General features: G+C 41.0%; 6 protein-coding genes across 8 annotated transcripts in view; 5 read left to right on the forward strand and 1 right to left on the reverse strand.

Moving 5' to 3' along the window:
• The first annotated feature begins 11,054 nt into the window (after positions 1-11,054).
• On the forward strand, positions 11,055-13,077 carry sp8a (sp8 transcription factor a). The gene is given in 3 exon segments (XM_046417912.1): positions 11,055-11,146; positions 11,835-12,646; positions 12,648-13,077. Coding segments are annotated over 3 exon segments (1,068 nt in total). The 5' UTR covers positions 11,055-11,125; the 3' UTR covers positions 12,883-13,077.
• Positions 13,078-15,519: 2,442 nt separating this feature from the next.
• itgb8 (integrin, beta 8) lies at positions 15,520-31,142 on the reverse strand. The gene is made up of 16 exons (XM_046417911.1): positions 30,476-31,142; positions 29,308-29,393; positions 26,506-26,677; positions 26,276-26,382; positions 25,814-25,953; positions 25,348-25,513; positions 24,287-24,445; positions 23,425-23,520; positions 23,088-23,180; positions 21,842-21,982; positions 20,224-20,644; positions 19,860-20,082; positions 19,648-19,751; positions 18,397-18,513; positions 16,694-16,857; positions 15,520-15,892 (listed from the first exon to the last, which is right to left on the reverse strand). Exons 1-16 carry the CDS (start codon positions 30,567-30,569, stop codon positions 15,764-15,766), a joined length of 2,412 nt encoding a protein of 803 aa, XP_046273867.1. The 5' UTR covers positions 30,570-31,142; the 3' UTR covers positions 15,520-15,763.
• A 22,265-nt stretch (positions 31,143-53,407) lies between these two features.
• LOC124074798 (4-galactosyl-N-acetylglucosaminide 3-alpha-L-fucosyltransferase 9-like) lies at positions 53,408-57,012 on the forward strand. Of its 3 annotated transcripts, none has more exons than XM_046418069.1 (4): positions 53,408-53,560; positions 53,849-53,923; positions 54,049-54,153; positions 55,562-57,012. In XM_046418069.1, exons 3-4 carry the CDS (start codon positions 54,076-54,078, stop codon positions 56,654-56,656), a joined length of 1,173 nt encoding a protein of 390 aa, XP_046274025.1. In that variant the 5' UTR covers positions 53,408-53,560; positions 53,849-53,923; positions 54,049-54,075; the 3' UTR covers positions 56,657-57,012. The 3 variants fall into 3 exon arrangements, with proteins under 3 accessions (XP_046274025.1, XP_046274024.1, XP_046274026.1); XM_046418070.1 differs by having other exon boundaries at positions 53,410-53,560; positions 54,049-54,485; XM_046418068.1 differs by lacking the exon at positions 53,849-53,923.
• A 1,520-nt stretch (positions 57,013-58,532) lies between these two features.
• Positions 58,533-61,141, forward strand: LOC124074799 (4-galactosyl-N-acetylglucosaminide 3-alpha-L-fucosyltransferase 9-like). Its single transcript, XM_046418071.1, has 2 exons — positions 58,533-58,700; positions 58,819-61,141. Exon 2 carries the CDS (start codon positions 58,826-58,828, stop codon positions 59,885-59,887), a length of 1,062 nt encoding a protein of 353 aa, XP_046274027.1. The 5' UTR covers positions 58,533-58,700; positions 58,819-58,825; the 3' UTR covers positions 59,888-61,141.
• Positions 61,142-61,387: 246 nt separating this feature from the next.
• On the forward strand, positions 61,388-70,314 carry LOC124075148 (transmembrane protein 196). The gene is made up of 5 exons (XM_046418575.1): positions 61,388-61,824; positions 63,906-63,962; positions 65,940-66,075; positions 67,432-67,550; positions 67,723-70,314. The coding sequence occupies exons 1-5, from the start codon at positions 61,660-61,662 to the stop codon at positions 67,792-67,794; spliced, it is 549 nt and encodes a 182-aa protein (XP_046274531.1). The 5' UTR covers positions 61,388-61,659; the 3' UTR covers positions 67,795-70,314.
• Positions 70,315-70,665: 351 nt separating this feature from the next.
• polr1f (RNA polymerase I subunit F) overlaps positions 70,666-71,602 on the forward strand; it is a 2,799-nt gene continuing 1,862 nt past the window's right edge. Inside the window, exons 1-2 of the mRNA XM_046418271.1 lie at positions 70,666-71,005; positions 71,353-71,494. Of these exons, the coding sequence (XP_046274227.1) occupies positions 70,704-71,005; positions 71,353-71,494 (444 nt within the window). The 5' untranslated portion in view covers positions 70,666-70,703. The remainder of the gene's footprint in view (positions 71,006-71,352; positions 71,495-71,602) is intronic.

The raw sequence follows: 71,602 nt of genomic DNA on the forward strand, positions 1-71,602 counted from the left end.
GGAAATCCAAATAGGTATATTGTAGGTGAAGATAAACAGGAAAACACCTGCTTGCACTAAGTTACTTCTCATTTCTGCATTTGACAAAATTATAAAATATCATATATTGACAATACATTGATTCAGATGATAACCAGCTTGGAGCTGCCAGGTTGACAGTTGAAGTCAGTTTACTTTATGAGAAGCCCTGCTGAGTTTGAAAATTATGAAATGACCCAAAGCTCCTTATGATATTTTAATCTCAGACTTTTTTGCTCTTTTACTCTTTCTTGCTAATGAGCTTGCAAATGTTTCTCAGAGGACTTCAAATACTTGTAAAGTGTTTGCTGTTTTATCTAACACTCTTTGTTCTTACAGTGTAACAGAGAACTGAACACAATTACAAGTCCTGCAACTCTGAAGACGCCTTCAAAGACTGAGTCTGAATGGCCAGAATGTGCAGAATGCATGCTGACAATAACTGCAGGTATTTCCTATATGCCCTCAGATGACAGGCTTGCCTCCATTTATCTGTGCCACTGTGTATATGTTCAGTTAATATTTTAGATATGCATTTTCACATATGTGTGTTCATACAGCACTTCAGGTATCATTCCTCTTGTCTTTGACATGCATGCACAGATGACACAGGCGATATTGCATATGTACCGTGGTGGACACAGACTATCTGAGGGGCATAGGCAAAAAAAGACAAAACCAGTTGGATTCACTGCATTGTGTTTTTATCATTTTAAGGGCATCCATTTGGGCACTTCTTTACATTTTCTCCACTGGAAGAGGCACTGTTAAGGGAAAAGTCAACCTGCAGTCAGCCACTAGAGGTATTTGACCCCAGAGGTTCAAATGTCATGACAAAGAGCTCCTGAGGACAGGAGATGCTCTCAGATGTAACATCATTATGGGAGAGAATGGAGCAAAACCTTGAACTGAGCCTGAACTCTGAGATAAACTCTGGCCTCATAAATCATGCATTAAGGACACGTTTTAAATGTGGCTAAAATTTTATAATGATTGTTTTTGCTGTTGGCAAACAAGGCAATAAAATGAATATTTTATTTACTCCTTGAAATTATTCAAGTCAGAGACTGCAAAAACAAATAAACATCTGCAAGAATAATAGGATTCCTGCTGATGCATAGTTCAAGACACTGAAACGTACCCTACTTCTTTATAAAACGCGGGTGTACCCATCAGTTATTTAGAAATGCTTTGAAAAGAATGGAATGAATGTGCTCTCCGTTATCTGAGTTGTTTAACTGTTAAAATTTCACAACCCAAATGCAGCTGAACTCAAAGATGCAGAATTAAGCTGAATGGAAAGACTATTTAAGAGGACGGGACCCACGCTGTGCTTTCAGACAGAGAGCGAGCATGTGTTTAAACAGTCTCTTTGAAGCTAAATGTGAAATGATTAAGTCTGCTTAGAAGTCTGTGTGGCTCTTCAGTGCGTGTTTGTGTGTGCGTTCCTGCTCCTCTTTGAAGATGGAACTCTCGCACGAGTTCAGGAAGACCTTTACAGCAGTGCTAAGTGGAGGGTGCAGCACACCATAAAGATCCAAGATAAGTGCGTAAACGTGTATGTGTGTTGTTCAGTGCAGGACCTGACATGACTTGTGGGCCTGGTAGAGCTGACGCCAGCCCCTTGTTTCTGGCTGTCTGTGTATGTTCTGAATGACAGCCCAGAGGCAGTGCATGTGTGTGTGGTTAGGTGGGAAAAGAAGCGTTTCATGTTTGACGGGAACCATCAATAAAAACAGCAACCATGAAATCACCTCAAAAACCACCTGAACCTGGTCTGAGAAAGTGTGTAGGAATGTGTGCGTGTGTGTGTGTGAAAGAGAGATGAAGAAAGAAGGAAAGACTGAAGGAAAGTAGACATGCGTTCTTTTCTCTAATCTGTTTTCTCGCCTCCATCCACCCGAACCTGATTGATGACCGCGATTTTGTGTGTGTGTGCAGAGAATAGTGAGAGTCTAAGTATGTGATTGTTGTACGAAAATTTGATATGTTCTATTTAAGCTTGTCTTATAAAGTGCACACATTTTCAGCCAAATCTGGGGCTGTTTTGCATTTCTTTGTGGAATAAATTAACAATTTGTTGCACGCCAATTAGCATGAAAAAGCAAGCAGCTTCTTTCCAGTCAATTTAACATCAAGCCATCTCTCAGTGCTTTTCTTAACCCCCTCTCTTCTTCAGCTCCCTCAACCCCCGAATTTTATGGCAGGCATTGTAGCGAGTTGAAGCGCAATGAGTGGGAGGAGCACTAGTTAACCAGGAACATAGTATGAATAATGTGTGTGTGTGTGTGTGAATGTGTGTGTTTGTGTATGTATGTCTGCATGCATATATATGCACATGGCTGGTTTTTATTGTATGACTTTGTGCTAAAAATTGCTTCAGTTCGCATATAATAAGTCATGGAAACCCTCTTTGCAGACCACACATTAAAAAAGGAAGTATATATAGCTGAGAAAAAAAGGCTAAACTAAGCTAATAGGCTCTTCGCCACTGGGAACATTTAAAAATGAAAAGTATGTGCTGGTGAAATGGCTAAGATAAGATAAGATACAAACATACAAGAGTTGCAGTTCAAGTTGAAAGCACCTCAGTGTGCTTAAACACTTAAAAATTGACACTGAAAGGAGTTCAAGTGTTAGTGATGAAATTGTTGATTTGGTAGTTATGGATAAGTTACTCAAATCTGAGTTGAAGTGAAAGTGCTAGGGCGACTTTAAGCATTATTTGAAATGCCTGTTGACTTGTAAGTGCTGAACATAGTTGAATTGTCATTTGACATTGGCCATGCAAGTAGTTGTAGATTGTGATGGAAACTCTGAAGGCAACTACGTGGGCACATAAAACAGCTGTCATTTTACATGTAAGCACTGATAACAGCTGATATGTTAGCAGTTGTGTAAGTGCTTAAAGTACTTGAACTGGCGATAAAGACTCAAAACAACATAGAGGGATTTCCAGGGGTCTACTTTCTCTGTTTACTCTATCTAGGAGGAATTTTTTGTAATGAAAAATTCACGTTGCGGCTGACAGTCATATGAAACAAAAGCAAGAAAATGAAATGAACGAATTCCGCACACAGCCACACACAGTCGGATGCCGTGGCTTGTGGTCCTCAGGATAGCAAAGGGAAGAAGAGACCCCATGAACAGGCCCTCTGGTGGGGATGGGAGAGCCCACTCAATCACTGCTCACCTCAGACAAACAGATGGGCCGCTGGCCAGCAAGACACGTAAGCATACACACAAACACACACACACACACCTCAAAGATGACCTAGACCCCCCACGCTGAGGTAGCAATGATCAGATGCATCAAGTCTATCCATCAAGACTGAAAGTGAAAAATGACGTCTGGAAGTGTATGATTATGCTCCTGGGCTTCCACGCATCAATCAATGGACACACACACACACACACATACATTCAACCACACACTAAATACAGACAAGACACAGAAGTTGAAAAATGAACAAGAGTAGATTAATCTCCTTGTCGGAGAAATGTGTATCGCCTTGTGTGTTTGTGTGTGAAGGTGAAGAGCAGAAAGAGGGATGAAGAATGTTATTGGTGAAGAGAAGCAAGATCCCGCTCAGAGCAGGATTTAATCAAGGAGTGAGTGAGAGGAAGTTTGTGGATGTGAGAGTGAGTGTAGTGAGGTTTGTTTGAGTGCTCTCCACTGGCTGATGCTGAAAAAAACACCATCAGTTTCAGTAGAGGGTAAAAATCTTCACAGGCTTCAAAAAAGAGATTAGAGAAATCAAAACATATGTGACATGTGGGATCACCAGCCTTTCTGTTCTTATGTTTTCATCCCTCGCGCCTCATCTTGTTCTTTTTTGCTCCCTTTCATCACGCTTCCTCCCTATATTGCAAAACACAGCTCTATTGGAGTGTGTGTAATTCAGAAATGGTGGTGTGTGTGTGTGTGTTGGATGCATCTGAATTTGTGTGTAAGAGCCAGCTGGGGCAAATAGGCCATAATAATAGACTTTAAATGCCACATCCGCTGCTATTTATCATGTTAACCTCTCCAACAGTCACAACATGCTGCATGCAAAGTGCTACTGGCTCTTCTCCTCTATGTCGTATTGGAAACCTCAGATCGGTTCAGAGAAAAAGATCTGAAAAATTTACTTCCAAAGTGATCATTTTGACAGGAAAGGATTGATGTATAACCATTTTGTGTCTGTCGGCTATTGGTCATTTAGTCTGTGGCACTGTAATTTTTCTCACCAATAACCGAAAGCAATCTCCTAAAATGGATTACATTAAAGTTTAAAGTAATTGTTTCACATTTTGTAAAATACAGTTATTTGTTTTTTTTTTTGCCATGGGTTATATGAGAAGGTCGATACCACTCTTGCATTTGCCTGGTAAGTATAAGTTTATACCCAGCAGCTGGTTATCTCAGCTTAGCATACAAACTGGAATGACAGAATATAACTAACCTGGCTTTATATATACTGTGTATCATTTGTTTAAACCGTAAAAACAAGAACTAAATGTAGAAGCAACTATGGTGATCTTATGGGATGTTGCATACCTGAATATTCCTTGGCTGAGAGCAGTGATGTCCAGGTGTCTCTGCTGGCTCCCTGGCTCGAGGAAGTGAACATCTTTAAATATAACAAGTAAGTTTATTTATATACCACTTTTCAGTAGCAGAATGTAATGTTTCACAATAAAATACATACTTAAGAAGAAGAAGAGAAAGAGAGTAATGAAGAGTAAAAACATCAAGCTATGAAACATGTGTACTTTGTGTTCTTGTGGACCATTTTGAAGTTCATAGTATACAGTTTGACAGTTTTGGATGTACACCTCTTAGCTTATTTTACCATTCCTTTTTGCTGGCTGAAAAATCTCAATTAGCAGATGCTTACATGAGTTGTGAAATCAAATCTGTATTAAGTCTTAGTAATGCATTCGGATGCAGTGGAGGTACTGATTTGAGTAGCCCATTTCTTCAGATTTAACATGAACACAATTAGAGAAAAAAATCTTGAAAAAGTACATTTGAAAAAATGAATAAATAATGAAAGCAGTATCTGTGCATAATGGCAGAAAAATACATTCCAGAGAGGAGGAGGAGGAGGAGGTGAATGTTGTGTGATCAAAAAAAATTGTCATATTCTGCAAACTAATGATCATCATGACAAAAATTAAATTTAGAGTTGGGAGATTTAAAGCCTGATTCTTGATTCCTTTTGCTAGCGTCTATTTCATGAATGAAAGGATAATATTCCTAATTTCTATGGAAACCTCGTGGAAACTGTAGAAATAATACGAGACGAGATAACATATGGACAGACTACTACAGTGCCTACAGGGTGCAGCGTGAGTGGATAAAAGCTATTGATCTGCAATCAACACACACACGCTCAGTTTGAAACTCCTGAGATAAAGCCACCTCACAAACGTCAACAGCGTTTGAAGAAATCAATGAAGACTCCTCCTTCAGATGCATCTCATTAATATGTTGGAGTGCAGAACGGCTGCTCTGCATAAATCAGCAACTTTAGTGTCCGTAGTTTAGAGAGACAAGAAGAAAGTTGATGGAGGAGCAGAGAAACTCATAACGCAAGCAGCTTCGGTGAAGACGCTTGTTAAAAAGATACGACTCTGCAGTGTGTGTGTGTGTGTGTGTGTGTGTGTGTGCTTGTATGTGCATGTGTGTGAGTCAGGGAGAGACAGAATTAGAGCTTTTCATCCACTCCAGTTACTAATCACACTCTCTCAATCACACTCTCTCACCCTGCATAATCCCCCCCCCCCCCCCGCCTTTATAAATCTTTCTTCTCTCTCCACCTCTTCCTCTCTTTCTGAGGACAGAGACAGCAGATGTGTTGGCAGGTTAAATGACCTCTGTGATGTATGACTTAACAAACCCCAGGCATCCATCAACCCTAACCTTCAGTGTGTGTGTGTGTGGAACAAAGAGAGGAAGAGATGCTACTCATAAAGTGCAATTTCAATTCACCTTCAGCACAAACTTGTGCCCGACAAACACTCAGCAAAGGCCTCTCCCCTTCTCACCCATGAATCCATCCCCTCGTTTCATGAATGAGTGTGTCTACTGGCGTATGTAGATGTGCCGTATACATGAATGTGAATGAAGTGCTTCAACGGCGTAATTACATTGGCCAGGATTCCCTCAGTCTGCTGCACGGATATACTGATGAGAGATGCTCTTCCTGACCCCTGCGTGTGTGTGTCGGACACACACCCACGCACACACAAATGATGTACACTTAAGGTTTTGGTTGAAAAAATGTATTTGTATGCCATAAGCAAAAAGAACCCATGATAGAACTCCTTCTGCTTTATTTCACAGTTTTCTGTTAGTTTTCAGCAGTAGAGTCTAAGTACATTTAATCAAATAGGTTACTTTACAAGTTTGAGATACTTATACTTGAGTCTTTTCTTTTCGTGCCACTTTATGCTTCAGCTCCACTGCATTTAGTGGGGAAATATTATACTTTTTGCATCACTACATGTATATGACAGCTTTAACCATTATTAGTTGTACAGATTTGTGCATGCAAAACATATAAAGATCTTATAAAATCTGATGCTTTATTGTAGATTGAAGTGCCTATCAAGTAAAGCTGAAGCGATCAGTTGACTGACAGAAAATGAATCGACTTTCAATTATGTTAATAACATCATTTTTAATAAATTTGAAGTTGAGAGGGTGTCACTTTGGACAAAGTGTAACTGTGACAGCATTTCTCAATGTTTTCTGAATTTTTCGCCAAACAATCAATCAATAAATGGAGAAAATATAAACAATAAAAATTAAAAAAATTAAATAGAAAAAATCATCAAATTAATCCATAATGAAAATTAATTTGTAGTTGTAGTTTAAAATGAGCACGACGATAGAATCCTGCTTTTATATTTTTATATCCTTTTTTCTGGGTCTGGGACTTTTGTTTTTAATTAGCTCAGGACATTTTCTGATTATACTTTCACTGATGACAGAGAGACAACTTTTGCTCTATGCACAAGATGTTGTCTGTATGAGTTTGCATGAGAAAAGAAGGGTTTATATTTCTTGATCCTTTATTAGAAGTGCAGATGAAAGGAGATCTTGTAAATCTTAAAGCTTATGTGAAAGTTTTCACCACAGCAACCACAACACATTTTCCCTGCACTGCTGCCACAGCCGTCCATCAGCCCAGTGCTGACAGACGGCGGACGTGCCCTCCCCATGCAGTAATTACAGGAAGCCAAGGAGGAGCTGCTCCAGGCACATCCTGGCACATGGCTCACCTGGATGACTTTTTCTCTCTCAGTTTGCTTTGGTGGTTAAGTTTAAGGGCCATCAAAAGACAAATTCAGGTCAGTCTGTCAGAGTTAGTCCTCTGTGTTGAGAAATGTAGTGATAAATATAAAAAACATGCAAACATATTTTCCACTAGTACTTTATATACTGTATGTCATTTATACTCTATCATGCACAAAAGATTGTGATTTCAATGGGCATACTTACAGGTGGACAATGGAAACATGGACTGCTCTGAAGGAGAGCTTTGCAGCCATCAGTGTTTGGATACTTCTGTTTACAGCATGAAAACTCCTCAGTATTGAAATTGTAATCTGATTTCAGAAAACAGATTCTTCAAGAATTGGAGCCTCAGAGGGCTCACAAAGTTCTTTTAACAATAGAATAAAGATAGAGAAAAGAAACAAGAAAACAACAAAGCTAAGGAGAGAGACGAAGGGGATATTTCAGTTCGCTTTTGAAATTTGAACAGTAATAAGATCGTTGTCACAAATGTGCCACAGGACTGCACAGAATCTGCAACCTGCTTTTTTTCTGTCTTCTGCACAAAATGACTGGCCTACCCCCTGGTTGTGATGAATATTTTTTGTGTCATGTTTAGCAGCTTGTCTTTTGACTATCTGATTCTCCTGCTAATTGTCTCAGCAGGGCAGCTGACCAAGATGGCTGCCCTACCCTCTGGATCACTGTGACTATACTCAACCAACAAAAGAGGAGTTGAGGAAAACACCAAGGAGAAATAAAATACTTCACCCTTCCCTCTCCCCGAGAAGTGCCAGATCTTTATTTCACTCTTTTCTTTCTGCTTTTCTCTGTCTCAGCGTCCACAAAGTGAATGGAAAGCACACGACAATCTTTTTTTGTTGACGTTCGATGGCGCGTGATAATGTGGTCATTATCATCGCTAAAGGAACAGGTTGGGGCTCAGACAGGGTTTCACTGGGGGCCTTTAAAGCACATACAAACACACACAGACACACACTTTTCAGTGTGGGAAAAGAATGCATCTAAAAGAGGGACAGCTGTTTGGGTGGCTCGAGAAGGATGACAAGATGGCCTACTGTAAACTCCACCAGCACATATAGCCAGGCCTCAGGCCGCTGGGGAAAGCAGAGACCAGCATTGTGGGAGCCTGTGTGTCTGTCCTGTCCCCTGATAGGTGCATATTATCTCAAAATTGCACCCAAATAGGTTCATAATACAGCATTTTTAATATGATTTTGTCTTACAGAACTAATGTAACTCACTTTTAAGAACCCTTTCAAAATCACCAAACCCAAATTTATAGTTAGGGTAATAGTGGACAGTACAGGCCTGTAAACACAGAGGGCCGTTAAAGTTAAAGAAATACCGGTAGTAAAAGAAATAGTAAAGTTGAGTGAAAACAAATGTTTTTCCAGACTGCATGACTGATACCGAAGGCTGTAATAACTTTATTTCTATTACCCAAATAAATAAATAAGCAAACAAATAAATAAATAATAAGAAGAATCAGACCCTCAAACATTATACACTAACTGAAATACAGATACAGCACTCTGTCCTGGGATAATATGTAATATCATATTACAGAAGTGGAAGCTGCAACATTTACAAACAATATATTTTATTCAGTTTGTTTCAGAAAAGAAACTTGTTTTGATCATTTATATTCCATGCCTTATACTATATGACTATATTACTATGTCTCTCTAATATTTATACTTACATACATACAATAGAAATAATACTATACTATACTATACTATACTATAATACAATAGAAATTCGCAAGTTAATACAACTCTATTTCATTATGCTATTTTTATTGTTATGCAGAGTTTAATCATGAAGTGAAGTCTGAGTTGATTAGCTTTAACTTTAGTAGGGATTTATCTATTTCTTTTTTTTTCCTCCATCATGACTTGATTTAGCTTCTGCCTCATTCAGCTGTGTGGGATAAATAACTGAATTACAGGCATATCAATTCATCTTTGATATTTTTCATACAACTTTCAGATAATAGCTAGAGATAAAACAGGGAGAAGAACTCACTTTACTTTTAGCTGTAGCCTAAGGCTAGTCATAGCTATTTCACCAAAAGTGTGACAAGTGTAATAGCTTCTTTTAAAGGCCATAGATGAAGATGAACAAAATTATACCTGTGCAGAGACCTGTCTGATAGAGTGGAAAATTCCCAAGATGTAAAATTCACTGAAACTGTAGGTCTATATCAGACATTAGGAGCCACTAAAATAATGTAGGATAATGTACATGACCTACACTCTTACCCTTCTTTATAGCCTAAATTTTGAAAAAACAAAACAAAAACAAAAAAACAACTCCCAAAACATTTTTTAAAGAGTAGACAGTGAAACATATAGGCTCTCTGATGGAGTGAACTGTTTGTCATTGCATGGCATCACCAAAATTAATCAATTATTGTAAATGGTGTATGTGTGTGTGTGGGTGTTGAGTGGATGAAGAATGTGATTAAGTTTTACATCTTATACGTATCCAGCTGACTTCATTCAGGCTGTTCATGGAACAAAAGAGAAGACGAAAGGGCAGGGAAGCAGTTAATACCAAACAAATGAAGGAAATGCATTAAGTCCTGTGTTTTATTAAATCTGAAATTCAGATGAAATGCTCCCTCTATATGGCTTTCCTCATATATAAAAAGCAAGGCAGTAATTACAATATATACTGAGGGGGCCTATGCTCCCCAATAATCAGATATGTTCAAAATGCCCCCTCCCCCAACATGCTTACATAAAAATATGACTCATGATAAACATTAGTGAATAAAATCATAATCAACTAAACTTAACAAAGTGCTATTATCATGGGGGCAGGGTGGGTCGGTCCATAGTAGTGTTGAGGCCACGGTTATGGCCTTGATAAACAGGCTGAGGATCATTCTGGATTGTTTCCAGGGTGTGTGTCACCATATAAGTTCACCATTCATGAAGAATAGGATTAGCCTACCTATTTACCCGTTGACATTCCTCAGTGTGCAAAGTGAGGTGTGTGGCATGTATTTAAATAATTAAAAAAAAAAAAAAAAGAAAAGCACAGGAAGAAGTGTCTTTTGAAAGCCAACATTTGTTTTGCGTTGAATGAGATGAAATTGCGGAGGCAGTGGTGGTGTCCTCCTCTCCCTCCCCCAGGGCTGGCTGGAGACGCCTCAGGGACAGGATGGGACTGACCGGGCCAGCCTCTCATTCATCAGTCTCTCCCCCTGCACGGCTTTAGAAAATCAGTAAAAACGACATCAGGATGTGTAGCTGAAACTCATTTGTCTAAACTGCCCATAAGGTGCACCTCTATATGGAAAGTGCTGTTGCTGTTGAGTTCTTCAAACATTATCTTTTCGTTACTTATTTTATTTTACTTTCTCTGGAACTGTTGCATTTTGCCCATACATGTTAACAGCTAGTAAAACTATCGCGTGTATTAATGAAATTCTGACATTCACATCTCCAGCCACATATAGCCTAAATGTTTGAGGGTAAGAATCAAGCCACTGGTGGTTTACAGTTAGAGGACTTTTCTGAATTAGTTGGCTATTGTTCTCGTCAAATACCTCCACTAAATTGACCGTGTTTTACTTCATTTTGTCTCCTACTTGTTGCAGTTTGAAGGGCGCCGCTCGCGGGACCTCACTTTAGAGATGGTGCGAGGCCGGTCTCTGATTGGTCCGCGGGCACTTAGCGCCACCTCAAAGCCACGAAGAAGCTACAACTACTAGCCGTCAGAGAGGAAACACTCATAACACTGCGAGCACACAAACACACACACACGCACACACAGTCAGCTGAAGGCATCACAGCACAGACCATGGCTGCTACACTGCTAGGGGTAAGTTTATATTTCTACATATATGCTGAATATATGTTGTTCCCGCTAAGTTGCTAAAGTATTGGTTAAATGAATAGGATATGTTTATAATATTGAGTTGAATGTGTTGTATTCAGAGAACACTTCGTACTTTAAGGTATTTTATCTCCTGTATATTTGCTCTAATAACTAATAATATTCATTTGATAATGTAATGTTATACTGACGGTGTTATTAGGTAAATACTGTTCATATGTTGGTATATTGCACAGTGTTTACTTTACACCATGTTAATTTATTACTCTTATTTTTGAAACTGCACATTAGTGCTTTTTGCACTCTATTCTCTTCTTGTGAGCTGCCATGACAAATGAATTTCCCCGCTGTGGGATCAATAAAGTTCATCTAATCTTATCTTAAACTCAAAGTATGTCGCATAAGTGAGCATCAATCATCTTAAGGTGATTAATCTATGACAAGGGACAAACGTTTTTGTTATTTCTGAAGTGAAAAAGTTTACATGCTGTAGTGTTGCGCGTTTAGCTGGCAAAATACTTAAGTCTTGCCACGTTATTAATACAGCCGACATGACTTCAGTGTAATCTGTGGGGACGTTTTGTGCAGATCGAGTGACTAACACTCCTTCCTAATATGTAATGCGTCTTTACGCACTCCAGTTTAAGCCAAAGCGCCTGTGTGTTCCCCACAGGAGGAGCCCCGTCTCGGCAGCACACCGCTGGCCATGCTGGCTGCCACCTGCAGCAGGATCGGTGACCCCAGCTCCTCGTGCTCCCCTGCTCTGTCTGATGGAGCACCGGGACTTGTCAAGGGCTTCCACCCGTGGAGGGGAGGCGCCCCGGGCACCAACAGCCTGAGTACATGCCTCACCTCGCTTGGTGTTCCCTCTAGTAACTGCAGGAGTACCGGGACTGGATTGACGGAGGCCTCCAGCGCATTCTCGGTGACCACTGCCAACTCTCCTTTCGGAAATGATTATTCAATGTACCAGAGCGCCGTGCCATCAGAAAACAGTGTTCCAGATCCCGCGCACACACAGCGGTCTGTGTTTCTGACCAAATTCCCCTCCTCAGTGGACGGCATAGCTGGGATATATCCGAGGATGCACGCACATCCATATGAGTCTTGGTTCAAGCCCATGGGAGATGTCAGTAACGGGTCCACTCCTTGGTGGGACATCGGAGCCAGCTGGATGGACACACAGAGCCCGGCGGGGCTACCCTCACCTCTGAGCGGCTACAGCACTGACTACAACTCCGCTTTCAGTGCCGGTGCTTCTCAGCACCTTGTCCCTGCCGCACAACACCTGTTTGACGGCTTCAGGCCTCCTGTTCCGGCACCATATACAGAGTCTACGACGACCGCAACGCCTACGCTCACAGGAAATCCCGTCGTCTCGCTGCCCGCATCTTCCCGCTCCTCATCGCGGCGCTACTCCGGCAGAGCCACCTGCGACTGTCCGAACTGCCAGGAGGCGGAGAGCCTGGGCCAGGGGGGCACGAGCCGGGGAGAAACGATTCGAATGCTCCGTTTGCCATAAGCGTTTCATGCGCTCCGACCACCTCAGCAAGCACACGAGGACGCACAACGCGGATGGCTCGGAGGAGGGCGGAGAAGCGGGACTCGTTAAAGGGAGCAGCGACACGGATAACAGCCTGTCCGGTAGCCCGAGGCAGTCTCCGGGTCTACACATGCGTGAGGCTGTCCAAAGCATCAAGGGACAGAGTGCGGTGGAATAATTTACAAAGTTTACACACATAAAGCAACACGTGGGCATTTTGATTACACTGAACCACCATGTATATAGAGCGCGTTTTCTTGGACACTTAAAACGGAAATGGCACTTTATGATGAACTTCAGCTGTGGATGAACACTGTGTCCTTACCTCACGTTATTTGTAGCCTTCTCTCAAATAAATTTTTACTCTACAGTTTATCAGACTTGTGTTGTTTGACGACATGTTTTATGTCCTAATTTATTCTACATACACTTTTTTTTTGTTTAGAATCAAAAACGCAGCCTGTTCCAGATTATTTTGAAATATGTTTGGCTGAAAGGCTAAATTGTTATGTATTGTCTCTACGTGTTTTATAACTGGTACCAATAAAACAGGACATTTTTTGTGACGTAATTCGTTTCTCGTTAGACCTGAGGCTGAGACTTTTGATTTTAACACAGTTTTTGTATCATATAATTTATGACTGAAGAGTATTTTTTTTCTGCCAATGCTATCTAGTCTATCTTCACTAAACGTGGAAGAAACTACAGAAAATTAACTACTACAATAAATCTCTTTCTTTTATCAGACCCCTGAAATGTACTGTCAAAATCTGATTCATTCATTCCAGTGTAAGCTTAGATGTAAGCTACATTAGAACAGACGGACATGCGGCTTTAAATAAAATACATTCCTTTAAGTGATATTTTAGTTGAGTTGAGGTGTAACTGAGGCTTGTGAAAAATACATCCGATCAAGGTATTGAAATGATTTAATTTAGCCCTTTGCTGTTGACAAAGAATGATATCAGATAATTTGTCAAACACTGTATTTCGAACACCTTCACTGCCTCATACTGTACATTTTCAGTGATCAGTGACACAGCTGTCTTCTGTGTGCATCTCCACCTAGCGTTCAGTTTATAAAGTCACCCGTTTATTGGACCTTGGGCGGTTGGTCATCTTCAGTACATGTTGTTACATAATGAAAAAAAAGGCTTTGCCAGACTGACATAAAATCAAATGAACTGAAAATATTATGAATACACATTTGCTTGCAACATGATGCTTCAATCGAAACTGAATTACCTATAATATTTTATAGGTTATTAATATAAAATATATATATTTTATATTAATAATATTTGTTTCGCACGTTTAATCACACTAACACGCAAAAGGCCCAGCACATTTAATTCAAATACAACTGCAGACTTGCTGGTACTGAAAAGCTGAAGCACTCAAGAAATTATTAAAAAAGAACAAACAAAAAAAAAACTTGCACAGTTTATTGTGTTGAAAATATTTATGCTACACAACTAGACACATTAATTGACAACAAAATTACACAGGAAAGTGCTGTTGTTATCCCAAAGTCAATGCCTTGTTAGATGAGATGATTATTGCTGAATTATTCTCACGATTAGAGAAAGAGCTCTTCATAAAGACAAACAGTACTCACAACCTGTAAATCAAGTAGCCTTTTCATAACATAGCACAACCAACATAAATAAAAAAAAGGAAACAAAAATCATAATAAATAGTAATTAGTGTTCCTGACTTACAGTAAAATAAAGCAGGCATTGCTGTAAACAATACTGTGTTAAATTCAATTCAAAAAGAGGAACAGGATTAGGCAAGCAAAAGACTCACAAGATGCCATGAAACTGGCGCTGCATGAAGGGTATATTCACAGCTCTGGTCTCAGCACATTTGGGGCTGATTTGTACATTTGTACATGAGATGGTCTTGGACTCTAAACTTGTCAGTCAGGGCTCTGGGATGATCAGCAGCTACATGCAGACACAGTTCTGGTTCTGTCTCTGTTTCAGAGGTCACATGCACAGCTGTTTGATGATACAGTTGCCTGTTAATTGTCAGTATTTCACGTTTTTTTTTTAAATATGAATTCTCAGTACATGATATTGATATTCCAGTGTTGTGGATTTGTTACATTAGCTTCAAAATGCTCATAATGTGTAGATAGATGCCTTTTAATGCCCAACATATGGCAACCAATCATTTCAAACTCACTGGTACAGCTCTCCTGCCCCCCCTTCATTTTTCAGTAGTATAATGCAAAACAACTGTTCTAGTGCAAGTCTAACCAGATTATCGACAACTCACAATCATACGAAACTATACTCTTACTTATCTCAAGAGGAAATGGCATATTATAACACTAATTTGAAATGCAGTTGATCGCTTAACAAAAACAAGATGCAGAAAAGAAATGTTGAAAACACCAGCAGACAAATGACTAAAGATCTAATCAAGTTAAAGAGTCACCGGTGTGCTTCATGAATGAAATCCCAAGAAAATACAGCTGAGGTAAGTAATGGAGAAAAACAATGTAATATCTCAAGCTGGCCACAAGGGGGCAGACTAAGACAGGGCGATAACGCAGTTGGAGTGTCACATGATCACATACACTGAAAACATGTAGTGTTTTTTACTATAAAATCATAAATAGAAAGCCTAGAAAGAGCAGTAACTCTCTCTCTCTGTCTTTGTCTTCCTCTCTCACACACATACACACTAATAAGTTAGAGCAGTTTTTGCTGCATGGCTAAAAAGCGAGGAATGATCACCCTTTACCCTGTGTAAGAAGCCGCCTCCCTGCTACTACAGGTGAAGAAGAGGTGGGAGTCTTGTGCTCTTTTTCTCATTTCCATTTCCAGGATACTGGCCACTTTAGTCACACAGTCTATGAGAGCTTGGTCAGTTCATTTTACAAATGCAATCCCAAGGAGGTTTCATGGTTTAGTTTACCATTATCATGGTATCCATGTACCGCTGGTTGAAGTTTTATGAAAGTTAAGATGCAGAAAAGAAGGCTTTAGTCGACTCTCCTTCTATATGTCTCAACTAATGTCCGTCTGACTGTGACCTTTGACCTCTGCCTAGTACTGCCAGGGGTCACCGAGTGGCATCTTGTGAACCTGGATGTGCATCTCCACGGGCCGGTCAGGTGGACGGTCCCGTCTGTAGGTAACTGTCTTCTCATTGCTTGTGGGGATATATGACAAGTCCTAAGGGGTGACAGAAAAATGCAGGTAGGTATCCATGTCCACACACAGACATACTCAAACCAGAACATTATACTTCATTTAGTGCTGCATAATGATTGCAGAGTGTGTGTGAGCGTTGACAATGTTATACAGCTGTGTTCACAGGTTGTGTTGTGGTCTCTGTGGCTAGTAATATGATTTTGATTTCTAAAATCAGTGGAGTGTCCCTTTAATACCAGCAGGTCCTCTTAGGTGGATTACACAAAGCTGATTTCAGCCTTAGAACACCTGCAATACTCCCAGAAAATATAAATATGTCACAGATGTTACATTTGCAACAACAGGGGGTTGTTTCCTATGTATGAATTTAAATATTACCCAAACAGATGCATCAGTCTTGACACAGTGCACAACCTGCGCGGCCATTAAGATGATCTGTAGTGGAATTTAAACAATAAATGAGGGCTTTCCAAATATTTCTAAGCATCCAAATCAGTTCAGGCACACATAGCTCCAGAAAGTCCCCTGTGCTAACCTTTTCATCATTTCCTTCTTCTCAAAGGTGCTGTATATCATTGTAAGGTCAAAAATTTGGACACTGTGGATGGTGAGCTGGGATTTCAGAGGAAATGTAAAATACAGCTGTACCTCTAACCTCAAGCTCAAATTTCTCACTCCTGGTTTCAGTGGACGGCACACACAAAAATATCCTAAGGGGTCCCTAATGCTTCTGAGGGCTCCAGGGATAATTCAGCCTAACCTTGATTAAAACCCTGCTGTGCAAATGATGGCATCCAGCATACTTGACTTGTGAGAGCTAACCTTTCCAGTGCAATGATAGCCTCCATCCTCAGCAGCGCCCCCTGGTGACCGGCTCCTCTTTTGTAGCAGCAGCCGCAACACAGCCACCACCACCAGTCCACACAGCAACGTCAGAGCAGACACACTCAGGAATGTTCTTATCAAACGACTGCTGCTGACACACTCTGTGAACGCAAACATAAGTTTTCACTGTGTAGAACCTCAGAGAAGAGAGCTCTGCGATGTCAGGAATCATTGCACGTGTAGACTCAAATACACACTAAAAACAAATAGGCAATCGGACAGGCAAAGAATTGTAGGTTCAGAGATTGTCTTAACAAATCAGTTTTGCTGCTTTATTGTAATTCTATAATTGTAGGACCTTTGTTCCCTAAGCCCCTAACTGTAAACATCTTCAAAAAACTTCAAACCTTTATTATCAGTATATTTTTTTACATACACTGAAATTCTTCTCTGCATTTAACCCATCACTGATTGATGGAGGGAGGAGAATTGATCAATCACTCCATTGCACCCAATTTTTTCCTGCTAGTTCAGGGGGGAATCAAACCAGCGACCCTCAGGTCACAAGCAGCTTCCTATCCCTGGTCATTATCCTAAATCCAATTCTACTTTAAATCTCAAGAACAAGTCTTAATCCTCAAACAACCATGCAAAGAAGCTAAGACGGACCAATGGCCCCTCCAAAAATATCCTCATTCTCAAGATGTAAAACTCAAACTGGTCCTCGCAAAGATAGAAGTACAAGAGCAGCAGGGGTGGATGAAGTATTCAGATCATTTGCTTAAGTACGAGTACTAATACAACAATGCAGTACTACTCAATTACAAGTCTTTGATTCAAAATCTCACTAAAGTAAGATGTGTATCAATTTTCTGCAGAGAAATAGCATCTGGGAGATTAAATATTTAATAATACATTATGAGTGTTGTTAATACATCATTGTGTAAGTAGAATCTGGCTGGGGGACCTAGTTTTAACAACTTAATATACTATAACTAGTAACTGCAAGTGCCTCATAAATGTAGTGAGAGTAAAATACAACTACCTCCAAAAACTTGTAATTAAGTACAGTACCAGAGTAAACACGTATTACTTAATTTGTTTACACACACACACAACTCAGTGCCAGTGGAGCTGCACTGAACAGTCAGCTGGCTCTGGCTGCATATCTGCTGCAGAGCATGTGTGGATGACGGGCTCATCGCTCAATACAAAGAGCCCAAAGAGGGCTCTGACATTTTGTAACAGGGTTACCATGGAGACCTGGCTCCTGCTGCACCCGGGAGGAGTGGGTGTGAGCAGGAAGAGACCGTCCCGTTGGGTGGAGGAGGGGTGAGCGGACAGGGGGGAGATTTGGGGGGGATCTCACAATGAGGAGTGCTGTTCCAAAAATCAGGGAGGCGGGGATGAACTGTAACTCTTGGATGTGCAGCAATGTGTGTGTGTGTAACCCAGGTCATGTGTGAACTTGGGGGTTTTAAATAATGTGTGTGCGTGCATGCATGTGTGCGTGCGTGTCTCTGCATGGTTGTGAAAATCAAGAAAGTGAGCTGGGAACTGAGGGGAAATGTAAAATACAGCTGTAACTCTGACAGTAGGCTTGCTGACTCAAATACACCAGGGTGCAGTAGTGCAGCAGTGGTAGCAACGGAAGTGACCTTGAATGAAGGCATGTGTGTGTGTATGTGCTGACATTATACCTGGTCTTGTGCTAATGTGAAGCTGGGTCTCACCAGACTGTGAGCTTGTTTGAAACCGATAGCGACAGCTGTCATTACTGATGTACATGCACTGAATCCACATCTCCCCTGCCTGACCTGAGAATGGAGAGAGAGAGAGAGTGTGTGTGTGTATGTGTGTGTGTGTGAGAGAGACATAGAGAGAGAGAGAGAGAGAGAGAGAGAGAGAGAGAGAGACGGGGTGGATGTTATTCAATCCAGACATGTTAAACTCAAAACCCAAGTGAAAATCCTCTAGTACTTCTAAAAACAAAAGAATCAGTGAGAGTCGTATTACAAGAGAGCTGCTGTGTTTTACAGCTCTTTGTTTCTCACCCAAAAGCTGCACTAATCAATATTTTGTACTGTTACTACTGTAACAATGAATCAAATTACCATGTGTAACATGAGATGCAGCACTGACAGTGAAATATTATCCAAATCTGCAACTGCCCCTCGGTGCTACAGAGGCTTTTTGGCCCTTTTAGCTTATTGTTTTGCTTTTCTTATCAACCCTTTTCTCAGTAAAAAAGCTCTGCTAAACCCCAGAACACCACCTCCCCAGCATCGCACAGCAGAAAAAGTTAGAGACTAGCTGATGAACATAGAGGAGCATTCAGCTCCTAAAGAGCCAGATTTGTTTTTGTAGGAGGTGGAGACTGAAACAGAGCTTAAAGCAGAGTCAATATGGAGTTTACATTAGTCAAGTGAGAAACAAGATTCCAAATGAATGTTGACGTGTCTGCTGGATGTGCAAATAGCCAACTGTTTGCTATTGGCTGAACACCTTTATAAGGTGTTAAAAATATGTCAGTGTTATGTTTACATTTTCTTTTGTTGCCTGCAATCATCCAAAAACAACCAACTAATACAGTTTTGAAGAGCAACTAAACACCATCGTTGTCTGACTTTCAGTCTTTTTTTAACTTCTCACCTCACTGCAGTGATGTAGGAGTGTACTACAGGGTGTGGAAGTACACTGTGACATCACACTTGGCTGTGCTCAGAAGTGCAACACAGAGGGCATTGAAACTCTGATGTCAAGTTACTCTTTAGGTTCTCAGTCAAATGAATCTTTCTGACCAGAATGAAGCTCAAATGGAGCCCAGACAGTAAATTGAACACAAATGAAACCCATCATGGTCCCTTTGTGACATCAATCTGCTCAGATGGTACAAAGCCCACCTGTGAAATTGTGCTTAGAGAAGATTTTATTGGCTGTACTGGCTATACCTGACACATCATCCGTGTAGCCCACCAACGGAGCACAGGTCTTGTTGCAGTGTCCTGCCTCTTTTTGTGTGAGACCATGAGACAGGTGGCAGTCCACACACTTCCTGAGGGATAGACAGAGAGACACAGCACATCAGTGTCAGCCTCAAGTACAAATGGTCTGTAAGAGCTCCCATCATGCTTTGTGCTTCTAAACAAAAACTGACAAGTACCAGTATGACTGGCAGGTGCTTTGGCAAGCTGGGCATTTCTCGCAGAGGTCTCCAGAGTGTTGGGAGTCGTCACACACACACTTGCCACACACACATCTCCCTCGCCCGCTGCAAACCAAGCCGTTGGCTGACTGGCAGGTTGCTGTGGAGACGGGACAACCACAGCTATCACCTGTCCAGCCATCCTCGCACGCACATTCACCTGACACACACACACCCCGCCCTGACATGGACAGAGAGACACAGAAGACAAAGGTGTTACAGAAGTATACCAGAAATGTTTACCAGGCACCAAAAGTGCTAATGTTACTACTTTTTGATTTTCTTTGTGATACTGTTTGAAGCGTGCTCCCCCTCTCCTCACCTCCACACATCAATCCCCCTTCGTACGGGCAGGAGAAGTCGTCTATCTCGCAGTATTTCCCATATACTGCCCCAAGCCTGCTCTGCTCACACACACACCTCCCACACTCACACACTCCCCGACCACTGCAGTCCACATCAGATCCTTCCGCTCTGCAATTCCAGTTTGAATCTCCGTCTGAGTCCTTAATAAGTCCGCCATTCAGCCTCTGCTCCTGATTGGAGCTGTCTTGAATTCCGCTGCATGATGACTGGCTGTCGTCATTGCAGTGCTTTGTTGGTCCACAACTGCAGTGACACTTAGAGTGGATCCTAACAACGGTGGATTCATTGTAACCCACAGGGCGAACCATCACTGTTACATCCTCATCTTCACCATCGTCAGGACAAGAGCGCAGACCGATAGTGATATTGAAGTAGACCTGCATGGAAAGACAAGTAAGTTAATTTCTCTGTGAAGTTTTAACTTATTTTGAGCCACGCCATGCAAGCAGTGTCGTTCCACAGACGGCAATGTAGGTCTGTTGGTCGGTCCACCACTTTGGTCTAGACTGAAACATATTAACAACTACTGGATTACCATGACATTTGGTAGAGACATTCATAATGCCCACAGGATGGACTCTAGTAACTTTGGTGATCGCCTGCCTTTTTTCCATCTGGTGTCATCATCAGGTCAAAAACTCAGTTTGTGCAATACTTACCAAATACATGCAAATACATACTTTTCAGCATCATTTGTACTTTCTGTTTAGAGCTAATGCTAACTTGTTAGTCAGAGAAATGCAGCAGTTTATAAAAATGACCTCTCATTGCAAGAACTATCTCTCATGGTAATCTGTGTTAGGACTTGAATAGTTGGATAAATAAGACAGGAACTGGATTCTAAGTAGCAAATGAGCAACAGTTGTTCAGTTGATGTGGTCAGAAATTTGAGCATGCCAAAACTTTGAATCCGGTCTGTTGCTTGATTTTTATTTCCATCATTCTGGTAAGTGTGGGTACTTTCCATAAGTCATTTTAATCCACACATGGATTAAAGGGCTTTTTGTACAACGGATTAACTACACAGCGATGATTAAACATCTTGGTGTTCCGACAAAGTTAGGAGCACCAAAAGGTTAAGGAAGGAGAGGGGCAATTTAGTTTTGTATAATCATAACTACTACTGCAGAAAATCTCTTGCATGGAATCAAAAAGATTTAAAAAGATCTCTCTGCAGTGGTGCAGATTATTTATGGCTTTTCATTCACCGGATAAACTGAGCAGATATGAGAGCAGTGGATGTCCAACGTCCCATTTCTAAATATGCATGTCCTATTTGTTTACATAAAGGCTTACATGTTAGGCAAGGTAAGGATTTTAGGACAAAAAGGTCATGGAATCACATGGGAATGTTTTCCTGTTAAACACAGGCGTTAATCCTCTCAACTCGGATTATTTACCAAATCTTAAGCTCCCAGAGATGTGAGTGTGTTTGTATGTGTCACAATAACGTAATACAACCAATAAATGTGACACCTTGGGAGGACTTTCTGAATAAATACAACCAACATTTAGCTCAATTCTTCCACTGTATTAATAATGATTCAATACTTAAGATATGCTTCTGTGTTTACCGTCTGGTTGGGCTGCACCCCTGAGCAGCTCTGGCCCTTAGCAGCTGATCCATCAGGACAGAGAGGAGACACAGACACCCAGTACCTGCTGGCTGCCTTGTCCTCCACTGACACTGACACTTCGACCTCTGACAGCAACCTCTGAAAGCAGAGATGAAAAGCATCAGTGAGCTTATCAACTGCTGTCAAGAATTTTTTAAAGCCAGTGTATCACGTCGAAAGAAAAAGTCGAAAGTAAAAGTAGATTCAGAGACAAGAGAGTGGGAAGTGGGAAGTGGCAGTTTAAAATTTTAATGACTATAATCTGTGTGAGTGAAACATAATGAGGCAAGAGCGAGAGAGACAGAGGCAGAAAGGGAAACTGATTAATTAAAGCTGTCACATGTCCCCAGAAAGCCCTCACTGCCGTCGTTCTGAAAAACAGGGAGCTTTATGGGAACAAGGAGGTGGGGCCAAAAATAGCATCTTTGTATTCATCCATGATTAGGACACATGGTTTCCGTGGGGAACTGATAGCTGTTATAATGCCAGCTTCTGTTCGGGCTTTGCTGCTTGTGTATGCTTGTGAGTGTGTCTGCACGTATGTGTGGCTGTGCACCCGGATCTGTGGATTCGGCAGATTCTCGAAACAAACAATGGAGTGCTGTGCCTGAGGCAAGATTATATTCTAGACTGCTGCCAACTGAACGAACCTCTCTCTCTTTCTCTCTATCACACACACACACACACACACACACAAGGCCTTACCCTTCCATAACCTCCTGTTCTCATCTGTGTTTTTCTGTTTCATTAGGCCTTCAGCGACCAAAAACATCTCCAATCATCTGTTTTCCCAACTTTAGAATTGCAGTTTGCATTACAATAGTCTGCACAATCAAACCTAACTTTCCTACATGAGTATAAGTAGTATATAAGCACATGTTTTTAAGACCTTCTGTCTGCAAAAAGGAATGTGCTGCTAGTCAGATTGCATGATTGGACAAGGCTAACAGAAAACAGAGTTCATGTTGCCTCTGCAGATCACGAAGGCCTCAACACTTTCGAGCTGATAACTGCGTGGGCTCATGAATTCAGTTCATGCTGTGCTGCTGCTCACTTCTCTCTGACCTTTCACTTGTTCCTGTCCTTCTCTTTGTTGTTTAAAGGATGAATAATTTACCAAGGGAGAACAACAGGATCTGAGATCGGAAACTGAGAAAAAAGTTATTCTTTAAACTTGTGGAGGAAGTAGGTGAGTATTGTATACCTTGTATGCACTCACAACCAGCTCTATAAGGTTTGGAGCCTGGAAGAGGCCTAACTTTCCCAAGTAGGAGCCAGGTAAGAGGCGTACCAGTTCCTAGAGAAGCAAAGGGAGATGAGAGTAAAGAAATGCCTTTAGATTTATTCCCCCTTAAATTGCTGGAACAAATGAAAGACTTTATCAAAACAATGTTAGCATGATAAGTTAATTTTGAAACTTGAATGATTTAATTCACTTGCATGCGAGCAGGGCGGGTGTTTACGCAAAGCTACTGCATGAGTGTTTTCTCACTTAACATATGTGTGCACGTGTTATTGTGTGCATGTGTGGAAGACATTACCTCGTACCACTGGTACTGCTGCTTCTCCACAGCGAAGATGGAGTAAATATGATTTTCAAGCAGCTTATCAGACAGCTGACCCACACTGGGATGGTCCTGAAGATGAAACAACAAGCAGACCAAAAAATCCTTGAGGTAACATATCAAGTTTAAGCTTGTTATGCTTAATATACAGTTGTCTGTTGTATGAATTTACTTGATGATCTTAAAATGTCTGTGTGGAATGTTTCATGGTCAGTAAAACTTGGACCACATGTCAGAACCCTAAATGGTAGAGTGTACACAGTGCACATAAGTGTGTGACCATGTTGACTTTAAAGGGGCACCTTTTGGGAAATGTGTTCATTTTCTTGGTGGTAGTTACGAGAGGATCAGTACTACTTTGTTCAGTAAATATGAATCTACCACCAGCAGCCGACTTGCTTAGCTTAGCTTAGCATAACACTGGAAACAAGAATTAAAAGTTATCCTGCCTCTGTCCAAAGGTAACAAAACCCAAATACCAGCACATCTAAAACCCACTAATTAATATGTTATATCTTGTTTGTTTAATCCATACAAAAAAGTCTTTTTTTTTTTTTACACAGATTATTTCGGAGCATTGAGCTTTTCACCTAACTCAGTGAGGAAGAAAATAAGCGTATTTCCTAAAACTCAGTCAAACTATTCCTTTAGTCATAAAGTCATCTTAATGTGTCACTGTGCAATTGGGGTACTGCATCTACTGCCCATTTTACATACACACATACAGTAATTTAAACGGTCCACATTAATGTGAGACCATGTGAACTGATTGCTGAATGCTGAATGAATAAAAGCTCTTTTAAACTTAATATCCCAGTAAATTTCCCCCTCTGCTCACCATCCTAGTGCTCCCGGTGTAGACATTGTTTTCCAGGTGACAAAGGCCATCATTAGGTGTGACAATTCCCGCCAGCCGGCTGTCCAGGGCCAGGTGAGACGGCTGGTCAGTCATCAAGAGCAACAGATGCTTGGCCTCAGGTCGCCAACCCACTGCTCTCTGAAATCACGGTTGGCTTTATTATGATTATTTTTTGATTTTTAAATGAAACCAAATCACCATCATAAATCTGTGGGCTAGAACTACATCTCATCAGAGATAAAGTGTTTACTGGTGCTAATGTGTATTCTGTTTCTGGCTTTCACATTTTTATCCCATTATATCACTAGTCAGAAACATTTACACAGGACTGATGTGGGAAATATGTGCATGCTTTATATTTTAAAGTTTTACACATGTGGTAAGAATCTGCAAATTTAAGCGTTTTACTCATCTGAACTACATTAGCTCCCATGGTGATCAACTCTTTCTATAATTCCCAATTAAAGGAAAAGCAGCAGAAATTCCTCCACCAGTCACATAGTCTCCTTTATGTCTGTGACTCGTCAGTGTGAGTGTGTGAGAGAAATGGGTCAGTGTGAATCTGTGTGTGTGCTTGTCTGTATTTTAGGAAACTCCGTGAGCTTATAAGTAGGCCTGACATAATGGAGAGTCTATTTCTAGAGTCATGACCACCGTGGTGTTTCCCTGCAGACTGGTTACTCAGGGCCCCCTGCACGCTGTGTGACTCACAGCCCTCCTGCAGCCGTAGTATAAGCAACTCTGTGTGTGTGTGTGTGTGTGTGTGTATGCAATAGCCCAGCAGTGGTGTCATTACTTAGTGGGATTCCAGTGGTAATATCCAATGACGAGTCAGAGTGCCACCATGCTCCCAGAATAAAGACCTCTTTCACCAGCAGGCAAACTTACTACCTAATTTGGGGTTATACTTCATGTATCTGAACCTATTCATGAAACACATGTAAACTGAAAAAAATCTTGTTTTTATCTCAGAGTGTTTCTCTCTCTTTGTCGCTCACACCATTTGGAAGTCCGACTTCCCAGCATCTGTTTATACACACCTGGCAGACAGCAGCCTGCAGCATAGCATCCAGCCCTCCTTCAGGTGTGTCCATGTTTCCGGAGATGCGTTGGCGTTTAATAACACGTGTGAACTCACTCATATTTCCTGTCATGCTTAGGACGTGGTGGAAGCCATGGGCTGGACGACAGCGGATCTCATAGTCACTGTTGGGAGAAAGTTTTTAATTGCAACATTCAGGCGTGTAGACCCCCCCCAGCAAAACAACAGACTGTCTGTTGATTCTGTCTCGCAGCACAGCTCATTATTAAACCAATGTTGCTCTCAACAACTGATGAATCATTGCCTGAGTCACACAAAATTGGGAACAACTAAAAAAAATCAATCAAAATCAAGTACTAGAGAGCTATTCATCACAAGAAAGTTCACAGAATGAGCTATGTAGACAGGATTATGGTGACTTTTAACCCCAGTCAATAACCCAACCAAGAAATTCTGTCTCTTACCTGCAAGGGTTGCTGATCTTGGAGGGATGAACGTTGATGTAAGGGGAGACGGGTTTGTCTACAAATGAGCCAAAACCCAGCCAAAGATCTGAGGAGTGCTCTGTCATACGAAGAGACAGAGCCACACCCACTGTCTTCAGCTGCACCACAGAAAGCATGCAGATGGACACAGAACGGGAAAATCCAAGGGCAGATAAACAGGAAACAACACAGGAAGAGATGAAGAAAAAAAAGAGGGCAGAAGAGGAGAGAAGTAGAAGAAGAAGAAAAAAAATAATGCAGAGGCAAAGAAGAGATAGACAGTGAGATAAAGAAAAAAACAAGAGAAGAAATTCAGCATTCAGTAAGTTTGATTGAGCTCTAAAATGTGATGATGCTTCCACATTTAGTTTAAGCCTCTTTCCTTAAGATAAATAAGTAAAATACTTCAGCACTGACTCACTGACAACTTGCTACACCTACATGATCAAGGTTTTCCTGCATAGATGCGGATACATCAACCAAATAGTACAGATCCACAGGATAACGCTCCAGCTGTTTCACAGCCACGACGATGCTGGCTTCTGAACCTGAGCACACACACAAAATAATTAAGTCTAAACTTAATCTCAGCTGATTTATCACACTCTAGCACAGTAAGAAAATAGGGCAAAGCATCTGTTCTTTCATATTTGAACATGCCTGTCATCTACCTGGTCTGAGGGTGATGCTGATATCACTTGGAGACACTTGCGTGCTGCCGACGGTGGCGTTGACCTCCACCTTGACCTCTGACTGCTCCATGAACTCTGCTTCACAGCCCCTCCTGAGCAACTTTACTGGCAGGTCGCAGCGCTGGCTCGAGCTCGCCCCATCCAAAAAGTTCTATAGAAAAATGAATGAATAAAAATTGTCCTTTTTATTGTCAGCTTTATTTGCAGTTTTCAGTCGCAAAATGTAGAAGTCGAACCAAAAAAACAAGACACAGAAGAAAAAGCTGCCAGACAGTCACCGAGATTATACACCTAAGCTATGGTATCACTGTGATTGTCAGGAATGCAAACAAGTGACACAAACAAGTTGCGTCAAAGCTGAATGCTACATTCTCCTCCATTACTCCACAGTCCAGACGCATTCATGCTGTCAATTGTGTGAGCTTCACGAATGTATTCGCCGATCTGTCTTATACAGATCTTTCCTATAACAAGCACAGAGACTCAACAGACTCAGGGACAGCTTCTTCCCCAGAGCTGTAAAAGCAATAGCCCCCCTGCAGTGAAACACTCACATCCCAACCCCCTACAGGACTTCACACAGGCCCCACCCCAGCCACATACACACACAATCAATCACACACCACAGACTGGTACTAAGTGAACTTTATTCACTTCACTTTACTTTGTGTTTTATATATTTGATATTTTTCTTAAGTGTTCATTTTAAATTTTGCTGCTATTTATATGCGTGCATTTGAGCCGAGAATCTTTACAAAATTTCGTTATGCTTGCATAATGACAATAAAGACTCTTGATTCTTGATTCTTGATTGATTCTATAAGTCCAGCTTGCGCACATGAAGTTAGCCTATATGTGAAGTTAATTTACTCTCCTTTCCTACTCTAATGTTGTCCACTACTGCATCCATTCACACACACAGGAACACACTAACAAACACATCAGGGTACAGAGCCTGTAACGTGTTCTTTCAACCACTTTATCTTCTCATCTGTGTTCCCCATAAAGCACGATGTGATAAAGTCAAAAACAGTTGGGTTCTTTTCATCTGAAAGAACACTGCAAATTGAAACCAGTTTCACAATTAGTCACTTTGGTTTCATTTTTGTTTCAGTCATTTTTAAGGCTGTATCGATTTGCAGCTTAGTTGTAGCGGCAGAAGAACTATTACCACTTTGTTAATGATCCCAAAGTTACTCATCAGTTTGTTGGATCAGGAAAAAGTGTCCTGTTTGTGTTTGCTCATGCAGGTCCAGATCTGCTTGTTACATTTCAGATCACACAGGAAAAGAAAGCTGCCGTTCTGATGATTATAAAAGAGTTGAGATGGTCCAATTACTTTTAATATTTTTTTTTATTTTGTTTATTCATTTTATTGGGATACATTTTAAGTTGGATTCATTCTCTTCATTGTATGAATTTTGTTGTAATAAAACCTTTCAGCCGCCTGACAACCACAATACAACAGCATCATTCTTTGCAGCTTTGTAGTGGATTAGTGACCTTTGGTACTTCAGTCTTTAGGAAACACAAATTCAGTTACTGGAAACATAAAATTTGACCATTAAATTTGTATATTTACAGCATGTCTGGGCCCTAATTGCTATGAGTCCATTTAAAGTCACTAAACCATCAAGATCGCACAGATCGAGAGTGAAATAACTAATTACTGTGACGTTTAAAGTGCAAATGAAGCGTCCTTTTGTAAGTATCTAGCATCTATCATGACACATGAAACAGAATAAGCAATCAGAACAAAAAGTGGGAGGAATTTGATTTAAATGATAAAAACTGGACTATGGTGATGCTAACTGAAAAGTCTCTTTTCATTTCATTTGAACTTAAAAACAGAAATAGCACAAAAGCAAAACAGCAGACAGTCTACATTAAAAAAGTGTAGCTGAATATGTGACCATAGCCTGAGCCTGAAAGCTTGACTGAATTCGGTTTATTTATGGCTGTCCCTGTGGCTATAATTTGTCCTCTATAACAGATAGTTTCACAGCGACTTCCCCCGGACTTTCCTTACAAAGTTTGCCTCCTCAGCTGACACTGACTGTTAATGTCAAAATACAAACTTACCTATTTACAAGCACTATACCTGTTTCATTTGTGTGTGTGTGTCCAAGCATGCCTGTGTGACTCTGTGTGTATAGGAGGTCAGAGAGGTGGTGTTTGAATGCTTTCGCACTCCAGTGAGCCCGTCCCCACTTAATGATGTCTGTTGAAGTTAGGGTTCACAGGGTGGGAAAGCACCTGAAGTCTGTAAACACACGTGTTGAAAGTCTTGTCTAGACTGTGCAGCGTGTGTGTATGTGTGTGTGTGTGTGTGTGTGTATGAGGGTTGTTGTGTGACTGGTGTAGGTGGTTGTTGTGACTGGTATAGTACTAGGAGGCTTTATGGCTTCTCAAAGCTGATCCAGGATGGGCTCTTTAGGAGACAGACTGACATCCAGAAAGGAAAGACAGATGCTGACCCACAAACACATGAATGGATGCACACTTTGAGAGAAAGGCAGTGACGTGTGAGCGGTTAGACTAAACACATAGATAGAAAGTGGCTCTGTCTCTGCTGACACATGAGAAACACACACACACACACACTCATACAGGTCACAGGGCAGACCACTAAGCTCGAACATGCACATTATATTCACTTCTCTGGGTGGCATCAAAGCTTTGGTGTTTGTCATCTGAGGAATGCTGCTGAACGTCTGCCACGTTCTCTCTTTTTTTCCCTCTCTGTCACACACAAACACAGTTTTTCATACACATTCCTACCTCCTTGAAGCACCAGGCACACTGTGGTCCACGGCTGAGACACTCTGCACAAGAAGTGATACTAGGAGACCAACACACACTGTCACCTGCAGAAAGAGAGATGGGGGCAGCGAAAGAAAAAAAGACTGTCAGCCAAAGATGAAGAAGCAATGGGATGAAGAGAAGAATCTGATTAGCATATGAAAGGATGAAAGAATGTGTGTGTCAACACTCATTAGCCATGCAGCAGAGCCCCTGTGGATATTAAGAGATCTCATGCACACTTCTGATGATGAAAACACCACTTAGTATCTAATATGAGGCTATTCAGTGCGTATCAGCCAGCCTTATAGTGGAAAAACTGCTAGGAGTGTGGGAACAGGTGCTTGAGTTGCTGGAGTGACGCAGTGGATCAATTCCCCCACCCACCCACCCACCCATTACCACACATATACACACACACTAAGCATAAGTCAATCAGTGAATGCTAAATGCTCACAAATTAATGGAGTGACACTATCACACACCACTCAGATTTTACGAAGAATTAGCACAAAAATACGGCAGGGATAGACACTTAAGATTTTTAAGGGGGTGAAGAAAGGCACAAATGGACCTGGGGCTCACTGAGGTGGGATTAATGATTCATTGAAGTGATGTTTCTGCCAAGATCCAAGTTTCCAGAGCCATTTTCAGTGAGCTACAAGGTAGGAATGTAGGACAAAGAAAGGCTGCAGGTCATAGCATCACCAGCAGCCCACTAACAGGTCGCTCTGACCCAATTAGCACTCCTGGCCTCAGGCAATCTCCTGTATAGGTGAAGCATTTAACTTCTAATTAAAATCAATACAGACTCAAACAAGAGGTGGGTCTGGAGGCTAATCCAGTGGGTCCCCTGATTGTGGTTTTAGGGGTTTCTCGTAAAGAATAAATGTAGTAATTCATAGTTTCATTAAAGCGTAATGAGAAGAGAATAATCCAAAACTTGTCTTAAAGAGGCCCCCTTTTCGAAAACCATCTAATTGGAGGTCCTTCACATGAAACATTTTGGGAAACCAGCAGACCCCCTGCAGAGACCACAGATGGGAGGGACAGGAGTTGATATTGCGCAGTGATGTCTTGACTAGATAAAAGATGTGGGCTAATTGCCTGGATATGATGTAATTGGCCCTAATGAGCCCCCACTCACCGGCACTGGATGCTTCTGCGCAGACAGCGACCACCGAGCAGCAGAGCAGGAGACACAGAGGGACGCTGCCGTGTGTGCGGAGCCAGGAAGTCATATTATCCTATCCACACCGGGAGGGCGATCAGGAGGCGCAGGGGCAGAGGCTGTACTACAGCTACTGGAGATGAACCGGGGGAGACCGGGCGCTGTGCGTCCGCCGCCGCGCGAACAATAGCCGGGATTGTCGGACCGAGCCGCGGGGCATTGTCGTTCACCCAATAACCTTCTAATCCCGGAGAGGTATTCACATCCCCCGGGTTGTTAAATCAGCTTACAAGCGCTCCCCCGTGGGCCACGAGAGGAGGTGAAGTAATCGATTGATTGCGGCGGCGACGGCGGTTGCGGCGCAAGTTCCGCCATCGATTTCCATCCGGCCGCAGGTGTGCGACGTGTCCCCGCGTGTGTCCAACAGATGTAACTCGTCTCAGGGTTGACGGTGAAGTCTCATCCCGGGACGGAGCGAAACTGAGTTATACACGAGTGCCAGCAAGCCAGTGCTGTGTTCAGCCGGTGCGCACGAACATGCTGACTGAACATCCCACACTAAATCCAGGACGGTGACCGTGTTTTAACCGCTGTACTGACTCAGACTGGGGGTGCCATGGCAACGAAGCTCCGCACTCGCTGTATCACAGAGAAGGGAGAGAGAGAGAGAGAGAGAGAGAGAGAGAGTGGGGGTTAAAGAGGGAGGGAATAGTGACAAATAAGGAGAGGGAGAGAGAGAGAGAGAGAGAGGAAGAGTCATAAAGTGCTTACTACAAGGAGTTGTGGTGGGGTGCATTCCAAGTGAACCATAGCCTTGGATTGAACAGTGATGTTTATATTGCTTCTACAGGGAGCCGTTTAACAGCACTGAAGGCTCCTGTGCGTGGGGACCCAAACAGTGTGAGGATGGATGATGGGGTAGAGACGGGGGTCAATTAAAGCAGAGTTTTTACAGAGGGGTTCACAAGCTGGTGCTAAGGAGGGGGAGGAGGGGTTTAGGTCCATTGTGCACAGATTCCAATGACATGGAGTAACCTCGCCTTGCCGGCTGCTTCACTGAGCAGGAGCCAAAGGCTTACTAAACAACTCAACATTTTAAGCTGGAGGAAAACAGGACTATGCACGGACAAAAGACACAATAGTCTGCCACCTTTGGCATGATGCTATGCTTGTCTCCGGTTGAGGTCTTCCAGATAGAGCGGACATGTTTTGCTTGGCACGGAGCCTAAACAGTGATTGTGAGTGTGCCAACAGTCCCAACCAATACTCAGCAGTAAGCTCACACATAGTCGCACAAGTCCCTTATCTGCTCTGTTTGACCCCATCTGTTGCTCAGGAGCCTGGAGCTGAGCCAGCTCCGCCTCTCTTCTCATTCATTCACATAATTTGTCAAATGGGAATTTTGGGAGGGGGAGTAGCAACACCTCCCTGTCTGTGCCCTCTCTGTAGTCACTCTCAATTATGGTAATGATGCAAACACACACCACACTCCTTTCTTTAAGTGTGTGAAACATTTCCAAAATCCAAATTCCAAGCCCCTCCACTCACAGACCGCTCTTTAGTCAGACCAAGTCTCTCCTCTCTGGACTTGGGTGCCAGGGAGAGTAAAGAGGGTGGGATCCAAAATATGGATCTGTCCTCCAGTGATAAACTTGATAATGGACTCTAGTGTAAACACCCCCTTGACCCTGTCAATACTGCTCAATATCAACATCTTAATGGCAGTTGTCATTGTTGTAAAGCTGACACAAAACACTCTTCTTCTTCTCTTCGTTCCTCCCACCACCTTTTTAACCTCCCTGCCCCCCCCCCCCCCCCTTCTTTCTTTCTCTCCCACTGGTGTGTTTGTGTTAGCAGTCGGCTGGGCTTTCCATCACGCTGGTCCAGTCTCATCACCCTTCAACCACACACACATACACACACACACACACATCTTTGTTCATGTCCACCTGCCCAACTTTCTTTCTGAATTTTTAAAAATCACCCATCTCTTTGTTTTTCTCTTCCTCCCAAATTGGTATGAGGACAGGATAGGGGGTCAAAAGTGACAGGACCAGCCAAACGGGGATTCCCACGCACAGACACAAACAAACTAACACAAGTACACAAACTAAGTGAAACCAGACATTTGGTAATTTTTGTATGAATGTCAAAGTTTGTGTCATTTACATTAGGTGGAAAACTCACAATCACACAATTGTAAATTATTTCACATTTTCTCTCCTAAGACTGAGCACATGATTTAGTTGTAAACACATCAATCTGAATTCCCCTGTCACACTATATATTAAAATTTGGCATTTAGCAAACTGAATTTCCCCTTATCAGTGTATTATTGCGATATCACACCTACGTGAAAACAGTTGAATAGTCTGGCTTGTTTAACAATCCAGTAGAGCTTAGAATTACATTTCTGCTTCTGTCAAACTACGCATCCCAAACCAAGAATGAGGTATTAGAGAGTGCAATTTGGGTACTGCTGCTCATCAGACTCTACCCACGGTTGGACGAAATGAAAGTCCAAAAATAGCACAGAGGAACCTTTCTGTGTTCCTGTTTTTGTGCTGATGAGTATTTATGTATTTCTACTGATTTAGTCTAAAAGTCTCCTCCATGGAAACCCAACGTAGAACTGAAATTTTTTGAGGTGATTATAGAAAAATTGTTAGCACAGGCAGTCACATTGTCTGGTCACAGTCCTCGTGTTCCTAGTGCAACCACTTCACTATTTTGAATGTCAGTGAAAACAACCTGGAAGTTGTTGTGTGTAGTAGATACCAGGTGCTTGACTATAGGAATGCCCAGTGGATTGCTCATATGCTGTTGATACTTATACACCCAATAACGTAATAGTACAGAATGCGTGTCATCTGTATTTACAGATGTGGTCTAATTAGCAAAACTGATTTAATGTGCTAAATGTTTTTCACCATTAACACATGATATTGAATTAAAGATAGTGTTTTTTTTTTCTTTTTGCTATTACTCACATGTATTATTTACATCACTCCCAGGGAAGAGCAATGTGAAGTCACTACAGCCAGTCAGCATTTCCATCGAGTTGGCTACATGACTCTATTTGTACATGTTCATGCAGTCCAGATCTGCTTGTCACTGAGGTTACGTCATGAATGTATTATTTTGTCACTTAGCCTTGCCTCCAATTTTTTCCCACTGGCCAGTTGCTGTAATGCAGTGAAGAATTTCCCTGTGGCCCAAAAAACATTTTCTCATTGACCACGATTATAAAAGAGACAACGTACAAACAACAACAAACAAGGCAATTATTACTCTTTCTTTTATACATTTTTGAACCATGGAGGTTTTATATTTGTTAACTTTCCTTGAAGTGAGAAAAACAATTCTTCATTGACGTCTATGAGCCGAACAGAAACACTACTGCGCCTATTCAGCAGACTGCATACCCTGAAAATAAACTAGGGAGCTAGAGAACTTTTTTGACATATGCGCCAGGTTAGCCATTCTCATTGGAATGAACAGGTGCCATCTTTGGGTCCAATATGTAGCTGTCCTACATAAATCTATGGCTTATGTGAACCTTGAAAACATAAGTATGAGGACATTAAATACACCAATCTCTACAATTTACCTGAAAAGTAGATTGTTGACACCTTGTTAGGATTAGTTCACAGTAGATTTGGATTGTTTAACTGAGCTCTTTCTGACCAAGCACAATCCTCAGCCAACCATTTAATATAATGTGAAGTTTGTGCTCCTTATTTAAATTACATGTCCCGTGGCTGTACCGTTTGTTTGTCTATTTGGAGATAAATGTGCATCTGTTCTTCATGAATAATGTATTTGCTGACCTTCAGTACAGAACAAGTGAGTATACACAAAAACATAAAGATGGAGAGAAGATAAAGGATGATAGTGAGCTAGAAAACATTTACCCACAAGTTTTTACTCACTCTAAAATGTGACAGCGTCCTTGTGGTCTAGTGATTAGTGTGAGACAGATACCATATGACTCAAAAACTCAATATTCTCTCTTAGTAATGTCCAAAAAGGTGTAAATGCATGAAAAAGAAAAGAAGTTACTGTTCAGTTGGATCGTACCAGCCTTCATTAACTTGAGAGTGATAACAAAAGTGATAAGACCATTGTGCAATGACCTCAGTCCTCTTTCATTGTTTAATTATTTATGCTTACTGAAACCACTTAGTCATTACAGCAGCAGTAAGGACAGTGGCAGCATGAGCAAGAACAAACATTTCCCTACAGTGCAGTACCTATTCTTAAATAGTAATACTAAACGTCAAGCCAAAATGTCAGAGACAGTGAGATACAACCATATTATAAAGAAAAAAATCCCCCACCTTCTCATACCAGTGGTATTGTTTTCACAAGTATTTTTTCCATATTGAGACCACAATACCCATAAACCCTGCTGCTTACTGTGCAACTTCCTCCTCCATATTTTGATGTTGAGTTGATGTTTTACTTAGAAATTGAAGTTGAAGTTGTTCCACTGCCTACAATCAACTTGCAAGTTCTACCAGTGAAAAACAGTATTTTGTGCAAGAGAATTTTATCTTTTATGTGTTGCAACTAAGATATTTTCATAGTGGGAACAAACAGGACCAAAACATTCCTTTGCGGTTTCATGGTTGGAATAACTGCATGCACTTCAATTTCAGAAAACATCCGTTTGCTGCCTCCTGGACATAACCAAGGAAACCCCGCGGTTGTTACCATGTCAATGCTGACATTTATGTTGACCATCAGTGGCCTTGTGGTTCAATGCATTCAATGACAGACACCAGCAGATGCCGGCATGACTGTCAGAAAATAACAGACTAAATGAGACCACAATGATTAAAAAACAAAATCTCCCAACAACTCTTCAAAATGACTCAGTTCTTTTTATAATCTGATAAAATGACAAAGAAAACTTAGAGGTTCAAAAACTTGGTACCCTCTCATGATGAATTGTAATACTGTAACATTGCCAGGTATAAAAGCTGTCTGAAATTTAATACCAAAAGCCATGGGCTGCACAAACACAACTCAATTCAAGTTTGAAAAGTCATTCTTAAAGGAAAAGTTCAAAAGTTTTTTGTTTTCTAGCTGACAGTTAGATGAGAAAACTGATGACACTCTTGTGTTTACATGAACTTTGTTTAGCGTGAAGACAGACAACAGGTTGACACAGCAAGTCTGGCTCTGTCCAAAGATAGCAAAACCACCTATTAAAACTCACAAATTAACACGTAATATCTCACCCAAGCATGAAACCAACAAATAACCTGAACCAACTGCCAGGCAACACTCAGAGATTCCAGGAAGTTACTGGTCCTTAGTACCAAAGAAATCCCATGGAGTGATCACAATCAGTCAGCTTGTCACAGTCTTTAAGTCACAAGAAGTCAACACTTTCCACAGAGCATAAGAGCTCTGCCAGTACACCCACAAGACAAAACACCCCCTGTCAATCTTATGTGTCACCTGCATCAGTGAGAGACTGAATGAACACTGGATATGAACGGTATCAGTTATGTCTGAACACCAGAACAAAATCAGTCAAACAAGGGTTGAAGGTCACTGACTTGAAGTCAGTAGATGACCAAAGAAAGCTCAAAGAGGATGCAATTTAGTGTTGCACTTCCATAAAGTTGAGGGACAATCCTGTGTCCAACATTTCCTATAAAGCAGCCCTATGGCATCTTTTCTTAGACTCTCCAGCCTTTAGTTTGTGAGCTTTTCAAGAACCACAGGGGACATTATAAATCTATTCTCACTTGCTGAGCACTTCTCCTTGTAATGAATAAACTGAACTTTATGTGTAAAATCGGTGGTGTGCCACTTTAAAAATGGGTTGTGGAATAAATAAAACATTCTTCCATTGTTACAACCAGCTTTATAGTTCCAAAACTTGACTTGGCTTCATTGCCATTTCAACAAAAAAAATTGTTACGAAACTGCTTTGGTCGACTCACATTGTAAACAAGACAAACATGTAGACAACTTAAAGAGGCCTGATTAACAAATACATAAAAATGTTAACAATATTCAAGATACTAACAGGATAAAGAGAGATAAATAAAGTAGTAAACACATTCTGCATTCCTCCCACTGAAACCAAGTCGGATGACCCCCTGCAGCTGTAGTCTTTGTGGCATACTTCAGAAAACACACACTCATTTGTCCTTGAAATCTGAAAGTGAAATGAGAGAACAGAGTGCTTGGGGAGGCTGGTTATCTGTTCTTATCACTGCGCCCTTTACTGCTCACCAGGCGATCTTGGAGAGTCCCTGATTTTCTCACCCACATCCTGGGTGCCAGCTCCTGTGCACTTTGTAACTGTAATTCTATCAGGGCCAGCAGGGTTGCTCTCCGGCTCAGTGCCAGCCTCGCTATGAGAAAGACAGACAGAGTGGGAAAGGGGGGTCATTGGTTTCAAGGACTTACAGCCACAGCGTCTATATTCAGGGGAATAACACATTTTGGACTGCAGAGCTGCAGCAGGGAGGAGTAACAATGATATACCATCCCGTGGTTCAGTTTGCGGTCCAGTCCACACACCCACACTCACCACTAGCTCCTGTGAAACTCCACCCAGGTTGTATTTCCTTGACACAACTGTACAGCAGTGTGATGGGAAATGAGCCAGTACTCCTGTGGAAATGGGCTCTGTTTTCCAGGTAATACACCCACTAGACACACAGCAAAGGTTCTGCTACATATGAGTAATGGTGGCCTCAGTTCAGCTATTGAGCCCAGCTGCGGACTAACAAGTTGTGGTCCCTGGAGGGAATGTAATTACAGAATCCATCTTGAAAAATATGCTGATTCAGAGTGCATTATGGTAGTTTGGATACAAACAACATTCGATGCAGAGGATACCAGTTCACATGGTGGGCAACCAATACCAGGTCAGTCAGTACTGTAAACAGTAATCAGAGTATCAAGAAAAAGAGCAATTAGAGTTTCACATTTTTAGCAAAGTGAAACAAATTAGCTGCCAGGCTTCCTCTCAGCTGGCAGCTCAGGAGGGGTGGTCGTCTGCCAGGCTGATTATGCAATGTCAGGTTTGATTGTGTAGTTTTAAAAGTGCCCTGAAACAACACAGCCTTATCCCACTTCACACTTTTGGAACTTATTTCATATTAAGTTTGCTTTATTCAAATCTTTCAGCTAAACAAATACTAATTTCATCATCCTAACAATAGATTGAAACCTGCATCTGGTTCAACAATTTCAAACTTCTTAAATGTTTTAAAAGGACGATATCCAAAAATTATAACATCAGTGAATTATTCCTTTAATGTTGAGACCCTAACATAAAAATACACAAACAAAATAAGTGGACAGGCTTTTGCACAGCTTTCAACTTTGTAACTCGGTCTGGTTTTGCACAACATAGTGCAGAACAAACCAGGTGGAGTTTCTGCCATAGATTTGATCAAAGAGCCATCTGTTTGTCCCACTGGCTAACTGTGGTATCACATTATAAAACTTGGCCCATACTGTGCATTATAACTGTTAATGCAACACCATGTAACCAGCTGCACACAAGGATGATTATTGCTCTGTGTTTTATTAATGGTTCAATGATTACGTATATAGTATTACAATACCAGACAGGTAAGTGCGTCATTAAACATCAGTGTTCAAACAGGAAGTTCAGAGAGAGAGGGAGAGGTGGATCTTGTGATACAGACGACTGGGAATGCAATGGGAGTACTGGGAGTAGTGCAAATAAAATGGTGGTTCTTTAGTTGTGCTACATCCACTGTATGTACTGTCATGAAGTTAGCCAACACTCAGTTATTCACTATGGGAGACAGTAGCTACAGGAAGCCATCACATCACATCTACAACTGTGTGTGGGTGTGTGTGTCAATGCTTTCATGTATTTGTCCAAGTAGGGTTGATTGTTGTGAATATGTGTGTGTGTCACTCCCCTTGCCGTGCGTCATCCCTGGATATGTCATCTTTCAACTGAAAAGTTAGTATTTCAGATCACTTCTCTGATCTCCGTCATACCATGAGCAGGCCTGCAAATACTAAAGAGGACTAAATCTGCTGTGAGAAAGGAAAAGAGGAGGGATTGTTTTTATTAAAACAGACTGCTGTGAGCATCAGTATGAAACTCATCCTTTGATGTTGTGCCGTACACTTGAGGGAGTCAGCTAATGTGTGTCTATTGACACAGTCCCCCTCTTTCCCCTTCTTTCTTTTAAAAACACATGCGCACAGACACACAGCTGCTGTAGTGGACTTTGGACTGACGTCCTACGGGAAAGCAGGGAGTTTCCTTCCTGGGTGAACTAGTTTCTGTGTCATTCAGTGGGCTGTGGTCAGAACTCAGCCACAAGAGACGAGGAGAATGAAAACATCACAGCAAACTTTTCACCTTCACAGTGGAGGCACACACTCACTGCTTTGACCAAAATCAGCCTCCCATCTGCTTCAATAGTTTTTTCACTCTGGGAAAGGAACAAAGTTACAAGTAGTTGTACCTTATTGGTTTATTTAGAAAAAGGCCATAAGAAAGAAACTGAAAAGCTTGGACGATACAATGAGTGAGTAAACAGCCACATTAAGATTAATATGAGACTGAAATACTGTCACTGGGATATCATAAAAAATAAACTGTACTCGGTGGTGGAATAATTGCTCAGATCTATTTTGGTCCAAAAATAACAATATAAAACCCCTCTGCTACAATTAAAAGTCCTGCATTCATAAAGAACATACGTATATAAGTATATCAGCTTAATGTACTTAAAGTATCACAAGTAAAAGCGCTCAGCAGAAAGAGTCCTGTGACTGATGTATTATTATATGACACATTATTAGATTATCAAGACTGATACCTCAATGTAAGAAGCATTTTGCTGTTGTAGCTGGTCTGATAGGGGCTGGACACTGTCCAATTCCACAAGACTAATTTAATTAGTCCAGAGATGATTAATAATGTTTTAATTGTTTGTTTTAATTATTTTATTTTTTACTTGTGGGTGGCATGGTGGTGCGGTAGTTAGCACCTAGTTTTTGATTGTCTGTCTTTGTATATCAGCCTTGCCATTGACTGGCAACCAGTCCAGGGTATACCCCGCCAAATCACTCTTGATTTGAACTGATACCAACTGAAACAAGAGGACCCAGATAGACACTGCTGCTTTGTAAGGGGTCACGAGCAAAAAATGGTGGAGACCACTTGCTTATCTTTTAACAATGAGCTCATCATACAACACTCACAATGTGTTATGAGCTCATGTGTATACATGCAATTAACCATAGTAACTACATCTGTCAAATAAATAAAACAGAGAAAACTGCACCATTTCCCCTAAAATGTGGAGAAGCAGTGGGATAAAGAAGTCTAAAACACTATGTACATTATTTGAGGTGAGTAAAGTTACCTTCCTTTACTGACTGTATTTTTTCCATCTTATATGTAGTTACTTACGGCTTTGTATGTTGCATATAAAGGAAGCAATGAAATTATATGAAATGGAGCACATCACTCTTGAGTTGTTTTGTTAAATTTGCTAGGTAAATTAGTTTCATAAAATAAACGATAACAATTGATTAGCATATCAATTGATTAGCATATCAGCATATCATTCGACAAGTGTTGACAATAAATCATATTAGTTGTTTAGTTAAAGCTTCTCCAACGTGATTTGCTGCTGCTCTGTGTTTTATGTGATCGTGAATTTAATGTAATTGGGTTTTGTTCTGTTGGACAGACATTTTAAGAAGTCATCTGCGACTTACAGAAGTGTTGATGGGCAGTTCTACTGACAGTTCATAGACTAAATGATTGGGCAGTTAATACTGACACTGACACCCACTTCAGCTTGACTGCACTTTCCAAGATGTACACATTTTTTTGAATTGACAGTCCCAACAAGGGATTGATTTAAAATGAGTCGATCTTTGATTACACTGTCATCTGTTACTTCACTGCCAAGGAGCTGCTGTTTATTGATATTGTTGTTGAGGACACTGACAGGCTCTAACTGTGTGACAGGGCCCTCTTGTGGTGCCACGCTAAAAAGAGAAGTTATGACACAATAAGAAGAAAAGGAACCGAAAATTTCCCCTTTCTGTCTTCTCTGCGGTTTAAATTGGACTATCACAAGCCCCAGAAACACCCCAGGTCGGACATTTAGAGTCCAGGAAACCGCAGAAAAAAAAATCAGGTTAGTTAAATAAAGAATAAAGGGGGCTAAAAACAAACAACAAACTATGGAAGGTTGATAGGCTTGCCAAAAGTAACAACAGAAAGTGAAGCCACAAAGACACAAAACAAAAAACAACGAAAGCAGAGCAGATCTACACTCAACTGCTGCTGTCACAGCCAGAAAGTGTGAGAAAGTGAGCAAAGGATCTCTGTTCTGCTTTAATGGTTTCAGATAAGACCAGAAAAACCTGATGGAAGGGTATCATGAGCCAACATCGTGTGCAAATCATAAACAAATGGGGCAAGGTGCAACACAGACAAAAAAGATTTCCATAGACACAAACTGGATGAGGGACATTTTTGCCTTTGATGACAGTGTGATGATTGCGACCTTACAAACACAAACAAACAAACATGTCCTTAATTCAACTTAACAGTGCTTTCGTTTGTAACCACTCACACGGCGGTTGTACATTAGAGAGAGCGCGTTTCAAGGCCTCAGCTGTCTGAGGTGGAGCTGACTCGGGCCGGCTCAAACTATACTTAACAAGTCATTCGTCTGTCCATCCGTTAGAGGCCAAGAGCTGGTGTTTAAGTGTACAACCTCCTTACAGAGGAGAGGAGAGGAGCGAGAGATCCAATTTCACTGTGACTGGAAGAAGAAAGAGGTCACTGACTCTGCACTGGGACTCTCACCCACTCTTCCACTGCATTTGTGCATCTTTGTGTTAATGTGTGTGTGTGTGTGTGTGTGTGTGTGTGTGTGTGTGTGTGTGTGTGTGTGCTTTGCAGTCCCTGCTGTGAAGTGTTTAATAGTTAATAAGAGGCTTGTTTACTTGGCAAAACTGCTGCCCACACAGCAGATGCTGCTCCAGTGCCTCGAGGTACAACTTAGGAAATACAGGAAATGAATGCAAAACATAATTTGGCTCTTTTAACAGTGTCAACACAAAGTCTAGCATACGGCATCCAGCAGTCATTGTTTGGGAGTTTGGAACATTTTAGAGAATATTCTTGTTGTTTTTTAAACTGGGGGGGGGGGTTTCTTTGCAAACAAACATGACACCAAGAAAATTAGGTCATTTTCTTCTCCCCCATCAGTTGGCCTCTTTATTAAAATGCCTTCCACAGGGATCTCCTCTGGAGAGATAACCCACTGTGGCCATCTGACTAACTATTCGATCACTGTGTCCTCATACTGTTGTTTGGATATTTTTAAATGTCTTTTCTCAATCAGTCTAGGGATATGTATTAAACATATAGTCCACATTTATCCTGTTTTCCTTCTCTCTCCTTCTCCTTAGTTTTCTTATCTTTCTCCTCTCCTTTCAGTCAGACTTCGCTGTGCTGGGCCATCAGCTTTCCTGGAACCTCTTTCTCTCATTTGGCTGTCTCTTTCTATATGTTTTGGACTTGACATTTTTGTCATTGGGGGTATTTTTTCCCCACTGCTCTTGTCTCTGTGTGAATAGTGCACTTCAGTTTTCCCTCTTGTGGGTCTCTGCAGTCCCTGGTCTTTCAATAGAAAGGAGGTCATGTGACGAGGGTTTGTTTTGCAGCTCCTTCAAATTGCATGAGGTCATCTCAGATCCACGTTCTTCATTTTAATCTATCTATAAGTTTGTCATCTTGTGTGTTCATACTATTATTTTGATAATCTATATACTTCATTCGCATGTCTCTCTGACCTGGGACAGTGATCACTGTTCTGCTGCTCTTCCTGAGGTTTCTTGTATTTATTCTTTTCCCCATTTTCCCCTAAAGGGTCTAGGCACAGAGGGTGTGGTATTGTGGACAGAAGCCCCTTGAGGCAAATTTGTGATTTTTGATATTGGTTTACACCTTGACTTGACTTTGTTTTGCATGTTTAACAGTTTCTGTACAAATCACAAGATACACGGTTTTAATGTGTTTCCTGCCTTTTAGGCTGCAGTGTGTTGAAATGTATTTATTTATTTCACTGTGCTGTGAGACAGATATCTATAACTTGATTTTTATCATGCTGGTGGGAGGAAAACAGAAAGCATGACCTGTAGTACTGTATAACAAAATATAAGCCTCCTGTGTGGCTTGTACATATAAACAAAGATGAAAAAAATATATATATTGTACATATTTCATATTGTAATATTATAGCTTCAACCATTGTTGTTGTCCATCCATCCATCTTCTTCCGCTTTATCCGGGACCGGGTCGCGGGGGCAGCAGCTTGAGCAGGGATACCCAGACTTCCCTCTCCCCAGACACTTCCTCCAGCTCTTCCGGGTGGACCCCAAGGCGTTCCCAGGCCAGCTGAGTGACATAGTCCCTCCAGCGTGTCCTGGGTCTTCCTCGCGGCCTCCTCCCGGTGGGGCATGCCCGGAACATCTCCCCGGGAAGGCGTCCAGGGGGCATTCGGAACAAATGCCCGAGCCACCTCAACTGGCTCCTTTCGATGTGGAGGAGCAGCGGCTCTACTCCGAGCTCCTCCCGGGTGACAGAGCTCCTCACCCTATCTCTAAGAGAGCGCCCCGCCACCCTGCGGAGAAAGCTCACTTCAGCCGCTTGTATCCGAGATCTCGTTCTTTCGGTCATGACCCAAAGTTCATGACCATAGGTGAGGGTAGGAACGTAGATTGACTGGTAAATTGAGAGCTTCACCTTGCGGCTCAGCTCTCTCTTCACCATGACGGGCCGGTACAACGACCCCATTACTGCTGTCGCTGCACCAATCCGCCTGTCAATCTCACGCTCCCATCTTCCCTCACTCGTGAACAAGACCCCGAGATACTTAAACTCCTCCACTTGAGGCAGGAACTCTCCTCCAACCTGAAGGGGACAGACCACCTTTTTCCGGTCGAGAACCATGGCCTCGGATTTAGAGGTGCTGATTCTCATCCCAGCTGCTTCGCACTCGGCTGCGAACCTCCCCAGCGCACGCTGAAGGTCCTGGCCTGAAGAAGCCAACAGGACAACATCATCCGCAAAAAGCAGAGATGAAATCCTGTGGTTCCCAAACCAGACACCCTCCGGCCCCTGGCTGCGCCTAGAAATCCTGTCCATAAAAATAATGAACAGGACCGGTGACAAAGGGCAGCCCTGCCGGAGGCCAGCATGCACTGGGAACAGGTCCGACTTACTGCCGGCAATGCGGACCAAGCTCCTGCTCCGAGAGTACAGAGACCGCACAGCCCTTATTGTTGTTGAATATTATATTAATTACAATTTATTTTGATAACTAAATTAAATCCAAAATAAATATCAAATCGATAGCAGTAGCTCTAAATGGCTGATGAGTTCATTTGAGGATAATGTGAGAGGAGCAGCCCTGTGTTTACAGACCTATGTGATGTATGAGTGGGTGGTTAAAAGTGACACAGTGTAACCATGACTAAGCAATTTTTCTGACAGGTGAACCATGTCACGTCAGGACAGAGAATATAATAGGCTGAATCAAGTAAATGAAAAGCACTCACGCACACACACACAGACAGGGGCAGGGATTCACTTGTAATTCAGTGATAAACAGTATATTCTGCTGTTATTTAGGAAAGCTCTCACTATTTTAATGACAGTACTTGTATATGAGTAACGATAATCATCTGTTCTAAATGTCTTAACGTTTAACATTTTACTGAGTCCCACAGCTGCAGTAGTCCCACAGCTGCATTAAAAAGGTTTATATTCAACAGACATCTGATAAGCTGCTGCTGAAAGTTTCTCTCTGCAGCTGAACTGAAACGATGAACTTTTCAACAATAAATAATAATTTCTTGCTGAAAGCTTTTCTGTAGCAAACTGAAGCTTTGGTAGCAAACTCATTTAACATCATCTTGACCGATGAGATACCGTGAAAGCGTAATTGTATTACATGAATTTATCTGAATGTTTCACACTTTAATTGCTGGAATTTCTTGACTTAAATTGTGACCAGGGGTTACTGATGTATTTTATTGTGTAAGAATATGAGCATGTGTATGTGCATTTTTGGTCTGTATTCAAGGGCTACAGACATCTGGTAAGCTCAAACACAAGGCTTTGTAGCTTTATTCACATATGCAATAGTACTCCCCAAGACCTGCAAAAAGACTGTAAAATTGGTGGAGCATCCCTTTAAGACAGTCACAGCTGGTAAGATTTAAGAGCTGTGCTTCTTTCTTCTGATTTCTCAAGCATTCACAGTACTTGGTTTGGCATGTCTACCTTTATCAATATCCCTCTAATGAATATCGCAGCGTTCTTGTCGAAAGTGACACAAGAAGAGTATTAGCCATCGTGGAACACTCGCCAAGTGCTGCAACATCATTAGGCACCACCTTTGACTCTTTAACGTATATCTGACTGCTAACAAGCACCTTTTATCGCTGACTTTTGACCTTAATAAATGAGACAACACACTGAGGAAAGCCTCATTGATTTCTGCTATAATGACCACATCCAGACCTCTGTGTGTTGTTAGCTACTCAACTGTGTGTCTAAGTGTACCCACAGGGAGGGGATATCGTTAAGATTTCCATTGTCACAGTACACACAGACAGACACACACAAACACACACAAAAAATAGATTAACCGAAAAAAGTAATTATTAATTTGATTAAAGAAACAACAACTAATTTAGGGATCGTTGTAGATCAGATGAAAGAAAGCGAAAATGAAAGTGACATATCTTGTCATTGGAGGGAACTCACTCCAACGAAATTTGTGCTCTGCATTTAACCCACCCAAGTGACGTGCACACACACACAGCAAACCCGGGGCAGTGGGCGACTGCGTGCAGCGCCCAGGGAGCAGTGGGGGTTAGGTACCTTGCTCAGGGGTACCTCAGCCATGGACACCGGTACGGGGACTCGACCAGCGATCCACCGGTTACGGGTCCGACACCCTAACGGTTAGGGTGTCGGACCCGTAACCGGTGGATCGCTGGTCTGCTATAATGACACCAGGATCAGCGGTTAGGCCCTAACCGCTGATCCTGTACTACTAGAGGAGATGAAAAAAATACCTAATAGTAATGGATAAACCGTCATTAGTGCAAATGCAGATTTGATCAAACCAAACTAAACACTGACAGATCATTCTCGGAAAGTATTGTGACATTCACTAGCTATTATTTTAGCTGATTAATAGTTAAATAACATCCAGATTGAAAACAATTCAAATGAACTGAAATGCATTTTTCCCATAGATCACTATTATAAAAGAGATGTCTGTAAAACAGCTGACAGGATACTTCAAACTACAAATAAGGTCATTTATAACTCTTTCTTTTATGAATTTTTGATATATGATATGTACCTAAGCCCTGCAATTGACTGGCGACCAGTCCAGGGTGGGTCAGCTGGGATAGGCTCCAGCTCCCCCGTGACCCTGACGGATAAGTGGTTTGGAAAATGGATGGATGGATGGATATATACCTATTGAACATCTTTGGTTTGTGATATTCCTTCCATCTCTCACTTTATGTTTCAGTCTTGGACATGGCCTCACTTTCTTTCTGTTTCACCTGATGCTTGTTCACTAACAGGAAACAAGGGTGGAGAGATTCTTCTCGTTAATCACTGTCTCTTTCTCTTTTCTTTACACAGACTTTTTGGGAGATGGCGAGAGGCCCATGTTTGATGTATTTTAGTGTGTGTGAAAATTTTTGGTCTTTGTTCAAGGGCATTCCTCCACCAGCCTGCTGGCAGCGACTACAGCAACATACCCAGCAGCCGGAAGAAACGCACATTTTCACACTGCAGATTTGTTCTTGAGAGCCAGCACAAACACATTCACACACAGTAAGAAATTGGTTTGCTTGCAGGAAATGATTGTTCTGCTTTATACATCTCGACAGATATGATAGGTGATTAAATGCTCACATCACACTGTATTCAGGGTACAGGGACAAAATATTTCTCCAGCTTATGGCTTGATAACAGACACACATGAGTACTAATTAGTGTGTGAGTGTGTGTGGTGGGTAGGGGGGACGTCATCCTTTCTTACAAATAAGAAACTCTTTTCTGTTGACCTCTCTCACTGCAAGGCATTAATTAAGTGAGCCAGTCATATTACCTTTGACTTTCCATGAGCAGCGCTGTCTCACTATGCTTAGCCAGTTTGGCATCCTGTCAAGTCAAGAGCTGACAGAAGGAGTGCAGGAGGTGAAAGGAGATTCAAGCTGGAGTGTGTGTTGGAAGAACACACTGAAAAAGAGAGTCAAAAGAAGAGAAAATTAGCAGGGGACAGAGTGCCATTTTGCTGTGAGCCCGACAGGGTGAATTGATTTTAGAATTGGTTGTCTTTGTCAGAGATCACACAGTAAGATTCTATTGATCCCCCTCATCCCCTTTTCACGCCACGCTCTTCATCATCCTCATCCTTCCATCCCTCTAGTTGGGTCGCTACATTGTCTTTGTATTCTTCCCTCCCCTCTCCTCCTTTTCCTGCCAACCCAACCTGGCCTTATTCTTTATACACACAGACACACAGTGATCACTGATACAGACTTCCTCTCAGGTTCAGACACTTTCGCTAAGCCATCAGTGCTATGTGAAATCCTGCCTGTCTTACACTTACTTCTCGACTGTAGTAGGGAAGCTTTTTTTAACATGCAACAGAAATAAGTGATGAATAATCCACACTCTTGTCTGACAGCCAAGTAATTACAGTTTGTGTGTGTGTGTGTGTGTGTGTGTGTGTGCATGGAAACATCTGGAGCTCACACATCTGGACTGTAATGGATGACCAGCTATTATTCCTTCCAACTATTTTCAGTGGAACAAGGCGTGACCACACCATCTGGAGTCTTACTGTACAGAAGTGGGACAAATATGATGTCTGTGTGTGTTTGTGTTTTAGTGCTGTACTGATAACACACCTTAAATACATGGTTAATAATGCCTGAAAATAACCCAGTGTGACTGTGAATGTGTGTGCATGTTACTGTGAGTTAATGATGTGTGTGCAACAGCGCCCTCTCATATGACTGACTGATGCAGGCTGCTGTTGCTATACTCCCAAAACTGTTATGCATCTACGTCCATGTGCATGTGAACATGAGTGTGGGAATGTGACATAAACCATGAAATGTCACACTGAGCCCCCTTTCTGTGGAAAGTTGTAAGCTCAGTCTTGTTAGACTGTGAAAGTGAACTTTGGGTTTCAATTATTTTGTTAATGTTTTAACATTAATTCAATTCATTTCAATTCAGTTTATTTATGTGGCACCAAATCAAGACACTTTCCAAACATAACATCTCTTTCTTTTTCATTTAATCTTTAATATACAGAGACCCAACACGTCCCCATGAGCAAGCACTCGGCAACAGTGGCGAAGGAAAATCTGCCTTGACCGAGAGGCTGTCTTGGCTGCGAGAGAGAAACTGCGAAACTTCCCCATTCAGAGTTTTATTTAGAGTGATTTTTAACTACTTTATGCACTGTACCTCTAGTCTATAACAAGTTTTTAATATCTGGCAACTGAAAAAAGAAGCACTGAAGTATTTCAGATTTGCACTTAATCACAGTGCAGGAAAATCTAAAGGCGAGCTACTAGTCTGGACATGTGTTGACATTAATCTCTCAGTGGATACATAAGTAGTGAATAAAATAACACATGGCATAATCTGATCACATCCTGTAGTTACACATGTGCTTGTCATGGAGTGAAAAACTCCCAGTCCCCCGAGTCTGCAGGTCATGGTGGTGACAACATGAGCAAGGATACAAATGAAAGGTGAGAATATTATGCTTCTGTTTTCTGCAGAAGAACACAACGCATTTATTTTACAAGAATACATTATTATACAGAAAGGAAGACAGAAGACAAAAATCATTTATAAGAAAAAAACAGGAAGAAGATAGCAATCTCTGCGTAATTTTCATCTTTCTGTGCAGATTATTGTGTACACAAATTTTGTATTTCACATTCAAAAACAGAAATAGCAGACTTGAGGGAGATGTAGACAATGTTCAGATGAGTGAATGAGGGATTATAATTGACAAGAGAATGTAAAATTGATGCCAAATGAAATTCAGATATCTTTAAACTACAAAGCACGACATTCCTCCAAAAAGTTAAAAAAATAAATAAACAAATAAATAAAAGAACAATTTTCTGTGCCCCAGGGTAGCAGCTTGAACATCCCTGGAGCTGAGTCCCAGATGCAGGGCTGATCATCAGGAATACACTTCACTGTGGTACAAACTTTATTGAGCGAGTACAGTGGGTGTTTTGTCCCAGTTCCTCTGGTGTACAGCAGAGGAAATTGGTGCAATCTACTAATAGACTGAAAGATGTAACAATCCAGATAACACAGTGTCAAATTACTTCAGTTATTCCTAGCCTGTGTGAGTGCATCTCAATAGATCCTGTATCCTTCAGGAGACAATCTAACCGAGTCGCTGTCTGACTTGATGCTATCACACCTACAGTGAAGCATCAGAGGGGCAGTCTCAAAGTGGCCAGTGGCACTTTCGATCTCCCTCATTCCTCTCATCTCTTGGGAGCAATGACAGATTGACGTTTGCCTGGTGCTACATTCATTATGTGCTGGTAGCCATATATCTCCTAATGATTCAGAGCTGATGGCGCCGCTGAGAAGTTTATAATGGGCCTTTGGGGACACAGTAGTTCCAAGCACCGTGTGATAACTCTCCTCTTTATCCACTTAGCTGGATAGAAGTTTATATACTACTATGCACAGTGTATCTGTATATATAGGATGTATAGTTTGACATTTTGGCAGATACACCTACTTTCTAAGGCCCAAGACCAATTCAACTGTTGTGACTATCAGCAGTTTGTATTTTTAAAGTTTTTCTTTCATTTACCTCTACTAAGGAGCACTTCTGAAGGCCTGACAGGCGACAGGAGCCTCTATAGGCCTCTATAGAACTCTATAGAGAAATAAAGCTTAGATTTAACTTAATCAGACATTCAGTGTAATTCATTATTGCTCATTACCTTATTTATTCATAATATGAATTTCCTGGCGAGTCAGCTAATTCCCAGTACAGTAACTTGCGAGAGAATAGTGTTTACAAATACTTGTCTGGACAGTAAACATAAGGCAGTTGGTTAGCTTAGCTTGTAGCATAATACTGGAAATAAGGGGAAACAACTAGCCTGGCCCTAGAGGAAACAGTTTTTACCAACCAGCATCTCTACAGTTCCTTAATTAACACATCCTAGCCTGCTTGTTTAATCCCTTCAAAAGATAGTGTAAAACTGAAAAGTTGGATGTTTCCCTGTATTTCCAATCTTTATGCTAAGCTAACATCTTCTGGATTTAGTCTTGTATTTAACAAACTGTTGGGGGTGGGGGTAGGTATCAATCTTCTCACCAAAACCCTCAGCAAGAAAGAAATATTAGCAAGGTTTAGATACAAACACTGAACAAATTTTATCCAGAAAAGAATTTGAAATAATGTAAGCTTCCAAGCACTACTTTAATATGCATATTTTTTGGTTCAACAACATCCTCCTTTTGGGTGCCGTGAAATCTTACTACAGAGGAAGAGGGCATGAAATATGGTGCTTATGTTTGTTTCATGTTCTGATTTGAGGAACATTACTGTCCCCTCACGACTCCACACACAACTGAAGTTTTAATGTTCAGTGTTTTCATTGGAAACTTGATTGGATGTTTAGGTCACAGTCATGCACATCTTGATTTATTCACTGACACCATTTCTATTGCGTTGACAGAAGAAGTTAATGGGTGGTGTCTGTTGTTAGGAAAGGCAGAGAGAGGAATCCAGCGTGCCATCAAGTCATTGAATCAGGCAACAGTCCAAAGGTTGCATCTAACCTCAGAGTAATAAAAGTCTGCTGTGCCAAGTCAACAGCAACTTTCTCATATATTTCTTATTCCTCTGTGCCAAAACACACATTAGTGAACGTCACTGTTGCACTGGGTGACATGTTAGTGTATTACCACAAAAACTGTACATTATTTTGAGTCAATCCCACATGCACCATCCTGCTGCTGGAAATACATTCAAGCACAAACTAATCTGCTACAGAATGTAGCCTGCAACAGATACATTACTTACTCTGTTTGTGTAACCGTTTCTAAAATCTACAGGTCCCAGCTAGTTTAGGAAAGTACCTAGCTTGTTTTTATTTGCATCTTCAGTATGAATGAAAGTGCGTGTGGCCACTATCAGGGTAGGGATGCCAGCACATAGCTGATTTTTGAAGTTTTTGTAGAAAAATATGGTAAAATGCCAACTTTATCCTTTGCAGTAGACAACAATTAAGTGTTGCATTATTTATGAGTTACTGAGTGTTTAAAACTTTTAATGTGAACTCTTGGAAGATAAACCAATGAGTTAAAGTAGATCCAAATTAAATCAATATCAATCAATCAATGTGTTAGCTTACAGCATACTATACAGCTAACCACTAAACCGCGCTCTTGAAAAACTTCTAAGGTGGTCTTGGAGTTGAAGGAAGTCCTTAAGGTTATAGGTAATGTTCGGGTTAGGGTTAATCCTTTTTTCCTGTCTTTTCAAAAAATGTCCTGAGTGACCTGCAAGACATGCTGCAAGTATGTCTCAAGGCTGGATGATTTTGTATTAATGCAAATTTGAGTGAGAGTTTTGCATTTGATTTTCCGAAGCCTGACATAAGGTCTTAAATCTCTCACACTCTACTTCTCATGTGTGTGTCTTCTGCCTCATTATAGATGCCTCATTATGTCAACAAGCCAGTCGGGGGATTTGAATAATTGATCGACTGCTTTGACATCAACAAACATGGATGATAGGTAAATCATTTGGCAGGCATCAGTGAAAGACAGTGAGAGAAGTGCTCCCATAGCTTTCCACTGTTTTCATTCGATAGAAACAGAGGCAAAATGAATCAATGACAGATTCTCACAGATTCTTCAGTTAATCTGCCTTAATCCAGCTGTCATCACAAACTCTAAAAAAGGCCACACTGATTTACCCACAACAGCTCAACAAAGAACATTCGTCCATCATCAGCAGCACATGTACTCAATATCTCTGTAATGTTCACAGATTTACCCTCACCTGCAAGTGAAACCTTTTAGGGAATTAATTAAAAGTGACGAATCCAAAAGTCCCTCAATACATCCTACAGTCATGAAGGTTTTAATTTTTGTTTCTTTCTTGAAAATGTTTTGGAGGTGTTGGTTCAATGTTATTATAATTCAGAGGCTGCAGCTCTTTGTGCTATTGAATTGTGTTGCATTGCACACAGAGGTGTTTTTGTTCTTCAGCCTAACCTATATGATATAAACAGACCAAAATAATATTCAATGTGTTATAGATGAATAACCATAGAATATAGAATATTAAATAAAATGAATAATAATTCTGGAGCCTGGAACATTGATCTTTTCACTGCAGTATGAATGATCACAAGGGTTGCACATGTGTTAAATTGTAAAATAACCGCATGCCTGTAAGCACTGCAGCTGTTGTAGTTGGGTTCAGTGCTACAACTCATACGCACCAAATACCATCTTGGTCTAACATGATCATTTCTTCATCATGCCTACGGTACAGGTGAAAATGTCATAAAACTTGCATTCATCTGAGCCTGGTGTGTCATCATGTCTTTTTCCCATAGAGCCGAAAGGCTTCAACCACTTTAAGAATCCTGAAAGCTGTGCTGAAAACATCAACCCCAAATGTAAACACGCACCTGTAACAGTAAAGCTCAGTCCAGTGATTTTATATGCTGTAGTAGCTGCTTTTTCTGTGCAGCCAATCAATTGATCATTGATCAGTTAAAAAACTCTTCATGCATACATCAAAGGAAGCCTGAATCAGTCAATGTATGTTTATTGGGTCGTGTTTGCACTGGGTGCAGTTCAGGTGCTTTGATTTAATTTAAGAAACATGAGAGCAGTATACAGCATGTAGCTTATAGAAAGGGCTAGGAAAAGCAGGCTGTCACAGGGCACCTTTATTTAAGGTACAGTATCTTTATATGGGGAGATGTAGTTATAATTAATTCAAAGTTAGAGTTTATTTATCTAACTGATCCACTGGCTTCTGAGCAGTTTGGTTTATTATGGTCACAGGACTCCAGATGAAAATGAGATGAAACGTGGAAATATAAGTGGAAATAAAATGAAAGTGTTCACTGAGCGAGTGACCTTATTCCCTTGGATCCAGTAACATGTTTTTCTGCAAAACATATGCATTTAAATTCACAACAATCTTGTTATGTGTTTACACTGAAGATCTTCTTCAGTCCAGGGCGTTCATATGGCTGAACAAAGGGCAGACAGCCAGCAGGGTCAAGGATTCAAGGATTCAAGAAGCTTTATTGTCATTTCACACACGTAAAACATGAGTGGAACGAAATTAGTTTCCCCGGTCCCAGTATAAGCCCAGTTTCCTAACAAAATAAATATAAATATAAACAATGCTATATAATATAAAAACAGTGGAATATAAGTGAAAACAGTAGATGATATAAACACCAGTGTAAACAGTATAAACAGTAGTGCAAATGGCTGACAGGGTAGTAGGTCAGGGTAGGTCAGGATAGGGAGTGGCAGAACTGGAGCTGAGCGTTGTCAGGCTGATCCATGGTACACAGACAACAGAGTTAGCAAGAATTCAAAAGCACAGAGCCAAGTAAACAAGAGGCCTAAATCGAAATTCCAGGTATGGTACCGAACAATGTAGGGGAGCAAGACTGAATGAGCAGATCTTCATGACCCTCAGGAAACAACCAGAAAACCACGCCCTGCTCTGGATACACAAACACACACAGGGACACAGATAACAAATGTGAGCAAAGTCAAATACAAGCAGGGAAACACAGGAGAACAAAAGGAACACAGGGGAAACAACCAAAAAACCCTAACAAATCTAATACAGGCTACTCGTAACATTCAATATAAAGGATTACACTGACCGAAATGGAAAAGAAAACCAAAATGGAGCAGAGGTAAAGGTACTGGTAAACTATAACAATGCAATAAGTTGAATTTGATGGAAAGTGATTGAAAACAAAATCACAACCATTTTTATTTTAGTTATTTGGACCCCTGACAGTGGTGCAGCTTTCTTTCAAATATTTGAACAAATGCAACTGTTGCACTGAAAACTACATGTTCAGGCAAAGTTATGAAGCTTGGCATGACTCAAAGGGTGTGTGGTTAGCTTGTCGTAAGAGCCCAGACAACCAGGTTTTTAAAGTAAGTCAATATTTAGTCTGATGTGCCTGCTTTCCCAGGACATTAGTCTCACATTTTGTATTGGGATTGCGTCAAGTCATAGAAACATTCTTCTTTCAGTAGCTGATAATAAAGTACGTAAAATATTCTTTCATTTCTTTTGTGTACTTTCATAGCATTCCTGCATGTATCTGCAGGGCTGATGTGTCTGTTCATTACATGTTTTTTTTTTTTGTGTGTGTGTTGTTTTTTCCACCAGGGTTTGGCAACTTTAACAGGCGGAGGAATGAGGATTACGCAAAGCACGACTCTCTTTTCTCCAGTTTGTTCATGTTTGTTTTTTCATTGTGAAGACCGTGTGCAGGTATCTTCATTGATTCAATTTGTGTGTAAAACACATTGATTCAATTTGTGTGTACAACACTATAAAAATAGACACCGTGAACATTGTCATATTAAATGACAGAGGTGTAGCCCAGTGAGGTTAATGAGTGTCCAGGGGAGTCATGCCTCAGTGTTGAAATACTTGTTTAGTGTTGTGTTGTAAGCACATCCAACTGGTTCCTCTGGTTGAATTGAGGAAGTTAGCTTTATTCATAGTGCTGTATTCACACGTGGGTTGAAGCGTCAAATCGGTGCCTCAGCCGGTCAGCTGAACACCAGACAGAGCCATTCAGCCTTATACTTTAAGGAAAGGTAAGAACGGCTTGTTTTAATTTCTCTTAAGAATGAGAACATTGATGGTATTGATGGATGTTGGATTTCTGAATCATTAGAACTACTTTGTTGAACTATAATACAGTCCACAGCTCTCTTGTAATTTTCTTAATATAAAGACTGAACAAAGTGTCATCGTTGACATTTTGATAAGCCACACCCCTCGTAGATTCAATACTGTTCCTGTGCCAGTGCCTGAGCCAGTTTTCCGTTCTTGCAATTTACATACAGTTTACAATGATAATGGTGGTAGAGTTACAACTTGAAATTCCTGGTTGTATTAAAAATGAGTATGCACAAATACACTTGATGGCTACATTCATAATATTGTGCTAAAAGACTGAAGACAAAGCATCTCACCAGTTGATGATCCAGGTAGAAGACATAGAATTGAAACACCATTGTTCATGTATCTTGCAGTAAATTATAACTATGATAATTAGTAATGTAAGATCTGACTTTCTGATCTGATTTTATTCTAATGTAACTTTGTTTGGAATTACAGAGGTCACATACATACTTTATTATTTGTTTCTGGTGAGTAGTTTCACTTTTAAGAGAGGCTGCAAATGCAGTCTACGTTGGTTACTTGCCAAATGGTCGACATCAGAGTGCTTTAACTTCTTAAAAGTCAGCTAATAAATATTCAAAATCATGGACACTTGGTTGAACTACTTCATTTTAGTTTTAGAGAAATGATGTTATGTCCTTAATATCGGCATGGTCGACAGATCTAAACACTACACCAGGCTACCCATGAGCTCTGGAGAAGAAGAGGCATGAATCAGTGTGGTAGCAAATTCAAAATAGTTCACATCAGTCTTTACTGATGTAAAGAATGTGTGGGACAGTAGTTGTTACATTCATTCCAAACCGAATCAGAAATTAACAATGAACTTATTTGTTCTGTAGATTGTATAGTTCAAGGTTCAATGTTCGGTTTATTGTCATCCAAACATGTTAAAAATATAAGAGAACAAAATTCGTTACCCAGCTCCAGCGGGGTACAGAATAAATAATATCACAATGATCTCATTTTTTTTCTGTTTCCACAGATGATTCCACAACCTTCCAAGAAAACACAGTTCTTAACAAAGGCAGTTGCTGTTGGCCTTTTGTGCTCTATTCTTGCATTTTTTCTGTATTTTGAACATCCATCTCCTGTTTGCCAATTTCCATCTTCAGTAGTTTATGAGAAACACGATGAAGTTGTGAATCCAAATGAAAAGCCCATAGTCCTGTTGTGGTTCTGGCCTCTTGGTGTGAAATTTGATTTCAAGTCTTGCTCTACCAATTTCAAAGTTGACAGCTGTGTCCTAACAGATGACAGATCCCTCTACAGCAAAGCAAAGGGAGTCATTTTCTTCCATAAAGACATAGACTGGAATTTGCGAAACTTGCCACCACCTCCACGTCCACCTTTTCAAAAGTGGATTTGGTTCAATGTGGAATCCCCAACGAACACGGCGAAGAAACCAGGTCTGGAAAACGTGTTCAACTTGACGCTGAGCTACAGGAGAGATGCAGACATCACAGTGAGGAATGAGCTCACCATCAAGGACCCAGAAATGAAAGATGACTTTGTTTTGCCCAAGAAGGACAAACTTGTGTGTTGGATTGTCAGTAACAATAATCCATCCACTGGAACAGGTGTGAGAGACAAATATTATCGTGAACTGTCTAAACACATTAAGATCAACCTCTATGGTAAAGCTTATGGAGGGCCATTCTTGGGTTATGAAGCATATTACGCAACCATTGCCAGCTGTAAATTTTACCTCTCGTTTGAGAATTCGATCCACAGAGACTACGTCACAGAGAAGGTTAACGGGCCCCTTGTGGCAGGGACGGTCCCTGTAGTTTTGGGACCCCCAAGAGAAAACTATGAGCAGTTTGTTCCCTCTGATGCCTTCATTCACGTAAATGATTTCCCCGACGCAAAGTCACTGGCAGAGTATCTGATTTCCATGGACACAAAAGATGAGGAGTACATGCGCTATTTTGAGTGGAGGAAGTACTACACAGCCACTCCTCATCTCCTGTCAATATACAATGAATTCATTCAGCCCGTCTGCCTCGCCTGTGATTACATATCAAGAGACAACGAGTTCCATGTTGTTCATGACCTGTATAAATGGTACTCCGCATGAAAGCCCCAGTGAGAACAGCCAACTATAGCCTATAACTTGGTACATGTGAACACACTTAACCTGACTGAATAACTTGATAACCTAGTGTTAATTTGGCAGTTTGGCCTTTTGCTGACAATGACAAGATAACGTGTCTGTTTCTGATATGATAAACATGAGGTTCCAACTGGTTAGCTTAGAGTTGTGTAATGACCTGAACCAGGATGAAACAGCTGGTTTGGCTATAAATAATCCAGCACATAAACCTGTTTTACAATTAATATTTGTTAAAAAAAAAAAAAATACAAATAAAACAAAAACAAGATATAACATGTTAGCGAGCTTTATAAGTGCTGAAAGGCAGACTTCGATAGCTTCGGACAGGGCTAGACTATCTGTTGGTTCTAGTTTTTAGGCTAAGCTAAGCTAACCAGATGCTAGCTGCAGCTTCATATTTAACAGAGAGACACGAGAGTTCTGTCAGTCATCTCATCTCATTCTCACCAAGATAGAAAAATAGCAAATTGTCCCGTTGCCAAAATCTATTTTGCAATATTAAGAAATTTAGCCCATATACTGTTGAGCTTTCTTAACTGTCCAAGAGTTGTTCTGGTAAAAAACAAAAATTGAAGATGGTGTTAGCCCCCATAATTTTCTCAAGACAGTAAAACTAAATGCATAAGTCGTATTATCTAAAAGCTTTTTTTGTAATCTATAACAGGAAAACCTTTTTTCAATGTGGATAAAGGGTGACCTAATCTGCCAATTAATCAGTCAGTCAGTTGACAATACTTTATTCTGTAGCATTTTTTAAAGGGAAAATACCACTTTGCTTGAAATATTCGGTACATCTCTCTAGCATATTTATTATTATTTTATGTCATTTTAAAGACTAAAAGTTTATTTATTTAATATAATGAAAACAAGGTGTGAGGTCTGTATGTGCATGAGCACATGAGCAGGCCTACAGCCTTTGCATAGTAAAATAACATTTAAATGTTCCGTTCAGAAGTTTCTCTATGCTTCGGTGTTGCCTGCTCAAATATTGAAAAGAATATGCCAAGGAAAACAAAAGACACTCTCACGTATGTTACCCTGTCTACCTGTCATCACTCTGGTGATCTAGTAGAACCGGGCGTCATGAAAACAATGACGCTTCTGCCAGTTTGTTTTCAGTGTTTGCTCTGATTCATCTGTCATGTCATATAACCATTCATGTTTTCTTTGTATTGTGTTTCCACCCACACACTCCAGTGTAGGTAAGAGATCGGCTTTGGATGTAGAGAAGATGCATAATGGTGCAAATACATTTTGGTTAGAACATGTGTTACTAAACTAGGTTAATACAAAGATTCTCAGTCTCTGTGACTGTGTTGTTTCACTTGTAATGTTTACCTGAATTAATGTATACACGTTTACAATGCCAATATCTTTAATGAATTTTAGAAGGGGAAGGTGACTGGTTAATTTAATTTGTTTATATCTGTTGATGTAATAATTTTGTTTATGGAATTATAAAATCACAATGAAGTTATTTAATTCTCACAGAGAACATGGTTATGTCAAGGATTTTGGTAGCTGGTAAAAACTGTCCAATTATTTTATATTTTCTATTTCCTGCTTTTCTTTCAGCACCTAGTTGAAGATATAAATGTGAAATAAATAAATGTGTCAGCCTGGATGTGGATTAAAAATGCATCACAACCAAATACTCAATCTGTGCAAATGAAGAAAACATTTTTTTGGAAAATAAAAGGTTTCAAAGTTGGATCTCAAAGTTTAAAATGCTGACACATTACTGGTTGAGCTGAGGAGCAGGCGGGGCTTCCGTGAAATGGTGCATCTGAAGGGAGTGACTCATGAGGGATTAAAAAAAAAAGAAAAAAAAAAAGGTTTTGCCGAGCTGATTTTACCTCGTCAGACCTGTGCACCCTACCTGGAGAATGCCGACACACTTTCATTCCAAACAGCCACATCAATTTGAGCTCAAAGGCACAAGCGAGTATTTTGATCAAAATTTCCATCTGCTTTTTACTTGGGTTATACTCTTTTAACAGTTTGTTTGGTAAGTTTTTAAACTGTGTGACAACTCGCAGTAAAATTTAAAATTGACATATTGCCAGTAATTTACCGAGGGAATGTGTTTCCAGTGATTATAACGTAGAACTCTTCTTTCCTTACAGGTTTATCATGGCTCCCATTTTACATATTTTGAAAGTTGCCGTGACAGTGGTTCTCTTCCTGGCTGGACTCATAGTTCTGTTTTTAATGTACTATCATTCATTTCCATCTCTGAACTGTCATCCTCCTCCGGCTCGTACAAGGCGGACAGACAAACCTGTATTGCTGCTATGGTTCTGGCCTGAAAACAAAAGGTTTGATTTACAAGATTGCAAGAATCTTTTCAACATTAACGGGTGCCATCTCACAGATGACAGATCTTTATATTCCAAAGCTCAGGGAGTTTTGGTATTTCACAGAGCTATCCAAGATGACCTCTCCAATCTTCCCACTGCACCTAGAACCAGATTTCAGAGGTGGATCTGGTTTAACATGGACTCGCCGAACAACACACGCAAGATAGCCGGCATCGAAGGCCTATTTAATTTAACCCTGAGCTACAGGGCAGATGCGGATATCCATGTTCGTTGGAAACTGACTTTTAAGAATAACACAGATAAAGATTTTGTGCTACCCAAGAAGGAACGACTGCTTTGTTGGATTGTGGACAGCAATGACCTAGATACAAAATCAGGCAAGAGCTACGACTACTACAGAGAGCTTGTAAAACACATCAAGGTAGATGTATTTCACAGCTCCTCTGATGACTCTGTGAAGGGTGAAAACTATTTCACCACCATCAGCAGCTGCAAGTTCTACCTTTCGTTTGAGGATTCTATTTACAAAGATTATATTACAGAAACGTTCAATGGGCCTCTAGCAGCTGGCACTGTGCCAATAGTTTTGGGCCCACCGAGAATAAATTATGAGGACTTCGCCCCTGGTACTTCCTTCATACACGTAAATGATTTTCCTGATGCTGGAGCACTGGCGGAGTTCCTCCTGAAGCTGGAGAAGGATAATGAAGCTTACATGAGATTCTTTGACTGGCGGCAATTCTACACTGCCAGACATCATCTTACTGAGGAAAAGTATGAGTTTGCATACCCTGTCTGCCAGGCCTGTCGGCATGTGAGTATGACGAGGGAGTTCAGAGTCGTACCTGATCTGTACAAGTGGTTCTTTGGGTGATATTGGGTTCTTAGGCTGCCCCTCTGTGTTAATTAAAAAGATGAATTAGAACGAACTGAAGAAAGAACTGAACCTTGGGCTTTTGGGTCATATTATTGCCATCCTGTTAAAGAATATGTCTCTCTAGACTGTTTCATGACAAAGAAAATAGTGAATCAAAATGAATGTTATTAAAATTACTAGATGACACATGCTTTACTCATATTAAATTCTGTTTGATTAGACAACACTGTTGCTATTATTGTTCAATCTACTGGTCATTTCAAAGATTGATAAATAACATATAATTATATATTTTGTCAAATTTATGTTTAATATAGAGCTAATGAAGTACCGCCCTAACTGCTGTACTGTAACTGACACTCTGAGCGGCCTGTTTCCTCGTTTCACCGCTTAACACCACAACTGTGATTTATATGCCACGTTCACATAGATTATAGAAAATAATTCTGATCAAATTTGGTGTTCAGCAGCACTGAGTCAATATATTTTAGATCCAAACTTTCTTCAGGTGCGATCGTGAAAGACGAGACGAAGTGAACAAAACCTAGAAAAGATGTTAGGGTAGGATTTCAACATGGTCAGGAAGAAAGGAACGAGCATGCACAAACACAAACTTAACTGTGAATACAAACATGTCAAGACCCGCAGCTGCTCCTGATTGTGCTTGTGGGAGGATCAACAAAGAGCTACTACAGTAAGAATCGGCCATGCGTTACAGAAATTTGAACAGCCAGATTTGGACCTTCCCCCTCTCTGCTTCACTTTAAGCCTCCCTCAAAGAGAGAGGTTTAAAGTGTCGCAGCAACTCTAAGAGGTGCACCAAGTATTTCAGTTCAGAGCTGACATTTGCAGTTTAAGGAATTGTGTGTACACATAATTATAGTGTGTGAGTCTCTTTAGGGGTAAATCTCTCCAAACAACCTGGACAATTCAAAACCATAAAACCTCGAGTGTGAAACTGCATTTTCTTGTTTTTCTTGTTGTTTCTCTGGAGTTTACTGTTGAGCACTGTTTTTAATGAATCAAATTCTGGCCAATTTAGCCACATCTTTCACTGCACTATAGTTTTATTCCATTTATTCTTGCTTTTTATCCTCTGTTCTATTTATACTCTTTTAAAATCTTGTGAATAAATATGATTATATATTATATTATATATTATTTATAGTCCCTTTTATGTCTTATTTGAAGAAGAACTGCCTTGTTGTTGATTGGTGCTATATAAATAAATTTGTCTTGTCTTACGTCTTACGTCTTTTGTTTTGTCACTAACTCACAATGTGAGAATGCAACAGATCCATAGCCCGTGAGCAAATCTATTTAATCTGTAGCTCAGTCCGGAATAATTATTGCTTCCTCATAATAATGTGGGCGGAGGCTGCTTGCCCGTGGTTACGACCATGCTGGCTTCGTGCATTTCGAGTGTGTGTGTGTGTGTGTGTGTATGTGTGTGTTTGCAGTGGTGCTTAAGTACCTTGGACAGCTCCAGGCTGCACACACGCGAGCGGAGGAACTTCCAAGCGCAGCGCGCTTTGTCTTTCCAAACAGTAACCAACCGCAGAGCTGCTCTCCTCCTCCAGTTTTGTGCAGCCTACTTTGCGAACCTCTCGCCTTTCCTCTAACCTTTCTGCTCGACTCGGACCTCTGTTTTGTTCGGATAAAACCCTCTTTTCCAGTCGGGTATGAAGCAGTAGTGCCGCACCAAGAAGCGGACTCCTCTCTCGCTCTCTGCCGCCTCCTGCTGGAGCTGGAGAGATGCCCCGGGCAGGATGTGCTCCAGCCGTAAGATCCTGTGGAGCCTGCTCCTGCTGTCCGTGGTGGAGGTGGGCCTGGGTGTGGCGAGCATCGTCCTGGGAGCCGTGGGCATTAGCTGGGTCCGGGGCCAGCACAAGCCGCAGCAGGGCGACGCGTCCCCGGTGTGGAGCGGACTCTGTGTACGTTCTGGGATCAACTTTTGTCCCGACTTTTCCTTATTTGTCTCCAGAGAGGATAAGTATCTTCGGGGATGCTGTAGAGGGTAGCGAAACAGAGAAAACTCGACCATCAGCCTTTTTACTTAGCCAGCTTTCTGGTTCGTACCGCAGACTATACATTCAGAGCACAGGCGGCACGTGTGTAGTATTAAATAATATGAAAAAAGGCACGTGTGAGCATAATTGGCCTCATCTTCGTCATTTTTTGCTTGGAGATAAGACCAAATGCTGTTTTTCATTTTGATTTGAACTGAAGGATGTTAGCCTACAAGTAGACACTGTGTTCTAATTAATCTTTTCTTCAATTAGTTTTGAATAAGTTGATACTAAAACTTTCACTAGCCTTTTGATCTGAGAAATTTAATAGAAAAAAATTTAATAAAACGTTCTAATCTAAACTAAACAAAAATCTAAACAGAGGGTTTTTCTAGGGTTCTTCCAAGCTTTTCATACCATGCAGGGAACAGTACAGAGCTTTAGAAGCTTTAGGTTTGAGAGACATTGAGGTATATTTGCTGTTTATGTACATATTAGTCACTCACTGAAAGTTGTGGCTTCTCCCTGTAGAAAGACCCGGGTTGTAGTGAAAATTACATTTGGTGATGTTTGTCTTTTATGTGTCTGTCCATTAGATGTCAGAGGAAGACACACGCACATTTGGCCTGCTGGATTTTTGTGTGCTGGAACTAAAGATCGGCTTCATTGACTCATGCTTGAATTGCTGCTCTGTGCTTTGGGGGGTTCAAAGCTTTTATGCACAATCATTCTCTCACTCCTCTGCATATGTCCCCTCCTGTGACAGCGCTACTCTTGGCCTCATCGTCTTGATTTAGCTGCTGGGCAGTGAAAAGTTGAGTTTCTGATGTTTTTAGTCGCTCTATATAACCTCCAATCAGCTCTGACTGCTGCTCCAACCAAGGGAGACACGTTTAGCTATTGCTGAGCATTACTGTAAGTGCCTGAAGTGCAGGCAATATTAATCATCAAGAAACTATCAACGTAATATTCCTGCAGCGTGTGTTAATGTGTGGTGTGTGTGTGTGGATGTCAGCGTGTGCATCGCAGTGAAAGAAAGAAAGCTAGTTAGTGATATTACCTGATGTTGACATGTGTGTGAGGGCATGTAGAGTGTGTGTGTGCCTCCACAGTGCTCTATAAAGCAGCTGCAAAGATGTTATGCAGTGAGATGTCTGTGTGTTCGACCTCACAGCTGTTCAGTGCTGAGTCAGCCATCCGTGTCCCATGACCACCCAAAGGTTTACATCTTTTGTCGGAAACTGGGATTCATTTAAGAGTGACTGACCACTGTCCTTGTGGTAGATAGGATGTCCAACCATGCAGATCCTCCTGATCCTCATTCTGATGTTCGCGGGTCATTTTGAGTTCTGAAACAGTTTCTTTGCACGTGAAAGTAATTTGGTTAATGATGTTGACGTTGATCCAAGTTTCTGTGTAGTCCATTGTTAACTTTAAAGTCATCGGTTACATCCCTGACCTGATCCGTAATGATTTCGAAATGAAAAGTCCCATTCAGTCCTTAGAAGGTTGCATTCAAAGGTAGCAGATAGCAGCTGAAAAGGACATCTTTTAATTTGTAGGCCATCTATAAATATTAGACTAGTAAGAATAATTTAACGTAGAACTGAGAAACTCAGATTCTCCTTTAAACAGCTTGAGAGAAGGCCAAGAGGTGTCATCACACCCTCCCTTCACACACACACACACACAATCATTGCACTGTCCAACTTGTGAGGGTACTGTGCCAGCTTAATACGCTGCCTGCTGCTCCAGTTCAGTGTGAATCACTGACATCCAGGCTGATGTGGCTTCCTGCTAAAAGCCCACGTTGACTCTCTCTATTTTTAGAGGGGGAAAACTGCATCTGAATAAACAGAGTGTAAAGGATACGTTCACCCTCCTGTAGTCAAGACAGGAGGAGGGAATGATAAAAATAGTTTAAAAGTCATATAGCTTTTCTTAGGCAGTAATTTAAACTAATTACAACTTTCTGAAACTGATCTTTTGTTGTCCTATCTTTCCAGTTCCTGGTCTGTGGGATGTGTGGAGTGCTGTGTGCCCGAAAGAGGACGGGTCTTATTGTAAGTATGTTTATGTATTTATACAGTTGATATGTTTCAGGCCTGAAAGCTTCTCTTGTTGTCCTGTCTTATGTTCTTATGTGATTTTGGTCTCTCTCTTTGAAATAACATCTTCCTGCTGCAATAAGGAGAACAGTCTCTCTGGTAAAAGTGTGTCTTAAAGGAGAGAGTGTTTCAAAGAAATCATTTGAAAGAGCTAGATGAGAAGGTCGATACCACTCTCATATGGTGACCATTCATGTCAGAGGCTACTCCATCTCTCTGCCTGTTGTTCATTCTTACTCTCATCTTGGACAGGCTTTTGTTGAATCTCAAACTCTTAGATGTGGTTACGTCAAACAGGCCTGCTACGTGGGATTCTCGAGATTTTGAGTCCCATTCATTCATCATAATCTGTATTCTTGTTGCCAGTGTCCTCTGTTGCAGACTCCACAATGCCCACACTGTCTGGGAACAAAATCCAGAGTTCAGAGCCAAATGTTTGAGATGATTGAGACATTTTGTGTGGCAGATGAGCCTTTGAACAGCGCTGAAATTATTATTCATTGAAAAGCATTGCGTTTTACTTTGAAAGATGATTTATTTTGAAAAACAAATACTGTCACAAATTCTGTCAATTAAACTCTGAAGTATGCATATCCATATTATACAGTAAATTTGCACTCTGAAGGATGTGACTCTCCATACGCTCTTCATCACACAACACACACGAGGTCTGCATTGTAATCTGCTTCAGGAAGTTTACAAGACTTATCACCCAAAGGTGCTTGTGTGTTTGTGTGTGTGTTGTCTTCCTCATCCAGGTGCACACAGTACAGTGTGCTCTGTAAAAGACGTCTGAGGAAACCAGAGGAGACAAGCAGTCACCTCTCCTCTTCTCTTTCTGTCGTTCTTTCCATCTTTTTTTTTCCTTCGGTCAGCGTTCGCCTCGCAGTCTGTGTGTGTGTCCTCGTGTTTCTCTCTGACTCTTTCTGTCTGCTGCAGGCAGAGCACTAATGATGGATCAATGTCAGCACAATCTGCTGTAACAGAGACATCCCTCAACCTCTCTGTCCCTCTGTCTCCCCCTATCCATCTCCACCTACTGTCTCTGTCGCCATCTTTATCCTCATGCCTTTCCCTGTTCCATCACTCCCATCTATCTGTTCAATCTCTTCTTCCCCAGTCGTTACGATGCTCTGACTCTCTCCATCTTCATCTCCTTATCTCCTTCCATCCCCTCCCTCCATGTCAGCCTGTGGGGTGATGATTGCATTACGTTGGTTTAGCTCCGGACTCCTGGCAGCCGCTTTCCACACTTCACTGGGTAATGCCTGAAATTGGAGATGCCTTTTCTCCATGCAGTTAAAGGCACTAAAGGCATCTATACTAGGAGCAGTGAGCGAGAACCTGAACTCCCTGACAAAACACACACACACACACATATGTGTACATACTTATATATACACAGACACATACATGAATCAAAAGGATTTTATTATTCTGATTGCAAAGTAAGGGAGCTGCATCATTTTCCCACAAGATCCTGCTGGGAAAAAAAAATTCTCTCTCTCTGAGTTTAAGTTTTCCAGCTGTTGATTCCAATTCTAAGAAAGTAATCCATAAAATGTGATTGACTGAATACTGAAAGTAAAGTCAGAAACACACACACAAGCAGAAATGCATCAAGTGAGTGATGCAAACATATTTACAAGCCGTGCAATATTTCTGGAAGAGACCGGGTGCTTTGAGAGTGATCCAATTTTCTATTAGGAAATTAGATTTATTTTGACTGATACACATTACTCATCAGAGCAGCTGACATCCAAAAAAAGACGCAAAATGAAGGAGATAGAAGCTTAATAGCAGTTTATATATCTTCCATCCCATCACATTTTGTCAGTTTGTTTACAGTTTTGTTGACAGGACATCAATTCTTCTGTTTGCATGAACATAAACCATTCTCTCTCTCTCTCTCTCTCTCTCTCTCTCTCTCAGATGATCCTATTTTCAGCATGCTGTATCTGTGGTCTGATTGGTGGAATCCTCAACTTCCAGTTTGTTCGGGCGCTGAGCAAACGACCGGACTCCATGCAATCAATCCATCTGGCTGCCATGACACTGGCCTGTCTGGGTAAACAAAACATAGCACCAACACAATGCGATGCAATGCAATACGACTTGATGTCTGCTGTATGTGGCATGTGTATTCTGTCATAATATAGGAATGGTGTTAGAGTACTGTAAAGGTATGGATTCAAGATTAATCTAATTGTCATTATATTTCGTTTTACAATTTATTATAAGATTGTAATTACAGTTGTTGTTCCCTATGCTACACACAAAAAACAAAAACTGCATTGCTTTGCTTTGCTTCGAGTGCTTTAAGTAAAGCAAATCTTCATTCCTCAGTGCGATGAATCTCACTTATTGTAGAGAGACAGCATAGTCAAATGTTGCCCCACAAGTCAAATCCCAAATAACACTGTTTTAGGAGTCCCCATTAAAATCTGTGTCTCTTGCTTCTCTTCTGTCTTCACAAAAACGTCTATAGCCAAACAAGTGGCTTTACAAGGCTGTACTTAAACACGACAGTGCTTTGAGCTACATGCTAACATGTTCACAGTGACAATGCTAACATGCTGCTGTTTAGCAGGTATAATGTTTAACATGTTCTCCATCTTAGTTTAGTGGGTTAGCATGCTAACATTTGCTGATTAGCACAAAGTAGAAACTGGACAAAGTACTTGTCCAGTATAAACTAACATACTGGACAAATTAAAATACATGAGGGTGACACTACATGAAAGGCTAAAGGAGCAGTGTACCCCAGAATCAAAAATAGGCCTTCATACTTTTCATTTTACCTGTAGTATTATTTATCCATCTAGATTTTTTTTGGTGTGAGATGCAAATGTTTGGTAATATCAGCTGTAAAGGAATCTGCCTTCTCTCTGCCAAACTGGACCGTATCATCAAGCAGAAGGAAATGTGCATTTCCCCATGGCCGAGAGGCACGTGCTGTGACACGGGGACGTGGGATGTAAATATCAATGGCCTCCTCCTTGGCTCTGCTTAAATATTAGTCTGCTTAGATAACTAGCCGCTCATGCATGAGTTGATGCATGCCTCCTTCTGTGCAGAAAGAAAATAGTTCCTACATGGAAATATGTTTTTGAGAGTTCCTGAGGATTACTTGAAATCCGTACCAAACTTTATCTGCAGTTATCAAGACATTTCAATAGATAAGTGAGATATACTCTCACGACTGTGAATGTGTGTACAAAATTTCAAAATTTCCAATAGTTTTGGACAAATTTCAGTTTGGACTAAAATTGTGGACCAAGCAACCAACCAACAGTCCAACATCGCCATTGAGAATGAACATCATTAGCATGGCTGGGAAAAAAATGCTAACTAACAGGACAGCCCACACTTTGTTTTAAATAATTTTTTTTGTTTGTTTGTTTGTTTTTTTTGTCTTGTTCAGGGATCTCCTCGTGTACCTTATCCACGTGGTTGACCTGTCGCCTGGCCAGCTCCGAGCAGCAGAGGATGTTCCTGGAGAGGGAGCACTCGTTACATCACTCGCATGAAATGACTGAGAAGGTAAGGCATGACAGCACAAAAAGAGCCTCCTACTGATCAGCTTTGTCAAATATTTGACCTTCAGCTTCAACAACGGTTCGGGGAAAAGTATGTATTTAAAGGTATGCTTTTGAATTTGGTGTTTGGGCAGTGTTTGTTATGCTGTCAAGTGTTTTTATACGTCCCCTAACAGGAGATCCTGGACAACTCCAGTAACGGCATTCCTCAGATCTCCTACAACGGGCACACAACAGCATCACCGTGATGATGTACCACCAAAGGCGACTTGCATAAACTGAAACAAACAGTTCATGAATCGCTTGTTGTCAGACGACAAACACAGCATATATCTCTTTCTACATATCCTGCTGCACACACAGTAATCATATCCTGACTGCAGGGATTAAACTTGTGCTTTGGAGCCCTTTTTTTCACCGCCGGAGTATAAGCAGGACATTCTGATAGGCGAGAGGGAGGCGTTTGTGCTTCTGAATAATTATGCAAACACTCATTCAAACCACGATGGAGAACTGCCTTTTGGATGATAATTCAGGTGACAAACATCTGCGTGACATCATCTGACCTTTACACTAATGAGCAGGAAGGACAGATTTCATCCAGTCAGATGCCTCAAAGTGATGAGCACAAATCAAGCATGCAGCTGATTCACTTGTTTTGAAGAGCTACTGCTATTTCAGTCTCAATGTTCTTATTCTTATCTCTGTCTTGTTATGGGTTCATGGAATGCAAAGCTTGAGATAACCTACAGTAAACTGTATTTATTATCTGGTAATGGAATGCAAATACAGTGATGTGCGATGAACTGTACTGTATATCCAAACTAGTTTATCAGGAATTTAGCTGTACCTATAAATCAAACATATTTTTATAAATGCTTCTTATAAAAGTGAATTCAATAAACTATGGCAAATATGAGCAATGGTTTATATAACATGGGTTATTTCAATGGCATGTGGTGTGATATTTGTATTACATCATCCCAAAATATGCAAATTAGGCCTTCCTCTTTACACTGAATTTAAATCTACAGTATTTACAGCAGTATCTGTGTGTGTGTGTGTGTGTGTATCACAGTAAAAGAAAGAAAGCAGTTAGTGATATTACCTGATGTTGACGTGTGTGTGAGGGCATGTAGAGTGTGTGTGTGCCTCCACAGTGCTCTATAAAGCAGCTGCAAAGATGTTATGCAGTGAGATGTCTGTGTGTTCGACCTCACAGCTGTTCAGTGCTGAGTCAGCCATCCATGTACCATGACTACCCAAAGGTTTACACCTTTTGAAAGTGGGAGTCATTTAAGAGTGACTGACCACTGTCCTTGAAGTAGATAGGATGTCCAACCATGCAGATCCTCCTGATCCTCATTCTGATGTTCACAAGGTGTCTTTGTTTGCATGTTTCTGAAAGCATGCAAGTGTTTTGAGTTATTACTGAGCTGCTAGCCAATTGGAAGCATTTTAATCGATGCACTAAATATATATTTTTCAATAAATGCATGTAATTAATCATATAAACCAAGTGTACAGTACAACACACTGACAACAGGTTCAGTGAGGAGCACGATTTTAAAAAGTGAGTGCATTCCTGTGAGACGGACGCTTAACACAGTGATGCCTTTAGCCTTAGCCTGAGATTCACACACCCATCGTAAAGTTAAGCAATGAAGTAAATCTGTTTTATAGTACCCCCCTAAACCTGTAAATATAAAGTGCTTCACAAAGCAAAACATAGACATACACCATAAAAAATATATCACACATACTTACATGCATGCACACAGGCAGACACACAGCTCTGACCTGTAACGAAGATAAACAATTACTCTGACAACGTCACACTGCTCAATACCTCATTATGGTGTTTATCCACTGTGTGTGTGTGTGTGTGTGCCATATGCTTGTTAACCAGTGCCCACAGCAGCAGAAGCCACTGGGATTTCTTGCTGACTAAGAAACCATCGTCACTATTTATCACTGTGACAACAGGCAAGAGTGGGCCATAACGCCCCAGAGAGCCCCAGATTTGCACTGCACTCTGTGTGTGTGTGTGTGTGTGTGCGTGTGCATGAAATGCTGAATCGTGTGGTGTTGCTGTGCACTAGTCGCACTATTTGACACCTCAGGTCACCCTAATGATCTTAATGTGTCATTGTAGGTAAGAACAAGATACAGAATCAATGACTGGCTCTTATGAGATGAGCAGTTTTACAGCACCCTTGCTTGGCTTGTCAGCACACAGCTTTCAGTTTACACAACAAAGGGCATGTTGGTGAGGAAATGCAATGATTTTCACTGGTTTCAGTAACTGCAAAGATTCATGCCAGTTATCAAAATACCATCCCTAATAGTTTGTGCTAAAGAATATGCGAAGCCTTTTGTCTGTGACTGTTGTTTATTATTATTTATTATTTATATTATTTATTATTTATTACAATGGCATATGACTGTCTGTACTGGGAGCATTGCTAGATTAACCTGTTGGACCTGTTAATTCCTTCTCCTTCCCAGTGTGTACAGTATCAGTACAATGGAATACGACATAGCGCCAGCTTTTCTATCTGTTTGATGAAATATGATTTATTTTGGTTATATGCACCATGGAAGCACAGTGTCACCTGAAATAATGGTTGAGATTTTGACAGGGTCCCTCTTTATGACAAGGCCTAAAATCAAATGATAAAGCAGTATGCAGTGTAAGACATTTATCATGACAACTGATATTGTGTTGTAGTAGAGCATCTTTCAACACTCAAAGCTACAATTAAACACATTGCCACAAACCAATCATTTGTTGCCCTGTATTTGAATACTCAATATACTATATATATAAAACTTATGGAGAGCAAATACAATTCTGAGGCACTACATTTAATAGTAATAGCAAGTAATACAATAGTATAAAAAAATATACCGCCATGTTTACTTGTTAATAAATTAACTAGCCTTTTGTACGTTTTTTTATACACACAACACAACACACTGGTTTCCTTATTCTATTTTATTTTATTTTGTTTTTTAAATTTTATTGCTCGACTGTCATTCCACCTCCTGACCAGCAGGTGGCAATATAAGTAAATATTTTATAGTTTTAACAGCTGCTGAGCCTTCTTCAAAGCGGAAGTTGCCTATCTTTACTCTTCCGTTCTTTCTAAACAGTATGGCGAATCTTGAGCATGCTGATGAAGACCCAAAACATGTGAAAATGTCCGGTGAAGTCTCCCCTGCCAGCGCTCCGGACCAACCGGCCGAGGCCTCGCTTGTACCGGCCACAGATCCGGGTGTAGTTTCGTGCTCAATCCCGTCGTTCGCCGCCGCCTCCGAGCTGCTGTCAGCGCCGTACTCGTGTCTGGTCATGAACACGCACCGGAGACACATCACCCTCCCTCCCATGTACCTTTACAAGAAGAAGACTGGTATACAGGAGGAGCTCCGGGCCGAGCTGCTCAAGTTCTCACAGAGGTAACAAGACATTGTTTTTCTTTTTCAGCTTTCTCGACTTCTCGACTTTGCCAGTACACCACAGCATTAATGTCCGCACACTAGCAAGTCGACGTCAACTGTTTCCCGCATGATAGAAAGTTAAGCCCATGTTGTAAACAGTCAAGGTTTGTTGTTACTAGACAGGTTTTCAAATCCTTGTTACTGCTAATAAACTGAAAACATGGCTTTGCTTTTGGGCTGATGGAGTACCTGTTACCTATGTAAAAGTGTCTATACCTCAAAGTAAAGATACTCCACTTCCGACAAAAGCCCCGTTTTCTGTTTTTTACTTACTGAATTTAACTTGACCTGTTTGACTCTTGCAGTCTGAAGGGAGTACCCTTGGCGTATGACAACATCAGGATAGTGGGGCAGTACGGAGGCATCTACGACGACAGCGGATATGTCCACATGGATATAGAGGCCAACTTTATTGTCTTTCAGCCCAAAAAAGGACAGAAGCTTCTGGTGAGACTTACAGTTGCAGTGTTACTTAGCAGTACCTCTTATTTATTGCACATGTCTTGACCTTGTCAAGTCTTCTAATTGTAAAGCACGGGAAGTTTAAACTAGTTT

This window comes from Scatophagus argus, chromosome 17 (genome assembly GCF_020382885.2).
Source record: "Scatophagus argus isolate fScaArg1 chromosome 17, fScaArg1.pri, whole genome shotgun sequence".
NCBI lineage: Eukaryota > Metazoa > Chordata > Actinopteri > Scatophagidae > Scatophagus > Scatophagus argus.

Coding starts and splice junctions, on each gene's coding strand:
- LOC124074798 (XM_046418069.1), top strand. CDS start 54,076: ATGAGGATTACGCAAAGCACGACTCTCTTTTCTCCAGTTTGTTCATGT. Junction 54,154..55,561: donor ATTGTGAAGACCGTGTGCAG/GTATCTTCATTG, acceptor CTGTTTCCACAG/ATGATTCCACAACCTTCCAA.
- itgb8 (XM_046417911.1), bottom strand. CDS start 30,569: ATGACTTCCTGGCTCCGCACACACGGCAGCGTCCCTCTGTGTCTCCTG. Junction 21,983..23,087: donor TGGTTGTGAGTGCATACAAG/GTATACAATACT, acceptor CTCTGCTTTCAG/AGGTTGCTGTCAGAGGTCGA. Junction 18,514..19,647: donor CTACACGGATGATGTGTCAG/GTATAGCCAGTA, acceptor CTCCATTCTCAG/GTCAGGCAGGGGAGATGTGG.
- LOC124075148 (XM_046418575.1), top strand. CDS start 61,660: ATGTGCTCCAGCCGTAAGATCCTGTGGAGCCTGCTCCTGCTGTCCGTG. Junction 61,825..63,905: donor CGGTGTGGAGCGGACTCTGT/GTACGTTCTGGG, acceptor CTATCTTTCCAG/TTCCTGGTCTGTGGGATGTG. Junction 63,963..65,939: donor GAAAGAGGACGGGTCTTATT/GTAAGTATGTTT, acceptor TCTCTCTCTCAG/ATGATCCTATTTTCAGCATG.
- LOC124074799 (XM_046418071.1), top strand. CDS start 58,826: ATGGCTCCCATTTTACATATTTTGAAAGTTGCCGTGACAGTGGTTCTC.